The sequence below is a fragment of the Capra hircus genome, chromosome 5, assembly GCF_001704415.2.
Source record: "Capra hircus breed San Clemente chromosome 5, ASM170441v1, whole genome shotgun sequence".
NCBI classification, from domain to species: Eukaryota; Metazoa; Chordata; class Mammalia; order Artiodactyla; family Bovidae; genus Capra; species Capra hircus.
In genome coordinates this window covers 67503767-67575855 of record NC_030812.1, presented here as the reverse complement: position 1 = coordinate 67575855, position 72089 = coordinate 67503767, and the positions used below count along the sequence as shown (strand labels likewise).

The following is a 72089-nucleotide window of genomic DNA, read 5'->3' as shown; positions in this document are numbered from 1 at the left end:
GGAACATCACTGTCCATGGATCAGCCGAGAAGAATCTCCTCTCTACAGCCAAAGCCTCCCCACTACTCCTTCCCCCAATTAGTGAAAATACCTTGATCTCAAAACCAAAAGAAGCTACTTCCATTCACGTGACTTTCACCGGTGACTGACCAGCACCTGAGTCCCCTCCCAAGGGAGGTCTCCTGGGAGGCAAAGTAATAAGAATATGGAGTCCGATACCAGCTGCACTACTTCTTAGCTATGCAGTCTTGAGCAAGACACTCAGCCTCTTTGAGCTTTCATGTCTCCAATTAAATGAGAATTTATTTATTCAACAAGTAGGAGAGTCCAGTCCTGTATTAGCTTCAGCATCTAATTTTTTTTTTATTGCTGTTGCACATTCCCAAGAAGAGCTTGATTTTCACAGGTAGACAATTTGCCAGTCATTATAATTACAATTCACCAGTTATCTTTACATTCTGTATGAGAGAAATTCAACTCAGGTTATTGAAAACAAAATAGAGGGATAATTTATCAGCTCCCATAAGGAAGAGCCAAGGACTTAAACAGCTTCAGCCATGGCAACCTCTCCATCTCCCCCTCCTCCATCTCTCAGCCCTGCTCTCCCTCAAAGTGGCTTTATTCCTAGGGAGCCTCCCTGTATTGGAAGGAAAGATGACCTCAGTAGCTGTAGGCTTATATCATAGTTAAAGCTATGATCATACAGATGGAGATAGTAGTAAAGAATTTGGCAGCCAATGCAGGAAACATAAGAGATGTGGGTTTGATCCCTGGGTTGGGAAGATCCCCTGGAGAAAGGTATGGCAACCCACTCCAGCATTCTTGCCTGGAGAACCCCATGGACAAAGGAGCCTAGTGGGTTACAATCTACAGGGTTGCAAAGAGTCAGACATGACTAAGTTGAATTTAGCACACATGCATAATTCTAGAGGGAAAATTTTCTCCCTGAAGTTCTAGAGAAAAATTCAGGCCAGATGCTGATCAGACATCTTAGGTCACATGCTCTTCTCAGAGAGATGACTATAGCTAATGAAAATAGGAAACTTTTTGACCAGGTTAGAGTCACGTTGCCATCTTGGTGGTGAGAGAAGTTGAGAGGTCAGCCCCTCCCACCCATGAGGAATGGGTTTCCCACAAGGAGGAGGGCTTCTCTTAGCAGAACAAGGGGAAAAGGAGAGTGTGCTAGGCAGATTAAACCCATAGCTACCACAGTTCTCTTAATTTACATAAATAAGTAGCTACACAGGTAAAAGCTTTCATGGCTCACCTTCCAATCTCAGTTTAGGAACAGACCCAGAGTTTCACAGATAGTTGGGATTGTTGGTGTAACAATGAATCACTAACACCAACAATTGGTCACATTCCTTAATTACTAAATGTCTTAGGAGGGATTTGATGAACAAATCTTCAGCAAATTTAGATTTTCCTTATTTTGAAATACCAGAACAGTTTTCAAATATATCTTGAAATAGTTGATGACAACATTTTTAATTTCTAGAAATCTCATTTCCTGTTCAGTAAGATAATTACATAATAATTCAGAACTAGTTTATTTTATTTTGAATGTTCAGTTCACAATTTAATCTTTCAGTGACTTTAAAGATGATGTAGCTGTTCCAGTTGTTGTTCAGTCACTAGGTCATGTCCAACTCTTTGCAACCCTATGGACTGCAGCACACCAGGCTTCCCTGTCCTTCACCATCTCATAGAGTGTGCTCAAACTCTCCATTGATTCAGTGATGCCATCCAATCATCTCATCCTCTGCTATCCTCTTCTCCTGTTGCCTTCAATCTTTCCCAACATCAGGGTCTTTTCCAATGAGTCAGCTCTTCACAAGGTGGCCAAAGTATTGGAGCTTCAGCTTCAGCATCAGTCTTTCCAACGAATATTCAGGGTTGATTTCCTTTAGGATTAACTGGTTTGATCTCTTGCAGTCCAAGGGACTCTCAAGAGTCTTCTCCAGAACCACAGTTTGAAAGCATCCATTCTTCAGTGTTCAGTCTTCTTTATGCTCCAACTCTCACATGTGTACATGACTACTGGAAAGAGCTAGCTTTGACTATACAAACCTTTGTTAGCAAAGTGATGTCTTTGCTTTTTAATATGCTGTCTAGGTTTGTCATAGCTTTCCTTTCAAGGAGAAAGTGTCTTTCAATTTCATAGCTGCAGTCACTGTCTGCAGTGATTTTGGAGCTGTTCCAGTAGGCAAGGCAATTTTGTGAATTCCACACTGCTCTGTTAAAACCATTCTGCCTGCTAAAGTCAGAACTATAGCAAAGACTAAAATACTGAAGTGATCTCTGACATTGGATGGTCATAACTCAGCATATTTTAAGTTCTGTTATTACTACTCAGCTGGTATAAAGTTATAACAGAACCTCACCCAGTCTGCACTTGAGAATGACCTGCACATGTGTTATAAGAATATATCCACTAGCACCATTTCAGGCAAGTAGATGATTGTTGGCCTAAATTGTTTCTAAATATCAGTGTAACACTCCAGTCCCATCAGTCAGTGAGACTTTCACCAGAATTTTATATATATGCAGAGCTTTTGTCCAGAGTTTGCATAAACCATGTAACATACATTAAAAAGCAAAATGGTGGATTTCCCTGGTGGTCCAGTGGTTAAGAATCCACCTGCTGGTGCAGCGGACATGAGTTCAATCCCTGGTCTGGGAAGATTCCACATACCAAAGGACAACTAGGCTGTGGCCCACAATTACTGGGCCAGTACCCTAGAGGCTATGCTCTGCAACATGAAAAGCTACTGCAATGAGAAGCTATTCACCACAACTAGAGAACAGGTCCCACTCATTGCAATAAGAGAGGAAGACCACATGCAGCAAAGAAGACCCAGTGCAGCCAAAAATAAATAAATAAAAACTTTAAGCAAGTAAAATGGTGGTGATCCCCCCTCCCTTTGCTACATAGTAGAATATGATATATTTGAGTCTTACTCTTCCTTTTAATCAGTTTTATAGGGGGGATAGCTAACATGCCATAAAATGTGCCCATTTCAAGAGTATATTTCAATGAGTTTTCTAGATAGTAGTTAACTTTTAAATGGTGTTTTAGATTATAATCTTTAGCATTTACATTAGACCTAACCTTCCGCATCTTAAACATAAGATCCCTGGGATTAACATGACCAGGTATTTTTAAATATTATAAAGCTATAATAATTAAAACAGCTTGGTACATTGGGGCATTGTATTAGCTTACTAGGGTTGCTATAACAAAGTACCACAAACTGGAGAAATGTATTGTCTCACCGTCCTGGCGGCTAGAAGTCCAAATTCAAGGAGCAGGGCCACACTCCCTCTGAAACCTTTTGGGGAAGGATCTCACCTCTTACTGGTTCACAGATACTCTTTGGCATTCCTTGGCTTACAGGTACACCACCCTGGTGGTTCCTCTTTTTCATATGACTGTTTTCCCTCTGTATGCATCTCTGTGTCCAAATGTGTGCTTTGTATAAGGAAAGAAATTCTACTGGATTAGTTCAGTTCAGTACATTTCAGCCACTCAGTCATGTCCGACTCTTTGTAACCCCATGGACTGCAGTATGCCAGGCCTCCCTGTCCATCACCAACTCCCAGAGCCTACTCAAACTCATGTCCATTGAATTGGTAATGCCATCCGGCCATCTCATCCTCCGTGGTCCCCTTCTCCTCCTGCCTTCAATCATTCCCATCATCAGGGTCTTTTCAGATGAGTCAGTTCTTCCCATCAGGTGGCCAAGGTATTGGAGTTTCAGTTTTAGCAACAGTCCTTCCAGTGAATATTCAGGACTGATTTCCTTTAGGATGGACTGGATTAAGGCCCACCCAAATGACCTCATGTTAACTTGATTACTCTCTGTAAAGAACCAGTTTCCAAATAAAGCCACATTCTGAGGTCCTGGGGGTTAGGATTTCCACATATCTTTTCTATAAGATACAATTCAACCCATAACAACCAGAAGAGCAGATGAAGTAGAATTTTACCAGAAATGATCCGAACACTAAAGAATTAGAATGTGATAAAGTGCTGCTTCAAACCAGTTGAGAAAAGATGGATTACTCAATACATGGTGTTTGAACAACCATGTTCTATCTAGTTGTATCAACAACTAAGTTTTATTAATACTTTGCACCTTGTACCTGATCACTTCCCAGCTCATGCTTCTAATCCCTGGAGAGATCTCCCTGTCCTTGGATTCTACAAAATTCTCCATTATCCCTCCAAATAAATTCATTTTTACGACTGGCTTGAGTTGGTTTCTGTAGCTTGTAACCATTTCAGAGGCTGACGGCCTCCTAACTGAGCCTTCCTTCTCACAATGAGAAATTTATATGTCCTTCAGTTAAAATAGTAAAAATTAAAAAAAAAAAAAAAAAAGCCTTCCTCTCTGTCACCCTGCCTCCTTCCCAATTCCATCTGGTTTCTCACCTCCATCTGGAAGTAGGCTATTTGAAGTCAACTGGTTCCTTCTGCAGTCTTCCATCATTCTGGGCCTCCCAGGAGAAGTCATCAGTGTGAGTAGAAGCTGTCCTCTGAGGGTCACTAGGCAGTCTGCAAAGCCAGCTAAGAATGCAAGTATTTTAAAACCAGACATCAAAGTATTTGGATGGGGTCCAGCGTTTCCTGCCTCTCCACGATCTCTTCCCAAAGAGAATCAAACTGTTAAGGAGGAGGGGGAAATCACCTTACTTAGACCTCTAATTCCCCAAACTGCTATTGGACTCCTTACTACAGAAGGGGACCCCTGGCACCCAAAGCCAGGGCTCTGGAACAACCTAGAGGGATTGGGTGGGGAGGGGGGGTGGGATAGGGGTTCAGGATGGGGGGGGATACATGTACACCTATGGCCAATTCATGTTGATGTATGGCAAAAACCATCACAATATTGTAATTATCCTCCAATTAAAAAAATAAATTATTTTTTAAAAAAAAGAAAGGGGGTCCTGAGACGCTGACTTAGTAAAATATTTTTCTGAAAATTGGTGAGATGGAGGGCAGCCCTAAAGCTAGACAAAGCGTACTAATGACTGAGGTTTTCTCTCTTTGAGGTTTCCTCTTTCATTGTTTGGTTTTGCTTTTCAAATAGAAGCAATAGCTCCCATCTGTTGGGCACTTGCATGTGTAAGACCCACATGATTATATTCTTGAATTCTCTCCACGGCCCCATAACGTAAGTTCTCTCTTCTCCCCCCCCCCCTTGGAAGGGGTTGCAATAGTCATAGATTCTTTTTTTTAATTAATTAATTTATTTTTAATTGGAGGATGATTGCTTTGAAATACTATTTCAACTTTTGCCATATATCAACATAGGTTCTCTTATTATCCCCATTTTACATATGAGAAAACTGAGGCTCAAGGAGATAAAATCAATTGCCCAAGTCCACACATTTAGGAAGTAGCACAGATTTGACCCCAGGATTTGTCTGACTCAACCCTGTGCTCTCAACCACTACTCCAAGAATCCTAAGCCAAAATGTCTGAAAGTGCCAAGTGGGAGCAGAGAGGATGGTGTGGACCCGGGATAAGACATAGAGAGTGGAAGGCAGAATGCAGGGCCAGCGGGCCCCCATCAGAAAAAGATACCACTTGGCAGTAACAGCCAGTCCTAGCCCTGTGGGAAAGTGGCCAATGTGACCAGATTTTCCATTTTCTGAAAGAAGCTTGAGATCTAGATTTTATATGCAATCTCCCAACTTTTATGGGAACTGATTCAAATATTTTTAGAAAAACATGGTGCAGTCTGAAAATTGGCATCTACACTGTCAGGCAGGAACTCTTATCCCCTACTCTTCATGTTTCCTGTTGGAGGAAGTTCAGCAGGACTACCCCCAACACCCCCCTCATCCTTCCCCTTTGATTGGTGAGTTTCCAGGAAGGAACTGGGTTGCTCACCTAATCTCCATCCTCCAAGGAGCCAGCCTGATCTGTGGGAAATCTTCAAAGCAAGGCTGGGGGGAAAGTCCATCTACTCAAGGATTTGTTGTTGTTGTTTAGTCACTAAGTCATGTCTGACTTCTTTGTGACCCCGTGGGGCACTCAAAGAGTGAGCAGAAAGTCGTGTTCTCCAAACTGCTTTTGTGGTGTTTTCCTTTCCTGTGTCTGCCATAGTGAAGTACCACAGACTGGTACCTACAACAGAAATGTACTCTCTCAGAGTTCTGGAGGCCAGAAGTCCAAAATCAAGGTGTCAGCAGGGCCATGCTCCCTCTGAAGTTTTCAGGGAAGGATCTTTTCTTGCCCCTTCCAGCTCCTGGTGTCTCCTGGCAATCCTTGGGCTTCCATGACTATCAACTGCATCACTCCCATCTCTGCCTCTGTCTTCACATGGCATGCTCCCTCTTCGTCTCTGTGCATCTGTTTTACCTTCTTATAAGGCATCAGACATACTGGATTTAGGGTTCATTTAATCTGGCATGGCCTCATCTTGACTAATTACCTCTGCAAAAACCCTATTTCCAAATCAGGTCGCATTCTGAGGTGGAGTGAGCATGAATTTTGGAACAGGATGTTACTCAACAGAATTTTTTATTATTACTTATTTATTTGGCTACACCAGGTCTTAGTTGCAGCATGTGGGATCATTGATCTTTGTTGCAGCATGCAGGATCTTTAGTTGAGGCCAGCAAATTCAGTTGCAGCACGTGGGATCTAGTTCCCTTACCAGGGATCAAACCCAGGGCCCCTACATTGACAGCACAGAGTCTTAGCCACTGGACCATCAGGGAAATCCCCAGAATTTTTTTAAGAGTGATATTTTAATCTCCATCTCTCTGCTTCCTGTGTTTATCTCTACACTGGTTCCTGCTGGGAGAGTTTATCTCCAAGAAGTTCAGCAGTTAATGCTGCCTGTTCGCATCCTCTAAATCACACTGGAATGAGATCGTTTCTCTCCTGCACACTTCTTTCTCTTCTTCCCTGTCATTTCCTCTTCTGTCTCCTTTTGCTTTTTAACTACTCTTTGGTAAGTTAGGCCTCTGACAAATGTTGCCATGCTATAGTGAAAAGGCTTTGAGGGTCTACAAACCTGGACTCAAGTCCCACCTTGGCATCTACCAGCCTTTAGGGCCTGACTCCTCACAGATGTGCAGTTAATGTGTGAACGGAATGTGCCATTAGAGAGGCTCAGACTGAGGCAGGCATACGGTTCTGCTGGATCTCAGCTTCCTCATCAGAAACATGGAAGGGATCATAAATATAACAGAGAAACCCTGTGTTCCATGAAACAGACATTTCACCATGAAATAAATGGTTCTGCAAGAGAAGAATCAAGGAGACAGCAATGTCATTTGGTGAAGTTTTCTGAGAGTAAAGAGAATTCATAGTACTCACCATAATAAGCCAAGCAGCCCTAGAGACCTTCCAGGCTGCGTTTAACACCAGGAGCCCTCCTGGAGCCCACAGCATAGTCTCTCTCTCTCCTTTTCCATTGCACAATTGGCAGGACAGGAGTATGTCAAAACTTTCCCGATGTGATGAGGAAGAGGGAATCCAAAGGTTTGAGAAGACAGGAATGCTGGTGTGGATTTTTCAAGTGTGAGCTGCTCCCCACCACAGAGGAGAGCCCCTTCCCCAGGCACTGAGCAAATTGAGAAACACATAGTGAAGGGGGTATCCAGGGAGGTCACTCTCCGTAACGTGGCTGTGACAGTGGGAGATGCTGCCCTTGAGATGGGTTCTTTGTTTCCTTGAGGGAGGCAAGACCCCAGAGAAGCAGAGGTCAGGAACTTAACCACCCAATCAAGAAGGAGGGAATATGTGAGAGCCTTTTTGTTGGCGGGGAGGGCTCCAAAATCACTGCAGATGGTGACTGCAGCCATGAAATTAAAAGATGCTTGCTCCTTAGAAGAAAAGTTATGACCAACCTAGACAGCATATTAAAAAGCAGAGACATTATTCTGCTAACAAAGGTCTGTCTAGTCAAAGCTATGGTTTTTCCAGTAGTCATGTATGGATGTGAGAGTTTGACTATAAAGAAAACTGAGCGCCGAAGAATTGATGCTTTTGAACTGTGATGTTGGAGAAGACTCTTGAGAGCCCTTTGGACAGTGAGGAGATACAACCAGTCCATCCTAAAGAAAATCAGTCCTGACTATTCATTGGAAGGACTGATGCTGAAGCTGAAGCTCCAAAACTTTGGCCACCTGTTGCGAAGAACTGACCCATTGGAAAAGACCCTGATGCTAGGAAAGACTAAAGACAGGAGGAGAAGGGGACGACAGAGGATGAGATGGTTGGATAGCATCACCTACTCGATGGACATGAGTTTGAGCAAGCTCTGAGAGTTGGTGAAGGACAGGGAAGCATGGCATGCTGCAGTTCTCGGGGTCACAAAGAGTTGGACACGACTGAGCAACTGAAGTGACTGATAGCTGATTCATGTTGATATATAGCAGAAACTAACACAATATTGTAAAGCAACTATGTGTGCATGCATGCTCAGTTGCTCAGTCGTGTCTGACTCTTTGCAACCCCATGGACTGTAGCCGGCCAGACTCCTCTGGAAAAAATTTTTAAAAATCAAGTTGCTATTAGAAGTTAATTCCACAAGAGGGCAGTAAATGCATGCATTACATAGGCATGCCCCTAGCCAATGGAGTTTTTTTTTTTTCCCCCAAGATGTTAAACACTCAAAGTTATTACAGATGTTATGCCGATTGTTAAGAAGTCAACTCAAACTAGTTTCCTATTATCTTAAAGTACAGCAGATTTCTGTGAGAGTTAAATCTAATACAGTCAAGTGTCTGTTAAAACTCAAGATCTGGTAAACTGATGAAAGGACTTCCTCCATCAATATTCAATAAACCATTTGTACTCAGTCCTGTGAGCCTAACACTGCACTAATGCTCAGGGTCAGGGTGTATCAGGCTTGAAGGTCCCTGAACAATGAGAGACAAGGACCCACTCCACCACTGCACCACACCCCACTCACCCTTATTCTGTGCGTATACAAATACATCCCTACACACATATACAAAAATATCTGGGATAATTCTGTATATAAATTTATGTTTGCTTTCTGAAGCATACTGTGCACATTTTCCCATTAAATTACATACTCATCAAAAGCATAATTTTTCTGATTATATAATATTCCCGTATAGCTGCCTCATAAAACATTCCTTTATTGTCAAATGCAGCTAAGGAAACAATCGAGTGAAGAGAAACACAAAAAGTGTTCAGCATGACTAATCATCAGGAAAATGCAAATCAAAAAACCACAGTGAATTATCACCTCACACCTGTTAGAATGGCCATCATCAAAAAGACAAGCAGTAAGTGCTGGAGAGGATGAGGGAAAAGGAGACGCTTGTACTCTGTTGAGGAGAATGTAAATTGGTGCAGCTACTATGGAAAACAGCATGGAGGGTCCTCAAAAAATTAGGAACAGAACTGCCGTGTGCTTAGTTGCTCAGCTGTGTCTGACTCTCTATGATCCTATGGACTGCAACCCATCAGGCTCCTCTGTTCATGGGGACTCTCCAGGCAAGAATACTGGAGTGGGTAGCCATGCCCTCCTCCATGGGATCTTCCCGACCCAGGAATCGAACCCAGGTCTCCCGCATAGTGAGCAGATACTTTACTGTCTGAGCCCACCAGAACTGCCATAGCCTCCAGCATTCCTCCTTCTCAGTATGTAGCTGAAGGAAATGAAATCACTGTCTCAAGAAAGATGTGGGGAAAAGGAAACCCTTTTACTCTGTTGGTGGGAATTTAAATTGGTGCAGCTACTGTGGAAAACAGCATGGAAGTTCTGCAAAGAAAAATAGAACTACCATGGGATTCAGCAATCATCCTTCTGGGTATATTGCTGAAGGAAGCGAAATCACTATCTCAAAAAATATCTGCCGCACACACCCCGCCATGTTCCCTGCAGTATTATTGACACTGGTCAAGACAGGCAAGGAGTCTTGGTTTCTGTTGATGTCTGTACAAATAGATAAAGAAAATGTGGTATGGAAGATTACAGTGGAAGATTAATCAACCATAAAAGAAGAAGGAAATCCTGCCATCTGCAAAATCATGGATGAACCTGGAAGACATTATTCCAAGTAAAATAAGACAGACAAAGAGAAATATTATCTGATCACACTTGTGAGTAAAAATTTTTATAAAGAAACGAATTTATAGAAACAGTAGAATAGTGGCTACCAGGGCTTGGGAGAGTGAGAGAAATGGGGAGATGATAGACAGAGGGTAAAAAGTTGCAGTCATGTGGGATGAACAAGTTTAAAGAGCCAAGGCTCAGCATGATGGCTATAGTTAATAATACTGTGTTGAATAACTGAAATATGCTAAGAAAGTAGATCTCACGTGAACTCATCACAGACACATATGGGAAATAATGTGTTGGTTTGACTGTAGTAATCATTTCACTATGTATATCAAGTCATGTTGAACACAATAAATATATACAATTTTTATTTTAAAGTACATTTTAAAAAGAATTAAAAGTCTATAATAGTCCTGGTCTTTCTCCAAAATACCCATCCCCAGCGACCTTCTAACCTCTCCAACAATTCTCCCATTTGCCATATCCTTTTCCAACCACACTGAATTCTTCACTCTTCTTTAAATATTCTAGACATACTTTTGCATGAGGTATTTTAGCTTGCCACTTCATAAAATGTTCTGCTGGAACCCACATGGGTAGCTACTTCTCCTTCAGTTCTTTGCCTTCAAATGTCTTTTTAGTGAGTAATTCCCTGATCTTCCTATTCAAGATTAAAATTGCAAACCCACCTGCCCAACTAGCTCTCTATTTCCTTTTCTGGTTTAGTTTTCCCCCATAGAACTTACTACTATAACTACATATATAATATTTATTCACTTAGTGCATCTCCTCATGTAAAACATAAACCTGATATCAAGGACTTTTGTCTGATTGGCTCACTGTTGCATCCCCAATGCCTAAAACAATGCCAGGCCTCCAGCTAGCGATTGTTCCTATCAAAAGGGCAGTGGGACTTCCCTGGTGGTACAGCGGTTAAGAATCTGCCTTCCAGTGCAGAGGTTTGATCCCTGGTCTGGAAACTAAGATCCCACATGCTGTGGGGCAATTAAGCCCAAGCTCCACAACTAGAGAAAGCCCACACACTACAACAAAGTCCCAGCATGGCCAGAAAAAAATTAATAGAAATTAAAGAAATTTTAAAAAATAAAAACTTCCAATGAATTAGATGAGACAGAGGTATCCTGATAGGAAGCTCAGATGGTAAGGAGTCTGCCTGCAAATGTGGAAGGCCCAAGTTCTATCTCTGGGTAGGGAAGATCCCCTGGAGAAGGAAATGGCAACCCACTCCAGTGTTCTTGCCTGGAAAATCCCATGGGATGGAGAAGCCTGGCAGGCTACAGTCCATAGGGTCACAAAGAGTCAGACACAACTGAATGGCCTACACTTTCACACTTTGAGTAGGGACTTCCCTGGCAGTCCAGTGGTTATGAATACATCTTCCAATTCAGGGGACACAGGTTCAATCCCTGGATGAGGAACTAAGATCCCACATGCCTTGGAGCCACTAAACCTGCTTGCTGCAACTACAAATCCACGCGCTGTAACAAAAGATCCTGCTGGTCGCAGTGAAGATCTCCAGTGCCACAACTAAGACCTGACACAGCCAAACACATTAATTTTAAAAAATACACATCCACAGGATGAATAAAAAGATAAAATTTGTTACATTTTTAAAAAATAAATGCCAGACCTAGACTAGACCCTCAGGAAATAATTGTTCGATGAATGAATCAGTGAATTAATGAATCCTTCTAATAACAATCTTAGAAGAAAACTAGAATAGATTTTGTCCTATTTACTGAAATTTATCAAGGCACAGAAACAGCCAGATGATTTACCAAAGGCCTTAAATCTGTCCCAAAGATACTACTGCTCTAGAGAAAACACACCCTGTCTGAGAGTCACAAATTCTCTTGCTTTCATATCAATACAAAGTCATTTTTTCATAGTAGATCCTTTAGACTCAATTCTAAGAAGAATGGAAAAAAATATACAAGATGCCGGCCTCCTAGGGAGTCTGCAGCACTTTAACATTAAATATTTATGGAATAAACAAAATAGATAAAAGAAGTGCTAAATATTATGTAACATGTAGTTACAGACTCTGTCGTTGTTCAGTTGCTAAGTTGTGTCTGACACTTTGCGACCCCGTAGACTGCAGCATACCAGGTTTCCTTGTCTTTCACTGTCCCAGAGTTTGCTCAAACTCATGTCCATTGAGTCGGTGATGCTATCTAACCATCTCATCCTCTAGTGTTACAGACTCTACTGGTGGCAAAAGAAGTTTGTCTTTGTTTAATGAATCACTTTAGTGGAAAGAGAAGTGGGAGAGGGATGTGAAGTAACAGGATGGCCTCAATATTATAAAAAAACCCAATTACTAAGCAGCTGGTTATACTTGGCGCTGGGGAAGGTGAGGCCCTGCCCCATGAAATGTTTCTGACCTTCCTAGTAGGATGTCTTGGTTGGAACATACACATTTGTTTCTTTATTTTCCTTGACTCTCTGTGTCAGTTTTTGTGCCAAGCACCCCTCCTAGTCTTGAAGGAATGTCTTGTGTAGGAGATGGACGTTATTGTTTGTTGAACAAAGCTTTCCACAAATTGCACTGTGTCGAAGAACTCCAGGTCTTTTGTATTATCCATTAAATGGGAAAGGCCCATCTTCACAAACTGGAACTGCAAGTATTAGTCATGCCTCTACAGAGACTCACAAACCAGGGGTTGGAAGAGAACGAAAGACGAAGCCTTCTGATGGCCCTTAGGGGACAGTGACTGGGGAGACCCAGCAGGCAGACCCCACAATTGCTTCCCCCCACAGTGGCTTCCTGCAGTCTTCAGATGAAGCTCCACCTCACCCCATGAAGCTCCCACAGTCACCCTGCCCCACCTCTCCCCTGCAATTCCCACCACCCCAACCAGCCAGGTGAACGCCCAGCAGTTCCCAGGACACGCTGAGTGTCTTCAGGGCTCCGGGCTTGTGGTTCTCTACCCTTTCTTGTCTTCTTCTGCCCATATTTGGTTACCTGGTGCTCTCCCTTATGGCTCAACAGGGAACTGCACTCTGGGAAGTCTATCCTAAGCCAGAAGTCTGACATGGGTGTCCCCGCACTGTGCTCCCAAAGCCATCAGGCTCCCCTGGGCATTGCTCTCTGCTTATTACAGGTTACCCAGTGCCCTCTCCCCGACTATTCTAAAGAGCCCCGAATGCAGGGGTTGGGTCTTCCAGCAGTGTCCTTGGTGACTAGTGTCCATGTGGGGCACAGCAAGAATTGGTGATGATTGATAAACAACTAAGAATCAGAATGGAGTATCAGAAACCAATCTATGGGAAAGCACATCATTTTGTTCTGCTTGGATTTATCATGTTCATTAAGTAAAAGTTAGCTAAGAAAATGTAAACTATCTTCCTGGGAATGAGTCCCTTACATAACTTTTCACTCCTGAAATTCTCACAACTTTTGGCACAGATATGACAAGACTACATAAAGCTCCCATTTGCAAAACAGAACCTTCTTCTCTTCCTCTTCAAGCTCTCCCCAACTAGAAAGCCCAGTGAGATAACCTCCCAGTTGTACTAACTTGTGCTATGCTAAGTCACTTCAGTCATGTCCAACTATTTGTGACCCTATGGACCGGAGCCTGCCAGGCTCCTCTGTTCATGGGGATTCTCCAGGCAAGTACTAACTTAGACTCTTCTATCATTCTGTTCCTCTCCCTAGAGCCTCCTACAGATCACATCTGAGAATTCAGTTCATCAGGGCAGCCACTCTCCTATACAACCCCAGAAGCTAGTTGTACTTGCCAAAACCAGATATCTACATTCCAGAGATTGAAACAGTTCTTCCAAAACTAAATTCAAGCAGTCTCCTAAAACCAATTCTAGAAATAAATGTCTCCTAGCATAAACAGTTTCTTCAGAAAACTTTCCCAATCAAAATAATTTTATTAGTCAGAAATTCTCTGAAACTCACCTATTATACATTACATTTCAGTAACAGTCTTACAAAGAACCAGAATACATTGTTTGAAAAGTTTTTAACTCTCAAATTTTGGGCACAGTCCTGAATATTCATTGGAAGGACTGATGCTCCAATACTTTGGGCACCTGACATGAAGAACTGACTCATTTGAAAAGACCCTGATGATGGGAATGATTGAAGGCGGGAGGAGAAGGGGATGACAGAGGATGAGATGGTTGGAAGGCATCATCGACTCAATGGATATGAGTTTGAGTAGGTTCCGGGAGTTGGTGATGGACAGGGAAGCCTGGCATACTGCAGTCCATGGGGTTGCAAAGAGTCAGACACAACTGAGCAACTGAACTGAACTGAACTGAAAGGTTTCTCCAATCTCTCGCTTTAGAAAGCTCCTAGAAAGCTCTTAACATTAGTAATTACTCTTCTCTAAGACTTTCACTCAAGATTCTTGCAATACTTAATAAAAATGGTAATCGTTATACTTAAGACATAGGTAAGTGGGTGGTGGTACTAACGTGTAAGAATCACAAGGTTCTAAATTTAAATAATGTCTAGTTGAAGGAAAATGACAAGACTTGTCACAATATGGAAAATACTGTTCATTTACAATAAAATTTGATGGAGTTTTAGGAATATGTTTAAACTAACTTTTGAATTGGATTTTTGTTCTTGCTTGCTAATAAAAGTCAGCCTAAGAAGAACAAAGGATAGGATTTTTCAAGAACTAACATGAAAAAATAACCAATGAGCAAAACTTGAACAATGTAAGCAATAAAATAGGTATCATTATAGTGCTAGACTATAACCTAAAGAAGAAAGTAGTATCCATGAGTCCTATGGATATGAATAAATAATTGAATAAAAAGTAAGTGGGGGTGCTCAGCCGCTCAGCCGTGTCCAACTCTTCTTGACCCCATGGACTGTAGCCTGCCAGGCTCTTCTGTCCGTGGGATTTCCCAGCAAGAATGCTGGAGTGGATTGCCATTTCCTCCTCAGGCGGATCTTCCTGACCCAGGGATCAACCCCAAGTCTCCTGCCTCTCCTGCATTGCAGATGGATTCTTTACCACTGAGTCACCTGGGAAGGCAAATGTGGGAGAAGAGACAAGTATTCTTCAGAGAAGGATTCCAAGCAACACATGTGAAGGAACAAGGGAAGCAGAACATGAGCACTGGAACGCCACAGTACATGCTGCCAGCAAGGTCCAAGGACGAATGCTAAAATCAGTGAGCAAATCTTTAAAAACAGGACATGTTCAGAGTCTCAAAGTGTCCCCCCCAAATAATCATTCCTGTGGGTTTTTCCTTTTCTTTCCCTTTTGCTTTATTTTTTAATTGAAGTATATTTGACCTCTTTTGTAAACTCTGGGGCACAACATAATGACTTGATATGTCTATACATTTCAAAGTGATCACCACGTAAGTCTAGTTACCATCTATCACCATACAAAGCTGCTACGTTATTATGGACTATATTCCCCACACTGTACACTTTATCCCCATGACTCATTTATTTTGTAACTGGAAGTTTATATCTCCTAATCTCCTTCACCTATTCACTCCTTCCCCCATCCTCCCCTCTGGCAAGCAGCTGTTTGCATGACTGTTTCTGTTAGTCACTCATTTTGTTTTTTAAATTCCACGTATAAGTGAAATCATACAGTATTGTCTTTCTCTGACTTATTTCACTTAACATAAATAAGTTCATCCATGTTGTCACAAATGGTAAGATTTCATTTTTTTATGGCAAGTAATACATAATGCTTCTTAAAAATTCCTTGACACTCTTTTCTCCAGGTTGAGTTTAATTCCCCTTCTCCTTTGAGTGTGGTCAAACTTCCCTGTTGGCTCAGACGGTAAAGCGTCTGCCTACGATGTGGGAGACCCATGTTCGATCCCTGGGTCGGGAAGATCCTCTGGAGAAGGTAATGGCAACCCACTCCAGTACTCTTGCTGGAAAATCCCATGGATGGAGGAGCCTGGTAGTCTACAGTCCATGAGGTCACAGAGAATCGGACACGACTGAGCAACTAAACTTTCACTTTCTTTTATTGAGTGTGGTCTAAACATCTGACTCACTTATAAGGAAGAGAGGATGGAGACAGAACACAAGACACCTCACAGTGGAGAAACCTGACAGCTGCTCCTATCCAAGTGATCATAGTTAATATCACCAATAACAGATTATGTTGAAATCGTAAGATATTATGATGTGCTAAAGGGGGCTCTTCATCTCTGTGGTATTCCCCTCAGATTTATAACCCCTATCCATAAGAAAACATCAGGAAATCCACACTGAGAAAGTACTTAAAATATGTAGGCTTCAAAAGACTCAAGTCATGAAAAATAAGGAAATTCTGAGAAAACACCAGGAAGAGGAGACTCGGGATGAGAAATGCAGCAGAATGCAGGGGAACCTGGGGACTTCCTGGTGGTCTGCGGCTATGGCTCCGTGCTTCCAAGGCAGGAGGCCTGGGAATGCAGGGGAACCTGGGGACTTCCTGGTGGTCTGCGGCTATGGCTCCGTGCTTCCAAGGCAGGAGGCCTGGGAATGCAGGGGAATCTGGGGACTTCCTGGTGGTCTGCGGCTATGGCTCCGTGCTTCCAAGGCAGGAGGCCTGGGAATGCAGGGGAATCTGGGGACTTCCTGGTGGTCTGCGGCTATGGCTCCGCGCTTCCAAGGCAGGAGGCCTGGGAATGCAGGGGAATCTGGGGACTTCCTGGTGGTCTGCGGCTGTGGCTCCGTGCTTCCAAGGCTGGAGGCCTGGGTCCCATTCCTGGGCAGGGGACTAGATCCCGCATGCCACAACCTAGATCTGGTGCGACCAAACAAAGAATTTAAAAAAAAAAAAAGAAAGAATGCAGTGGCATTTCAGGCTGGATCCTGAACAGAAAAAGGATGCTAACAGAGCAGCTAATGGAATCCAGTGAGAGCCTATAGTTTAGTTTATAGCATTACACCAATGTTTAATTTCTCAGCTTTGACGAATATACTACGCTTATGTAAGATGTTAACATTAAGAAAGGCTAGAGAATGGCATTTAAGAACTTTCTGTACCACCCTTACACTCCTCTTTAAATCTAAATTTGTTTCAAAATTAAAAGGTTTCTAAAGTTAATCTATCTGTTATCTCTATGGGATAAACATGATATTTCACCTAAATACCATTATGGATGTGTGGATATGGGACAGAAGTACATATACCATAATCATTTCTCAGTGGTTCTAATCTTCAGATTCTTTTTTTCCAAATCCACTTGAAGTCCCTATGATAGTTGTATGGAATACATAAGGTAATGATTTTCTTGTGAAAGATTTTGTTCTTTTCATAGCAATCCATTTATACATTATTATTTTTATACTGATATATTGTATCTACATATCATAACATGTGACTTATTTGAAAGTGTTCTTCCAAAAAATAATGAAGAAACCCAGGTAAAGAGGGATAAAAATGTTTTAATTGTCGAAATACAATTGAGTGATTTACACTGCAGTATTAAGTGGATACACAAGGTCGTTATCAAATTAAGAACTTTCCAAATATCCCACTAACCATCCCGGTGACAAGTCCTTGAAAATAGTACAGGATTAACATGATAAGATGCTTTGATCACACACAGGTAGAATGGGAGACTTGATGGCTATGAAGTACTAAGCCTTTAATTAAAGAAAAGAGGAAGTTAATCGAAATGTACGTACGGCATGCAAACCTCAGCAGCTGAAGTATTGCCATGTAATGCGTTGTTCCCAATAAAGAAACTCCTCTGATATTTAAATAGAGCTGAAAACCAATAGTAAAAAAGGGAAAGAGATAGCAGGAAGTATCAATTTAATCAATTTTACAGCTAAAAATCAACATGAAGTAGAAATAGTGAAAAATAACAGACAAATATATTACTTTGGGTAACTCATTGATAGTGCCTTATTATTTTAAGTTATAAATAGATGAAGGATTTTAATTTATAAAAACTATCAAAAAAGCATCAGTGAAAAGACATGGTCTTTATGAGCTGTGGGAATGTTCAGGTGAGAACCCAGAGGGGACGGGACCAGCTGGGCAAGAACCCTTCATAAGTTTGTCTTCTGCAGGTGGATCACAGAAAGTTCCATACCCAAGCATGTTGTTTAACCAATTCCTTTCTAGTACCACAACATTCAGTATATACCCATGGTTTCAACTATCAACTAAGAATTTGGGGGGAGGGGTGGCGACTGTTTAGAATTTCCTTGGAAATGTCTGTGCGCGTTACAAAATCCCATGAAGGAAAAATTTCATCCAGATCTTGATGAACAGGCTATGAGGGTGATAAACAAAAAAAGGGGAAAGAGTTATTAGGAAGCATGAAAGGCAACACTTAGATAAAAATACATCAGCATTAAGCCTGCAAATTATTTACTGATTTTCTTTTCAGTAATACACACATTCAACATCCATTTAACATCAATATGAGAATGAAAATGTGGCCCGCATAGGCTGAAGCACTCATGACACTTACATAGAGACAAAGGTGGATGGAGAAAGAGACTTCTCAACTTACAATTAAATTGTTGGTTGGTCAAAAAGTTCATTTGAGTTTTTTCACAACATCTTATGAATCGAACTTTTTGGCCAACCCAATACACCAATGAGATGATGCCCAAACCTAGTTACCCACCAACAGCACAAAGATACAGATTGTTCAGCCACAACCCCGTTCCTTTCCTGCTCAGTCAGACCCTCCTGGGAGGGCGCGAGCTGTCTACATTATCTCCCTGGGGATCTGATGTAGCGAGCCCATCCACTGGCATTTGAGAACCATTACTGCACTGGCAGCACTCCATGCATCTACACGGGCAACACTTCCACCCTTGGGTCACCTGTAGAAGAAACTACACATCTGGAGATACAGCAGATTTTAAGAGACTCTGAACGTGAAAGTGTCAGTCACTCAGTCGTGTCCAAACCTCTTTGCGACCCATGGACTGTAGCCCACCAGATTCCTCTGCCCTTGAAATTCTCTAGGCAAGAATACTGGAGGGAGTTGCCAGTTCCTTCTTCAGGGGATCTTCCCAACCAAGGGACTGAACCTGGGTCTCCTGCATTGCAGGCAAATTCTTTACGATTTGAGCCACTAGCTTCACAAAGTAACCAATTCGACTGTGAACTTGGGTCACTAAGATTTTACACATATGTTGTTCAGTCGCTCAGTTGTGTCTGACTTTGGCAATCCCATGGACTGGGGGATGTCAGGCTTCCCTGTCCTTCACCATCTCCCGGAGCTTGCTCAAACTCATGTGCATCGAGTCGGTGATGCCATCCAACCATCTCATCCTCTGTCGTCCCCTTCTCCTCCTGCCTTCAGTCTTTCCCAGCATCAGTCTTTTCCAATGAATCAGCTCTTCACGTCAAGTGGCCATAGTACTGGAGCTTCAATTTCAGCTTAAGTCCTTCTAGTGAATATTCAGGGCTGATTTCATTTAGGATGGATTGGTATCACTTCCTTGCAGTCCAAAAGACTCTCAAGAGTCTTCTCCAAAATGATAGTTCAAAAGCACCAATTATTCGGTGCTCAACCTTTTTATAGTCCAACTCTTACATCCATACATGACTACTGGAAAAACCATAGCTTTGACTAGATGGACCTTTGATGGCAAAGTAATGTCTGCTTTTAATATGCTGTCTAGGTTGTTCATAGCTTTTCTTCCAAGAAGCAAGCACCTTTTAATTTTGTGGCTTCAGTCACCATCTGCAGTGATTTTGGAGCCCAAGAAAATAAAGTCTGTCACTGTTTCCATTGTTTCTCCATCTATTTGCCATGAAGTGATGGGACTGGATGCCATGATCATTGTTTTTTGAACGGTGTTTTAAGCCAGCTTTTTCTCTCTCCTCTTTCACCTTCATCAAGAGGCTCTTTAGTTCCTCTTCGCTTTCTGCCCTAAGGATGGTATCATCTGCATATCTGAGGTTATTGATATTTCTCTCAGCAATCTTGATTCCAGGGTGTGCTTCATCCAGCCTGGCATTTGATATAATGTACTCTGCATAGTAATGCTCAAAATTCTCCAAGCCAGGCTTCAACAGCATGTGAACCGTGAACTTTCAGATCTTCAAGCCGGTTTCAGAAAAGGCAAAGGAACCAGAGATCAAATTGCCACCATCTGCTGGATCATTGAAAAAGCAAAAGAGTTCTAGAAAAACACCTATTTCTGCTTTATTGACTATGCCAAAGCCTTTGTGTGGATTACAACAAACTGTGGAAAATTCTTAAAGAGATGAGAATACCAGACTACCTGACCTGCCTCTTGAGAAATCTGTATGCAGGTCAGGGAGCAACAGTTAGAACTGGACATGGAACAACAGACTGGTTCCAAATAGGAAAAGGAGTACGTTGAGGCTGAATATTGTCACCCTGCTTATTTAACTTATATGCAGAGTACATCATGAGAAACACTGGGCTGGATGAAGCACAGGCTGGAATCAAGATTGCCGGGAGAAATATCAATAACCTCAGATATGCAGATGACACCATCCTTATGGCAGAAAGCAAAGAACTAAAGAGCCTCTTGATGACAGTGAAAGAAGAGAGTGAAAAAGTTGGCTTAAAGCTCAACATTCAGAAAATGAAGATCATGGCATCCAGGCCCATCACTTCATGGCAAATAGATGGGGAAACAGTGGAAACAGCGGCAGACTTTATTTTTTGGGCTCCAAAATCACTGCAGATGCTGACTGCAGCCATGAAATTAAAAGACATTTACTCCTTGGAAGAAAAGTTTTGACCAACCTAGACAGCATATTAAAAAGCAGAGACATTACTTTGCCAACAAAGGTCCATCTAGTCAAGGCTATGGATTTTCCAGTAGTCATGTATGGATGTGAGAGTTAGACTATAAAGAAGGTTGAGCTCCAAAGAATTGATGCTTTTTAAGTGTGGTGTTGGAGAAGACTCTTGAGAGTCCCTTGGACTGCAAGGAGATCCAACCAGTCCATCCTGAAGGAAATCAGTCCTGAATAGTCATTGAAAGGACTGATGCTGAAGCTGAAACTCCAATACTTTGGCCACCTGATGTGAAGAACTGACTCATTTGAAAAGACCCTGATGCTGGGAAAGACTGATGGCAGGAGGAGAAGGGGACGACAGAGGATGAGATGGTTGGATGGCATCACTGATGCAATGGACATGAGTTTGAGTAAACTCCGGGAGTTGGTGATGGACAGGGAGGCCTGGCGTGCTGCAGTCCATAGGGTCACAAAGAGTCAGACATGACTGAGCGACTGAACCAAACTCTGCATAGACGTTAAATAAGCACAGTGATAGGGTACAGCCTGATGTACTCCTTTCCCAATTTGGAACCAGTTCTTTGTTCCATGTCCGGTTCTAACTGTTGCTTCTTGACCTGCATACAGGTTTCTCAGGAGGAAGGTAAGGTGGTCTGTCGACCACCTTTAAGAATTTTCCACAGTTCATTGTGATCCACACAGTCAAACGCTAAAGTATAGTCAAGGAAGCAGAAGTAGATGTTTTTCTGGAAATCTCTTGCTTTTTCTGTGATCCAATGGATGTTGGCAATTTGATCCTCTGGTTTAGGTCAAAAAACAAAAGTATCTCCAATCTCTTCCATAAAACGTCTCTTCTCATCAGCATTTCTGCCCAATAATTTAAGCTCGGACGCCATATATTCTGACGCCTCATGATAAGTACTACTGAGGATGCTGAACTATTGAGTAAACAGACAGCCTTTCAATGTAGAAATTTTCTCAGATAATTGAGAAGAGGCGAATTGATTGTTCGCCAGTAGAGTTAAAGAATGAGGAAAGTTGAAAGGAGAGAGGGATGGCAATAAAATAGTGCCTGTTTTCATACCGATAGCCACGAGCTGGGAAATATTTGAGCTCACCGTCTAACTTTGGCTGATGTTGGCTGATTCATCAGCAGTGTGGCTCCACTGTTATCAGGAAATTTCAGATCCACATACAAAGCTTCCACAATCATCTTGTCTAACTCTCACGTGTGAAAACTGAAATTGGGTGAAGCTGGGAGAAAGCGAGGGATTCATCTAAGATCCTGTGTTAACACAGACCTGCCAAGTCTCCTGATCTCTGTCTACACAGCACTGCTTCCCACTCTATTCAGACACTTTCTGAAATATACCCTGTTTTCAGGAGGGTAAACACTAATGTATGCTTATTTTCAACTAGATTATCTTTTCTATTTGATGCAGATAATACAAAAAAATACAGTCACATCAGAAAAAAGCAGCAGGGAACTTAGAAATCTACATGAGATTTAGAACTCTTAAAAATACTAGTAACAAAATCTCCAGCAAGTTCTTAAAGAGAAACTCAACACCCTAATACGGATATGAGCACTAGGGAATAATGCTCCATAATGTTGTAGCCTTGATGAGAAAGTCTTTGAAGAAGCTGCCTAATATTGTTGTATTTCTTATCCCAAAGAAACCAGTTAAAGCTTCCATGTCCCTTTCCTCCAACAGAAAAGCTTATTTGTCTCCATTTGTGAGCTTATTCTGCATCCCATATCATCCCAGACACCAGTACCCATACTGGCTCTGAGCAAGAAGTTGGTTCAACATCAAATCAGTCTTGCTTCTGGTCTACCAAGGGCTGGATTCTGGTTACAAAAAAGGATGACGGTACAATGACGACGATGATGGTGATGACAGTGACAATTACAGCAGAAGGCACCATTGACTTTATATTTAATCCTAACAAGACCCCTTCAAGATAAATATCAGGGGAAGTAACTTGCCAGGCTAGTAACAGAAAGAGCCTGAATTCAAATCCAAGGCTGTCTGACTCCCAAAAGAGAACGGGCTATCTCAGGAGACAGAGCATTCCCGATCATCGGATGTTCGGCAAGACTGAAGACAGGCAAGATCTAAGCATTGCGTGCATTGTGGGCCAGGTGAACTGAAACCCTTTGGCTCTGTGGTTCCTCAGTATCTTTTAGAGTATCTGGTACCCAGAGGGTAATGAAAGCAATTTTCCCTGTATGCTTGTTCTTATTAATCATATCAATATAATTCTAACTCCACACTCTTCACCAGGTCAACAGTGCTTCACCTTTTAAACTTGGTCTGTAATTTTACTATTCCTTCCTGCAAAACTGCATCTTTGCACACTGATGACTACCTATCTCTATTGGAGTTTTGGTACTGATAAATCTTCTCTCTGTATATCAAGTACCCCTGGCTATTGCCAAACATTTAATATTGATCAGAATCTAATTCCCAGCCTCTCTAGTCTTTCCTTGTCTATCATTTTCAAGGTCATAGCCCCTCAAAGATTTTGGCAATGAAGAGTGAAACCTCAGTAAGTCTAGGCAAACATGTAGCTTGTTCTTATCTGATGAATTAAGTTGTAGTTGAAAAAAATTAAGTGAAAAAAGGTAACTGCAGAGAAAATCAATCTAATCATTAAAGACTTCTTTACAATAAAACATATTTGATACCACAGATTTAACTGAAAGATGAGATCCCTCCTAATCTTATACAGAGCATTATTAATATCTACAGTTCATTCATCAAAGTTAAATATACAGAATTATTTAGAAAAATATACAGTACCTCTTGATTATTGAATCATATTTTTTCTTCTAATCTTAAAAAAGAAAATTAAGAAAAGTTAAATATTCAGCTATAAAGAACATATTCCAGTTACCCATAGAACTACAAATAGCTGGGATATATACATATTTGCTAGTCTAAATCATCAAGTAGAGAAAAAGCAATGAGGAACAAATAACCATGGTGTGTTAAAAATAATATAATATTTTATTACATTTGTGTACAAATTAAATTACATGTTATATCTATATAATTATATGTGTACATATCAATAGTTCTTTAAAAAACCATATATCAGACAACTGTACAGTGATTAGTAAATCAGCATTCTTTACAAGCCACATTAAAACTTCACTTTAGCAAGAAGCTATCTACAAGGTTGCAATCATACCTAGTATCAAAAGGACTTCATTAGCCCCACAATTACTAACTAGTAAAACTCAGAAAAAGGAGCCTCCACTTCATTTTGTTATACAAAAGGCAGTTAATTTTCTTCTAATCACCAGGCTACTTACCAGTTACATTTATAAGGTATTACAAGAATTCACCTTTATGTTCTGCAAAAATTCCATAAATTTACTGAAACATTTGCTTTCACACTGATCATCACTGAAATTAATATGAAATTTAAAATATCCATGTATCAACCACAGACAGAAGCTAACTGTTGCTCTGGAATTATTCTCATAGTGTGGGTGGCAGTTTCAACAAATGATTACAATGAGCACGTATGGGTTTTTGTTGTTACTATTGTTGTTTGATTTTTTTTCAGGCCATGCCTGGTGGCATGTGGGATCTTAGTTCCATAACTAGGGATTGAACCCATGCCCTCTGCAGTGGAAGCTTGAAGTCTCAACCCTGAACTGCCAAGGAAGTCCCAAATATGGTTCTTATACATGGTTCACTGAAACTCAGTAATATTTAGGGTGAGCCAGGCAAGTGGAAATATCAATTTCACTTTTTTTTTTCCACAAAACAAAAAATCAAGCATGTAGAAACAATAAATATCGCAGAGTTTTACTTACTTTTCTGCACAGTCTTTGTCTGATTGGACACCATATTGACAGCTTCAGATGGCAGACCAACATACACTCCTCCATAGTTTCTTGATGAAAAAGAAGCAGAGAGAGAAAAGTCAGACCAAACTACATGATTACGATACATTTGCAGGGAGTGGTAATATCATGGGAACTTTCAAACAATTATAGAATTATTAAACTAATTTATGACTTTTCAAAAGTAGAATTCAGAATACTACCGTCCTTGGAAGATAATTGTTTTTCTTTGTTTAAATAAAAGCTACATATAAAAAAAGAAAGCTATAGTCTTTAGATATTTTACTTGCAATGAGAAAGAAGGAGTTGGGATTTTTTTAGAATTCAGTGGAGTAATAAATATCAGTGGCGTGACATGTTACAGTTAATCAGTCAACATTTATCAAGAATTCACCTAATGTGGTAGTAGGTGCTATGAACACACAAAAACACTTTACGTGTAGGTAGATATAAAGAGAGGAAAAACAGAGAGGTAAGGAGTAATGAGAGTAAAGTGTAGTTAATCAGAGGATGGAAGGGTGGAGAAGGCAGAGGAAATGAAGAGATGTCATGCAATTTGAGAGAACAGCTTATCCAAAGTCCACAAGTAGAAACAAGCACAGGCTGTGTGCACAGGACAAACCACGCTTGTTTGGAAGAAGCAAAGATAATGAAGAACTCTGGGCAAGATCTTTCTCACACTGCATGCTCCCACCTGTATTCTCTGTGCCAAAAGTTTTCCTGGAGGAATCAGTATTATCGGCAATGTGTTACCCAGGCATCAATTAAATTTGTGAGTTAAATTAATTTGTGTTAAACTAAACCCATGAGGTGTGGCCAAAATTATTCAAATTAAAGGCAGCTTCAACACTAAACATACCTCCTCTTGTCATCTTCTGTTATCGATTCTTCTGTTCTAAAAGATCAAAAACATTTGATATGAGCCGTTTGGTTACACAGAGACTTCATTTTTGGTTCTGAGCAAAAGGGGACTGACGAGTTAAAGACAGTTTTGTTTCTTTCAAGTTCTTCCATTAAGTATTTCAGTAACACAGTATGCTGTTTTTACTTCTACAGAGAAAGGAAGTGGAGATTTGGAATTTATCTGCTGAACACTGGACATACACACAGAAAATACACCCATAGAGGGCAAAAACCACCCTGTGATCTAATTTGTCCAAATTGAGCCCATAATCTAAATTCACCAGCTAATGATCAACCTCATTTACCTCTTGATAAAGTTGGATCATTTTTTAATTCAAAGGTGTCAAAGTCATACTGTAGTAGACCCAGTGCTATGCTTACTGAAGTGGCATAACACTTTTAGGTGCTATTTACAACTTTTAATTAAAATGGATTTATAACCCGTCAGTATAGATACTAGGAAAATGATGATGACAAACTTGTTCAAGATTATCAGAACCATTTACTCCAGTTCTGAATGGCCAGCATTATCGTGAAACTGTTTTTGAAGCTGTAACTCGCAGATATGGACATATAGAATGCCTCATTTTTTGCTACAGATATTCTTTTCCTATCCAGTGACGTGTGTATTTTAACTCTTTCCCCTTTTGTGTGATTCAGCTCAAGGGTATACTCAATGTTTTAAAATATATTTAACTTCCCCAAATGTAAGAAAATAGTGAATTATTTTTAATCTATTACCTCATAAATTATTCAATGCCTTAAAGCCCAACTTGCATTCTCTGTATAAAATTAATCAATATCTTATGCATCTAATTTACATGAAATGATAATGTAGCTGCCATATTTATTGGGTAATAAATTAAGCTTCAGATATATTATTAAATCTTTTAAAATACCATTTATAAAGACTTACCAGAGAGCCATTTCTTAAACCTTCAAGTAAGTTATAATTCCTGCCTTTATCTACATGCTCCCTTCATTCCACAAGTGATTATTCTATGATACAAAGACTGGAGACTAAAGACTACATGGGTAAAAACAGCATCATCAACAAGTCCTTCCCGTGTGTCAGATTCCACATTCCAGACATTCCATAAGCACCAGTGTGACTTGTCCCAGCAGTCCTGAGGAAATAGCTTCAGAGAGCCAGGTAATGAGCAAATATGCAAGTTCAACAAGACCGACACTGAAACCCCACCCATCTGACACCAAAGCCACATTCCACATCCAATTCACCGCTCTGCCTCTCAAACAGGAAGATGTTAAAGTGAAAAACACTTCCTGCGACAAACCAACGTGGTGGCTTCCCCTAGAGTGGGCGCTGCCTCCACACCACTCTTTGCAAAAGCTTTGAGCCTCATCCCTGTCTGTGTAACTGCACCAGGCACTTTGGTCCTGACTCTATTATTTCCTTTAATTCTCATCACAATCCTGAAAAATGGGGATTTGTTGTTGTTGCTGTTGTTCAGTCGATCAGTCGTTTTCAACTCTTTGCGACACCATGGACAGTAACCCACCAGGCTCCTCTGTCCATAGGATCTCCCAGACAAGGATCCTGGAGTGGATTGCCATTTCCTTCTCCAGGGAATCTTCCTGACCCTGGGATTGAACCCGCCTCTCCTGCATTAGCAGGCAGATTCTTTACTACTGAGCCACCCAGGAAGCCCAAAATGAGGATTAGTCACATTTAAAAATGAAAAACTGAGACTCTGAAAGGTGGAGTACTATACCCAAGGTTACCTGGCCAAGTAATAGAGCCAGAATTCAAAACAAAGGTTGCTGTACAATAGAAACTAATACAACATGGTAAAGCAACTATGTTGTTTTGTTGTTATTGTTCAGTCACCCAGGCATGTCTGACTCTTTGCAACCCCATGGACTGCAGCACTCCAGGCCTCCGTCCCTCACCATCTCCCAAAGTTTGCCCAAGTTCATGTCCATTGCTTCAGTGATGCCATCTAGTCACCTCATCCTCTGACACCCTCTTCTCCTTCTGTCCTCAATTTTTCTCAGCATCAGAGACTTTTCCAAAGAGTCAGCTGTTTGCATCAGATGACCAAAATACTGGAATTTCAGCTTCAGCATCAATCCTTCCAACAAGTATTCAGGGTTGATTTCCCTTAAGATTCACTAGGTATTGATACTCCAATAAAAATCTGTGTATGTGTGTGTGATTTTTGTGTGTGTGATTCCAGCTCCTGCTTCATAAACTGTGAGCCCATGATAATTTGTATCAGAGAAACACCTCTATCTCCCAAGCTGGATCTCTCTGATTTTATCATCCCATTTATAAGAGGGAACCAAGGTGGCAGAGGGGTCTTAGTCAATGTTTCATTAGCATTAGACCTAAGCCTCTATGCTGTCAGGGGCAAGCAATCTTTTACAACTTGTTAAGTGGCTACATACTCATTTTATGAGTCATGTATTGAAGTTTTCTCGGTAGAAAACCTCTCCAGATCAGCAGTTACATTAGACTGCATTCATCTGAACAACCAGGTCCAAATCAAAGTTAAATCAAAAAATAGTGGCTGGTCTAAACCAAATTTCCTGTGGACAGAGAGGGCCAAGCCACTTCTGGATGCCTGAGAGCCAAGTGCTGCCCTGTCCTGTTAAAGAGGACAGCAGCCTCTTAGCTATGGTGACGTGGTTCTGCCCCGCCTGCACTGGCTGTAGCCTTCAGAAAAAAGAAATGGTTCATCAAGCAGCAATAAACATTCCTGGTAAGAGGAAGATCTAGAGACGTTAAGCATCTAAAAAAAGTACACCTTTGTTGTGAAGACCAGCTTCTTTTGAAAGGGCCTTTCTTGTTGATGAAAAGTGGACATTATCTCAGGGAAGTTCAAAACAACTGGGGCGATAAATTTATCTGACTGCTAAACAACTTAGCAAGAAACTTTAGTCTTCAGAATTCTAACACCTGGGAAGATTGACAAGTTTGGGATAGTGCCTTGGCTGTCCAAATACCTGGGTTGCCCAACCCGTGCACCATCTTAAAGAATCACTGTACTTATCTCCCCTCACTGAGTGTATTTTGAAAGATCCTGTTATCAACTGACCTTAGTAACTCACTTACTGACAATTTTCCTAGACATACAAGTGCCAAAGACATACAAAGCCTCTGAAGCATGGGATGATTCCCACAGGGAATGTGTAGAATGTGAATCAAAGCCAAATAAACTTTATGTTTTGCTAACCTACCGCCTGTCCAGCCTCGTTGTAGGCACATGCAATGCAGATTTCTTTTCAGTTTCTAAAGTGATGAGAATAGCCTGTGGTTGGGCCAGGGCACCCCCCTACCACGGAGCCCTTGGAGGAGCCACTGATCTTCATGGAGGCCTTGACCATTTTTCTTTCCTGGTCACTACAGCTTTAGTGCAAGGGCAGTGACTATTGTGCAGCTGTGATTGCTGATGCATCACAAGATCTGTTCCCAAGAGCCGGGAAGGAAGTGGGGAGGAAGACCAGGACAGAAAGCCATGTAAACCCTGGCTTGGAGAGAAAGCAGCCACTGACAGAGGCTAGAAAGCCCTTGGTCGTGGCCATCCTAGCTCTATTTTCTGCCAGCACTAAATACAAAGAATGAGATGACTTCACCCTGGAGTCTTTGTTTAGAAAAGAGAAACTGAAGCTTGAATTAGTCCATGCTGGGAACGACAAAGTAAAAAGGAAGCCGATTCACAGTAGATGAGCTGGAAGAGGCCAAACCACTCTGCCTGTCCTGACAACACTGCTCAGGAGTTCACTGGTCCAAATATCTCCACACATTCGGCCCATAATCCTGCTCCCTTAGACAAGGAGCAAGTGAACATATATCAGCTGGCAGAAATCTCCTAGGGAGTAATGGAAATGAAAACAAAAATAAACAAGTGGGACCTAATTAAACTTAAAAGCTTTTGCACAGCAAAGGAAACTACAAACAAGGTGAAAAGACAGCCCTCAGAATGGGAGAAAATAATAGCAAAGGAAACAACTGACAATTAATTTGCAAAATATACAAGGCAGCTCATACAACTCAATACCACAGAAATAAACAACCCAATCAAAAATTGGGGAAAAGACCTAAACAGACATTTCTCCAAAGAAGATATACAGATGGCTAACAAACACATGAAAAGATGCTCAACATTGCTCATTATTAGAGAAATGCAAATCAAAACCACAATGAGATACCACCTCACACCAGTCAGAATGGCCATCATCAAAAAGTCTACACACAATAAGTGCTGGAGAGGGTGTGGAGAAAAGGGAACCCTCTTGCATTGCTGGTGGGAATGTAAATCGATACAGCCACTACGGAAGACTGGAGATTCCTTAAAAAACTAGGAATTAATCCACCATATGACCCAGCAATCCCACTACTAGGCATATACCCTGAAGAAACCAAAACTGAAAAAGACACATGTACCCCAGTGTCCATTGCGGCACTATTTACAATAGCTAGAACATGGAAGCAACCTAGGTGTCCAGTAAGATGAATGGATGAAGAAGCTGTGGTACATATATTCAATGGAATATTACTCAGTCATAAAAAGGAACACATTTGAGTCAGTTCTAATGAGGTGGACAAACCTAGAGCCTATTATACAGAGTGAAATAAGTCAGAAAGAAATATAAATATCGTATACTAATGCATATATACAGAATCTAGAAAGATGGCACTGATGAATTTATCTGGAGGGCAGCAGTGGAGAAACAGACACTGAGAACAGACCTATGGACATGGGGGGAGGGAAGTAGGGGGACGGTGAGATGTACAGAGGGAGTAACATGAAAATTTACAATACCATATGCAAAATAGATAGCCAATGGGAATTTGCTATATACGACTCAGGGAACTCAAACAGGAGCTCTGTAACAATCTAGAAGGGTGGGATGGGGAGGGAGATGGGAGGGAGCTTCGGGAGGGAGGGGACATGGGTGTACTGTGAACCAGCTGATTCTTGTTGATGTCTGACAGAAAACAACAAAATTCTATAAAGCAAAATTATCCTTCAATTAAAAAATAAATTAATTAAAAAAAGAAAAAGAAACCTCCTAGGGCAGTAATCCACTTCTAAATAACAGTTCTGAAACATAGTTCAGGAGTCAACGCTCAGGTACCTACAAGCAGAGACACTGAAGATGGGAGATGTGGATGAAGGCATTCAGGGATAAGAATTCCCCTGAATTTACCACAAATGGGGAAGAAACCTTGAGAACAAAGCTTCTACCAAGAAAACCAAAACACAGGGGTATAGGAGGTAAGGGACCACGTACCATAAATCGAACTGCCTAGAAACAAAAACGGAAAGGTAACTTTCACCAATTTCCCTCCCTTTTTCTCCTGCCCCAGCCCCAATTTCACCACGACGGAGGCTGACGTCAATAAGGGGGAAGGAAAATCTGCACAAACTATTAATACCAAGGGGTCGACAGCTGGAAACAACTACGTGGCCTATCCAGACACAATCTGCTCTTGCAGGGAAGCTGTGTTGGACCCTTCCTTCCCACACACTGCAGTGCAGGGGCAAGGACTCGAGCAGCATTCTCCTTTGCCACCTGGGTCCCCGTCAAGTTCCACCAAAGGGGACGCTCAAGAGACATAAAGTGCAGGAAGAGGCGGAAGGACTGCCCTTGCCAGCTCTGCGTGCTACTCCTGCCTGCAGTAGCCCATGAGCTGGTTAGTGGGACCAGCCTTGTTAACACTCTTTTTCCGGTCATCACAGCTCCAGTGGGCAGGCCATGGATACTATGCGGCCTCCAGCTGTGGTTCCTGCTGGATTACAAAATTCAGATGTGACACCAGCCTGGCAGTGCCCTGTCCCCAGAAGTTAGCATCCCAGCCCCAGAGAAGCCCCTCCTCTCCCAGCTCGTAGATTCTGGCAACCCCAACCTATTTCCTTTGTCACTCCTTCCCCAGGAGTGGTGGCCACTTCCTGATGTAATGCTCCCTGTTATCTTAGTCTTCCTTTCTCACATCCTCAATCCTCCACGACCTGCTTAACCAATTCCTAGCGGTAAATTCTCTTTCTAACATAGCTCATGCGGTTTCCTTTATCCTAAGTGGACACTAACTGATACATTACCAGGTAGCAAGAGTGAGGTTAATCTTGCACCCCCTGGACTGAAGGTGTGTGTCTCACTAAAGTATTTAAAGGATGTGTTATTTCCTGTTTATCAGGTCTAATCTCTATAACATCATCAATGTACTAGACCAGTATGATGTGCTATAAGGTGTCAATAACATCAAGATATTGCAGAATACAGAATGAGCTGCAAGATTACAATGGTATACTGTTGACCCTACCAGGTAAAAGCAAACTGCTTCTGTAATCCTTGCAAACTGGTTCAGAGATAAAGCATTCGACAAACATTGCCTAACAGAAGCTAGGAGCTATTGTTTTCAGTAAAGATACCGTATGTTGAACAGCAGCTGAAGTTGGAATTATCATTTCATTAAATTTAACAAGAATCCAGTCTCTAAAATAAATCTGCCTTCTGCACAGGCCAAACAGACAAGTTAAAAGGAGATATGAGAAGCGTCTCCATGTTTTCATTTTTCCACATCTTTGGTGGGGGCACTAATTCCTGCAACTCCAGGAATTCAGTGTTCCTGTTTGGTACAGAAGGGAAATTCGATGGGCTTCTACTTGACCTTTCCTACCGTGACAGCCAATGTGGGAATTCTTTCAGTTTCCAAATACATCTACTCTGATTATGAACTCACAAACAAAGGAAATGAACAGAGCCTGGGATCTGCAGACTGTTAGACTCACCACAATTTTCAGGTTAGCCAAAATTCCATTGTTTCCCTGACCACTATAAGCCCACACATGGGCTGATGGCCCAGAGTGGCATATTGCATCCGCAGGCATTAATATCAACCAGAGCCAGTGCCTAGAAATCTCTAGAAGGTCCAGGTACTTCCTTCTGTTCTGGGCACAGGTGCTCTAATGAATGGACACAACTCTGAGAAGACATGAAAGAATCTCTACCATGAATGTATGCAGCCATGTTTAAAATTCCCTCAAGAGAATGTGGCCTTAATCACTCTGAATCTGACTTGAGTCTGGAAACTGGGTTAAGAAGCCATGCCTTTCCATTGTGATGATCTCAGTTCAAGTTTCTGGCTCACACACCAGAAGTCTCCCTCTTGCAAAATACATAAAGGGAGAAAAGGAACCTTAAGGCCATGTTTCTCATTTATCCCTAGGGAGAGTGTAATCAACTATTCTCAAAATTCCTTCCAAGATGAAACAATGTGCCTCTTCATCCTGCTGCCCATGACGGTGAGTATGCCTATCTTGTCTTGGGTGACTGAGCTCTTGATTTTTTTTTCACTGGAGTATAGTTGCTTTGGGGCTTCCCAGGTGGCTCATGGGTAAAGAATCTGCCTGCCAATGCAGGAGTCACAAGAGACGAGACGTGGGTTCGATCCCTGGGTTGGAAAGATCCCCTGGAAGAGGAAATGGCAACCCAATCCAGTATTCTTGCCTGGGAAATCCCACGGACAGAGAAGCCTGGTGGGCTACAAAGAGTCGGACATGACTGAGCAACTGAGCATGCATGCACGCATAGCTGCTTTACATTGTTGTGCTAGTTTCTGCTGTATACCAACGTGAATCAGCTATAAGCATACATATATCCCCTCCCTCTTGATTGGGTGGTTGAGTTCCTGACCTCTGCTCCTCTGGGATTCTGTCCCCTCAAGGAAACAAAGAACCCATCTCAAGGGCAGCATCTCCCACTGTCACAGCCACGTTACAGAGAATGATCCCCCTGGATACTCCCTTCACTATGTGTTTCTCAATTTGCTCAGTGCCTGGGCAAGGGGCTCTCCTCTGTGGTAGGGAGAAGCTCACACTTGAAAAATCCACACCAGCATTCCTATCTCCTCAAACCTTTGGATTCCCTCCTCCCCATCACACCAGGAAAGTTCTCCCCTGGTGAGAGTGTAAACTCCTTCAGTTAAAGTTCATCAACCAAGTTGACTAAACTGTTGAGAGTCTCAGCCATGCAAATGAATTATTAAGTCTAGAATCTGTTAAATAATAAATTCAGTCTCCTTATACACTCCTTCCTCCTTGGTCTCACATCCTGAGAAGCCATTTCTACACATGTTCCCAAGGATTGTGGTAAAAGAAACTTACAAAATCCTGCAATTATTTAGCAGTATAAGCTCTTTCCTCCCAGGCCAGACTTTGTGCTTGTCCATGGGAGCACCCTGAGATCTGATCTGATCTACTTTTGGGTCCAATAACAGTAAGGGTTGGTTGCAGCAGGTCCTGAGGAAGACAACCACCCCCTAACAAGGCAACCACCCAGGCAAGGGGACCCAACTCCATGCCTCCTACCCAGCTGGTCTACCCCATTCCAAAGGCCCTGCTAGGAAAACAGAAAGTTTCTGGCTGGCAAAGATTGGGAGAGCAAGTCAGTTCTTTGCTAGCTCCACCTCAATTCTAATGTAGGCCAGTCTACTGCTTGAGAGAGAGGAAATGGGAAATAGAAGAGGCTAAAATAGCTGTCTCTAATCTAACCAGGGACTAACTGCCCACAGACTTCTCCTGCAAATGTGGAACTGAATCTAAAACAGCTAACAGAAAGCCCTGCCAACTAACACAGTTCTAATGCCCTAATATGACAAATGCAGCAAGTTGAGAAACCACCCCACCTCCCCCTCAGATTTCTGACCTCTACAACTAAGTGAAGAAGAAGAGGGGGAAATATGGAGAAGCAGGTAGGCTGGCATTTTTATTCAGTGGTGTAGACAACCACATATTTGAATAATTTTAAGGGTCTGGAAAGGCCATGATTTAAATATAGTTTGATTTTACCTGGTGGCAAAAATTACAAATTCAAATTCTCTATTATTGGTCAGGTGTGCCTCAGTGTCAATGACGGGAAAGACGTGTGAGAAAGGGGCTGGAACTAAGAGCTGGGGTTGCACTGTCCATTTTACAGTTGTGCCCAGGATGCATATTAGAAGAAGACATACTTCCTGGGTCCAAAGAGTAAAAGAACAAAATAGTACTAAAGGACTTAGATTAATTGTAGCAAGTAGTTTCCTCCATTTTCAAATCCCCAAGAGCTAATACTCTACGGAGTAAACTTATGTGATAAACTTGCTTTTTCCAGAAGCATGACTAAAAGCCTATTGGTACATTGCTTTCTCTAGTTGCAAGACAGTGTCTTATTTCTGAGCATATACAGTATTTGAAGTGGACTGCCCTAATAGCTCAGATGGTAAAGAATCTGCCAGTAATGCAGGATACCTGGGTTCGATCCCTGGGTTGGGAAGATCCCCTGGAGAAGGGAATGGCTACTCACTCCAGTAATCTTGCCTGGAGAATCCCATGGACAGAGCCTTGACGGACTACAGTCCATGGAGTGGTAAAGAGTTGGACATGACTGAGCGACTAACACACACACCCAGCATTTGAAAATTTGTGGAAAGTGACATCATATTTGAGAAAAGAATGTAACAGCATAATATTACTTAAACAAAAGGTCGCATCCCATCTTAAGGGGAAAAAACCTTTTAAACCACAGGAAAAAGAAAAACACTTCCTAAGAGAACCATGGAACACATATTAATAATTTTGGACTAGGTTCATAAAAATACACTGGATATTTAATTACCATTGGGTCTCTTTTTGTTAGCAAAGACTTAGTTTCTTTTATCAAAGCACAGGTGTTCCAGGAGAAAGAAAAGGTTAAAACCACCCACTGAGTTTTACCATAAGCTCCTGCAGTAAGGTCACCCGCTTCCAAGCTCTGACTCAGATTCTCAGTCACTGCATCAATAAAAATGTTTGGAGAGTCAAGCATGATTGAAGGTAGACCACTAGTCTATCATCTCCCCCACTTTGGGGACTGCTGAAAAGCTAAATTCGCAGTTGATAGTTTAAAAATGACACATCCTTGCAGAGTGGTATAGTGTTTAGTGATTTCTGTCTCACCAAAGTTGCCCCGATTTGAGGCCATGTGAGAAAAAGAAAAAAAAAAAGCAACCGTTAGTTTCAAAACTACTTTCTTATATCTAAGTTTCCACCAAATACTTCTAGCCCACTTCCGGTGAAACCAGCATGGTTCTTTTCTAACCCTTCTCAGATTGACTGTCTATACTGACCAGATTTGCTAATCACTACACACCTGTCTGCTTCCTACTAGCTTTGCACACCTTCTCGAAATGAACCAGAGACACTGACTTTCTCTCTGATTATAAATAAGCTCAGACTGCTTTTAAGTCAGGGTTCCAGAAGGTGAGCTGCCTTCCAACCAGCTCCGTGTCTGTGGTTGCTCTTTGGGGCTGGCTGGTTTTCCTCTGCCTGTTCTTTCTTCACTAATGTATTTTGTGCATTGTTTAGTCACCAAGTCATGTCTGACTATTTGCAACCCCAGAGACTGTAGCCCACCAGGCTCCTCTGTCCATGGGATTTCTCAGGCAAGAATCCTGGAGTGGGTTGCCATTCCCTCCTTCAGGGGAATCTTCCCCACATCCCCACCCAGGGACGTTAGAACCTGCATCTTTTGCACTGACAAGCAGATTCTTTACCACTGAGCCACCAGGGAAGCCCATTTTGTGCATGTACCTGTATAAAACTAAATAGCCACACCAAATACCTAAACGCTTTCATCAGTTTATACCACTATGTGAAGTCGCTCAGTCGTGTATAACTCTTTTCGACCCCATGAGTTGTCACCTGCCAGGCTCCTCCATCCATGGGATTTTCCAGGCAGGAATACTGGAGTGGGTTGCCATTTCCTTCTCCAGGGGACTGAACCCAAGTCATCCACATTGCAGGCAGACTCTTTACTGTCTGAGCCACCAGAGAAGCCCCTTCTTATTCCACTATGATGTCCATTTATCAACAATCAGGTAGAGACCTTATTCTGAATTACTACGGCAAATACAAACCACTACTTTTTTTCTTTCTCAGTCAGTCAGTCGGTCAGTTCAGTCGCTCAGTCGTGTCCAACTCCTTGCGACCCCATGAACTGCAGCACGCCAGGCCTCCCTGTCCATCACCAACTCCCAGAGTTCACTCAAACTCACGTCCATCGAGTCGGCGATGCCATCCAGCCATCTCATCCTCTGTCGTCCCCTTCTCCTCCTGCCTCCAATCCCTCCCAGCATCAGAGTCTTTTCCGATGAGTCAACTCTTCACATGAGGTAGCACTTGGTAATAAAAATATTTTCATCACTATATTTGCTTAGTTTCTGGGTTGCATAAAATAGCTGTCCTCAGGGACCATCAGAAGGGTTTCAGAGGTAAAATAATGAACCCACAGCATGGATACATTAGGTACATTCGCCAGAACAAACACAGATGATAAATATCAGGCAGCCACCAGCCACTCCAATTAATATCTCCTCAAGCATGGTGGCTACAGTTGCCTTAAAATTCATAAAGTTCTTATTTCCCGAGCCTTCCAGAACAAGATAGTTCCGTGGCAAAGAAATTATTTATTTTTCATTTATTCATCAAGAAAAGTGTTCTAAATATAGCGTTATTCTTATTAACGATGATCTAAGAAGTAGAAAACAGTCTGTAGTCTTTTTTTTTTCACTATTTGCAGTGTAACAAAAGAGGCCAAGCTTGCTGTGATTTGTAAACAGTACAATTTCAATAGGAGAACCTCCGGGGATCATTTGTGTAGCTCCAATGATCTAGTTTTAGTTACCATTCATGATCGACTTTGGAATAAGCTTATTAATTGACAGTGTTTCCTTCTACCCACTCTACAGTCCTCCAAATAAAGTGCAATCATCTAATTTTCTCTACAAGAGGTTTTTTCGATGACTCCTGCTTTTCAGAGAAATTCAAATCAATTCCACCAAGCATTCAATTACAAATGATTTTGGACAGAATTAATGTTTTATCACTGACTGTTTGGGCCTATGTGTAATATCATTCATGTCTTCACAATCTCGAAACGCCTTAGGATAGTAGTTAGCTTTCAGTCTCTTTCTTCGGTCGGACCCCTTAGCCAATGTTGGTCCCTTTCTTTCTTCCAGAATGTATAATATTACCGGAGAACTTGAGTAACATTTGCTCTTTGTATGGGGTTTAATGGGTCAAGAATTAAATTGCAATTTCCCTACCCCTCTCCTGCTCTCCTTCTAAGAAGCACACAGTGTTGGATTATTTGAATACTGGCTGTAGAAGTATCCTTTGCTACAAGGCAGGCAGGAATGTTCTTTCCTCCTTAAGGAAACTTGCTTTCCCCTGATGTATCACTTTTCTCAAAACCTAGGGAATAAGCAGCTAGTTGTCCCTTGTCCCAGTGTCTCCAAACAGGAGATGGAGCCAGAATACTTCCAATTTCCCCAAAGCACTCTTTCAGCTGAGGTCAATTTTATTTTCACTCCAAAATTCTCCTTTTTGGTATCAGAACCTTGCCATAACACACCCCGGATGCACTGAAGGTTTTGGCCCTGATTCAAAGGTTTTCTTTCTCACCATCATTATCTTGGGCAATTTTAAATCCCATGAAGACCATTCAGTCGACCTCTTGCTTCACATTTTGCTAACTTCCTCTATCCCAGCAATTTTTACTGCTCTACTAATAACTTACTCCCATGGGTGCTCCATGGAGCTTAGTTCCGGCAACTATTTCACCTCTCATATTTTAGAGTAGACAATTCCACTCCCTGGGGGGAAAACAATCTTCCTTTGATCTCCCATCCCCGCCGCCCAACCCCAAAGAAGCCTCCAGTCCACCCACACTCTCAGCTCTACCCTTTTATCAGCCCCTTAGTGCTTCCCCTCCCCCTCTCTCCAGCAAGTGCCTTGTAGTCAAACATTTCAGCAATACTTGCTGGTCACCAATCCCTCTCTATCCCTGAATGAACAAGCCCAGTTGCTTCTCTGCCTGTTCCTATTCCAGAGTCCCACCGAGGAAAATCTAGTCATGCGTTGATGGACAACCAATGGGAATGTGAGATTTCTGACCACAGCGAGGGCTTTGATGCACTGGGTCTTCTCCCATCAGTGATTCATGACAGAGGCACTGCCAAACCTTTTCGACAACCCTTAAACCACCTAGTAATTCTAGCTACAATTTATGAGGGAGGGGACAACACATAATACCAAGTATTATGCTAGGATATTAAATATACTGTATCAATAACCATCCTAACCCTTAAGAGGTTACTTAACTTCTCTGTGTCCCATCTCCCCATTTGTAAAATAAAAAAGCACTACTGTCTTCATCACACTATCAGGGGTAGCGAGTTAGATGATGTACTTCAAGTACTGGAATTCACTCTATGGCATGCTATTAAAATTGAGAATGATGATGATAATGACGAAGATGGCTACCCTGAACAGTTAATATCATCCCAGTGTTACGATGGCACTAGTGGTAATGAACCCACCTGCCAGTGCAGGATTCACAGTCTCGATCCCTGGGTCGGGAAGATCCCCTGGAGAAGGAAATGACAACCCGCTCCAGTATTCTTGCCTGGAAAACTCCATGGACAGAGGAGCCAGTCGATGGGGTCTCCAAGAGTCACACACACCTGAGCACGCATGCACAGTAGAGGGCAGAGAGAAGTTTAAACTCGGGCCTCTCTGCTTCCAAAATGCAGGTTTTTCCAATGCTAGATAATCTCTTAACCCCAGAAAATGGGTAAAATGTTTGAGTAGTAAGCTACCTTTCCGGAGAAGGCAATGGCAACCCACTCTAGTACTCTGGAGAACCCCATGAACGGAGGAGGCTGGTAGGCTGTAGTCCATTGGGTCGCAAGGAGTCGGACTCGACTGAAGCGACTTGGCAGCAGCAACAGCAAGCTACCTCACCCTCAGAAAACAGCCTTGCATGCCACTTCACAGAGGAGAAACAAAGTTATCAGATACACTCAGATCTCTAATTAGGAGAGGGCTCAGCTGACACAGATGTATTAGACATGGGAAATTTAAAAAGGATTCCAAGGAAACTCAAGACCAGAGATATGTAATTTCAGCTTTTTAAAAAGACTGAGGTTTGATGCATTTTATGGTAACTCATTCCAAAATATTTTTCTCTATAACTGTTACCTTCCATAACAATAAAACTGCTTTGTCAAGAAAAATCTTAATGAAATATCACTTTAAAAGTTTTAAGTGAAAGAAGTATTTGAATAACCTTGTTTAAATTGAGTGGCTATGATCTTTTGTTTTCAACAGCAAACATTAAATTTGATTCAACTTGTTTAATACTGTTTTTACTCAAAATATATTTGTAAAACACACACACACACACACACACACACTGAAAAGTAAATCAAGGGGTGGGATGAATTGAGAGACTGGGATCGACATATATACACTACCATGTATATAATAGGTAACTACCAAGAACCTATTATATAGCACAGAGAACTCAACTTGGTGTGCTGTGGTGACTTAAATGGGAAGGAAATCCTAAAAAGAGGGGATATATGAATGCAAATGGCTGATTCACCTTGATATACGGCAGAAATTGACAGAGCAGTATAAAGGAACTATACTCCAATAAAAATTAAATCAAAAGATTATTTTGAAATAATATGAAAGTTGACCTACATGGAAAACCTGCTTTTTTTCTGCCTGCCCTGTTATAATTCTCTCCCATTTTGGTAACAGCGTCCCAATTTTTCTTCGGTGTGGGAACCACTGCTCTCCCACTATTTAAAGTTAGGTGAGGCTAAGGACACTGATTGGCTCCAGCAGTTGGCACGTGACCAAGGCCTGGCCAATGAGAAACCCATGTTCCCCCGGCCCACTGACTGGTTCAGAGAGGGGCACCTGATCCCATGTCCTGGCCAGGGAGAGCCTAGCGCTATGACTTGATCAATCTTCAGGGAAAGAGAAGCTCTTTTTTCAAGGGAATTAAGCCAATGAGATAAAAACTGGCCATCTTCATCACCACTGAGAGAAAGCTGCCTCAGAATGGAGCCAAACACAGGAAAGCAAAGATGAAAGAGTTTCTTCCTGTCATTCGATCACCTGGATCCAGCTGTGACTAAGGGAGAACCCCTGGAGCTTTTCCGTTACACGTGCCAATAAATTCCTTTATGTTTGTTTAGGCCAGTTTAAGCTGGGCTTCTGCCATTTCCAACCAAAAATATCCCGACACAACCTATCTGTGCCAAATAGCTAAGATAATTCACTGAAATAAAATAAAAGCATGGTTGACTTTCAGGTTTGCGAAAACTGTCGAATGTCATCAAGTTGAATTCACTTCTATTTTGTTCTGCATGTGAGTGCTCTGTAGTTTAATTTTGATGAGAGGGAGTGAGAAAAACAAAGTCTCACTCCCTGATATACATGTAGGTCTGTCTTATGAGGATTAAATTTCCATATATCTTTACTCATGCTTTCTTCCTACCTCAAGTTGGTAAGGTGAACCTTCTATGTTTTTGATCCTTCTTGCGTGTTTTAGAATCTACATCCACCAATTATTCCCTCCCTCACACAGATAACCCCTCCCCAAACCACCCTCAGCTTTTCTTACTCTACTGGTTCCTATACTTTCACCTATCGGTGCACCCGCTGTCTCCTCTGTAAAAATAAATAGAGAAAGAAAATCAAACTTCAATATATAAAATCGCCCATATACATAATCAGGCAGAAAGAATCACAAAGAAATGGAAGAAAATTATGTAAAATATTAATGCTGATTGTCTCTTGTCTCTCATGGTAGAATAATAGCTGAGTTTTTTCTTTTTTAAAATGCTTTTCTGTGGTTTACAAATTTCCTTAGTATTTATTTTATAACAGAAATATATTTCTTAAAATACGTTTCCCCTTTAAGCTACCACATTTTTCCATCCCTTACTACCTAATATTGTAAAACAAAAGACCAGGCATCACTTCCTCACTCCTAGTTCACTGCCACGCTGACTCCACTGGTACTCACTCCACTCAACTGAAACCACATCCCCCAGTGACCAGTGTGGCCATCACGTCGCATCCAATGGCTTCTCTTCTCCCTTTAGCTCATGTGACCTCTTTGAGTCATCAGCCATCCCTTCGCCTGGCTCGAGTTTGAAACCATAGAGCTATCGTTTCACCTCAGGTTTTCCTTTCCTTTCCTTCCCTATTCAGTAGTTCAGCAGGTCTTATCAATGACATTTCCAGGTGTGCCCTGAATGCATCATCGCCTTTGCTCCTTTCCCGTGTCCTGCCTGCTGTCTGACACTCTCGTGGCCTCAGCCCCACTACTGCTCTGTGCCTCCAGCCCTCCCCCATCTCACACAGCCCACTGCCCTGGGAATCATCGCCCTAAAGCCCAAACACAGTCATGGAAGTCCCCACCTTAAAATTCTGAATGGCTCTTGAATGCATATAAAAATCAAGTACCGTGACCAGCCTGCCACCAAAGGCCCTTCACAGCTGGTTCCGGCCCACCAGCCTCATCTTCCGCTTGTCTGAGCCTGTGCCACAGGCTCTGGGAACACTGGCTGACTTTCCAGAAGAGCATGAGGCTCTCTGGTACCCATGGGCCTCTTTTCCTGTTCTCTCCCCTGCCCTGCCACTCTTCCCCTCCCCACACAAACTCCTGTCCACCCTTCGAGACCCAGACTAGCATTATATTTTGACTATTTTAATAATTAGCACTTATTACACTGTAGTTTGGTCCCCAGTAGATACTGACCTGCTCTAGGGCAAAAATATCATTTTATTTATTATATCCTGGTTTCTTGCCTATACAAAGCAGGCAAATAATAGTAAAAGGGAGATACTGTAAAAATCCCAAACCGTCCCTAGAGCACGGATTTTTATTATATATTAAAGGAGCAATTATAATGATTCTGACTTATAAAAACAATCACAACCCCCCCCAAAAGATTTTTATGTGGTCTATATAATATGCTGTGTGTCCTATTTGAAGTTCTGTACTCTCAGCATCCATGATGTGAGTCTGGCCACTTCTTTTAATTTGGGATCAGTCTCTTTAGATGACAAACAAAAACAAAAAATTTAAATCTTCACAATAAAAGTTTAAATTGTCTTAATTTCTTGGTTTCCTCCTTCATTCATGACACCTTCTAATATGACAGTCAAGATTTATATATCTACAGCTTCTGCTTTTTAAAAAAAAATAGTTTGAGTATACCTTTTGTGCAAGGAAAAAACACTATACTTCTCTTTAACTTTTTCCAATTAAATCTACCAATTTATTTTTAAAGGGCTCTGGTAGCTCAGAGGTTAAAGCGTCTGCCTGCAATGCAGGAGAGCTGGGTTCGATCCCTGGGTCAGGAAGATCCCCTGGAAAAGGAAATGGTGACCCACTGCAGTATTCTTGCCTGGAGAATCCCATGGACAGAGGAGCCTGGCAGGCTACAGTCCATGGGGTCACAAAGAGTCGGACACAACTGAGCGACTTCACTTTCACTTTCTTTATTGAATAAAATTATATCTTTTTAGTTACAGAACTTATAAGGTACACAAAGTCACAGGACATTTAAATCTAATGAATTCAAGATTTTTAAAAGTAGTCAAGGGACTTTCCTAGTGGCTCAGTGGTAAAGAATTTGTCTGCCAAGGCAGGAGACATGGGTTTGATCCCTGATTTGGGAAGATCCCACATGCCACAGGACAACTAAGCCCATGGACCACAACTATTCAGCCTGTGCTCTAGAGCCTGGGAGCTGCAACTACCAAGTTGCAACTACTAAAGCCCACATGCCCTAGAGCCTGTACTCTGCAACGAGAGAAGCCACCTCAACGAGAAGCCCATGCACCTCAACTAGAGAGTAGGCCCCGCTTGCCACATCTAAAGAAAAGCTGGAGCATCAACAAAGACCTGGCGCAGTCAAAAATAAAAAATAAATAAACAATTTAAAAGTAGTTATAGTTAATGGCATCTCATGTCCTGGAGAAGTTAATATTGACAAAAACATCCAAAAAGCCATCACTAAATCTTCTTAAAAACTTCCATACCTTTAAAAGAAGTCATGCAATCAATCTCTCCTTAAAGAAAAATTATGAGGTTCATTTGTTACACACTAGCTATGTCCCCAACATGATACTATGAACTAGAAGGGACTTCTCTCAATTCCCAATGGAAAAAAGTCCAAATTGCTGTAAGAGTTCAGAAGAGGGAGATACCACAACTAACAGAGAGGTCAGGGATGTTCTTCTCATAAAGGATAAGATAAAAGCCAAGAAGAATAGACAGAATTTTTAGACAGAATTCGCCATTCCAGGCAGAGGGAACAGCAAAAACAAATGAAGGAGGCAAGACAGAAATCAGGAAGTCAGTGTGAGACCCTGAGAGTGGTCTCAGAGCACCCAGCTCCCCGCTGGGTCCTTGACCTTGTCACTCCCTGACTGCAGGGCTTCCTTCTCCTAAAGGCTGAAACCTAAAGGGCCTTTTCCTTTTTGCAAAGGATTCTGGACTCAATCCCATGGGCAATGGAGACTAATCTAAAATTGGGAGCAAAGATCCTGAAAGGGCAGGGGATTAACCTGGCAACAACGTACAGAAAAGGAAGGGAGAGACTGAAGGAGAGATGGAGACACTGCCATACCAGGAACACATAAGGATGCTGAACGCGCTCTTGCTAGATGCTCTGGTAATAAACTCAACCACTGCAACCACGAGACTGAAGTATTCTATACTGCTTCCTTTGTACCTCAAGTTCCATATGAAAAGCTTATTTAATCCCCCCCAAACTTTATAGCCCTAATCTAATCTTGTCTGGATTCCTTTTTTGTAATATATATATAATATAAATGCCTGACTCTTCTTGTGACAAAAGCTTTCAAGTCCCACTGATCCTTTTGCCCTACAACTGCTCAAGCCTAAAAAATCACCTGTGAACTCCTCCATGTATGCCAACAGGGAGGAGACAGCCAGGCACTCCTCTGCCCACCACCCACACCCACCCTCAGCACCACTCATAATAAGAAACAAAGCCACTTACCCCCTCCTTCATGCAAACCGAATGATCAGTTTAGGAGACCACCTTGCACTCTCTAGAAAGCCTCATTATATGAGTAACACATCTTCTCCTGCCCTCTTGGTCCGTGTGTGTGGCACCATCAGTCTTGACCTCCAAACCGATTGCAGCGGCTTGAACAGAGGCTGGTCCCACAATCCATGGAGTGACCACAAACACTCTTTTTTCTATTTTTCTCCTTGGGGGCTCTTCATGCCTACCTTCTCCCTTCCCTACTCCACCCTCACTACCCAGCTCCCTAAATGACACTTTTTTTTCCAGAATATTTGCATTTTATTTATCTCTTTTTAAATTGAAGTATAGTTGATTTACAATGTTGTGTTAGTTTCTGATATATAATACAGCAAAGTGATTCAGTTATATGTATATATTCAGTCATATATATATATTCTTTTTCATATTCTTTTCTATTATGGTTTATTACAGAATATTGAATATAGTTCCCAGTGCCACAAACACTCTTAAATAGTGAACTACTGCAATGTCCTATCTATACCTAGATTCAAGGTAGGAAGATGCAAAGAAGATGCATGATGGAAACCCTCAAATGGTCCTGTGGTCTAAAATTCAACTCAGTGCTGATTACTTTGAATGGACATATACATTCACTCAAATGTCTATTTATCAACTTCAAAGCAATTCAGTGTGTCTTTAGTAAATGGTTGGCTCCCACCCCTCCCAACGGGCTAAACTCTAAGATGTTGCATAGTCATAGAAGCTAGATGCTTAATTCTGCCATAATCACAGGCTTGCAATTAGAAGAAATCTCTACACAAGCTAGGATGGAAACACAATTAAACATTTCCCTTTCATAAAGTTCTGGGTTAAAGTGCTAGGGCAACTGAAAGGCTAAAATAAAAAGTCACAAATAATCCGTTCATTTAAATAGCACTTTAGTTACAAATCAAATGAGAGCTTTGATTTGTGTTCAGTACAGAAAGTACTTCCATGTCTTTTCAGCCAAACCTGCATATCTAAAGGTCATAATCATGAAAACAGTGTCTTCCTCAGAAACAGTTAAGAAAATCACAATGTTAAGTACTTACACGTCTTTAGCTGCTCCTGCAGGGCCTGGAAGGAAAAAAAGATATTTTCTTGTTATCTTGATAACACTGGTACAAAAATCTTAAGCCAAATATCCAACTAAAATAACTTTTTCAAGAGATGAGTTGAGAATATGATTTTTTGAAAGATCATCTCACAAAAGAAGAAAAAGGAGAACAGAAAAAATCATAAAAAGCCAAATCTTAGGTTTAGAATTTAGTCTGTCCATTTTTAACAATTCCTATAAATTATAAAGTCCTGATTCTGAAAGGAATTTTATAAGACAGCCCAATCTAATCTGCTAATTTTACAGATACAGTAACAAATTTGAAAAATATTTTCTGTTCTAAGCCACAAGACTTCTAAGCTGGTACCTACATGGAACTGTTATGTTACACGACGCACTAATTAAAAAGTAAAGCAAAGTCACACGACAAAATGGAGATGACAGCCTAAATGAACTGGGAAGTCTCAAAGATGCGAGCCCAGATCCAAAAGGAGCAACATTCGTTTCCAGCTCTTATTCTATTTGCTACTGAACCCTCTAATTTCTGCTTCCCACCCACATGTCAAAAACAACCCATCTCTTTTGGACCCCAGCCCTCTCACTTATCACAGATTCTCTGCCCACAACACAGTTCCATCTGCACTTCTGCCCCCTAATATCCTTACTTAAACAAACAGAACTTAGTTCCAACTTTAAAAGCTACATGGAATTAAGTATCATTTAACCTCTTATAACTTCACTTCCCTCATGTCAAATGAGGAAAATAAAAATATCTTTTTCAAAAGTTACCATGAAGTTCTTTAAAATCTATATATCTCTATCAAAATACCAATGACATTTTTCAAGAAAATAAAACAAATAATACTAAAATGTCTACAGAACCACAGCAGACCCTGAATTGCCAAAGCATCTTGAGAAAGAACAAATCTGGAGGCATCATGCTCTTGATTTCAAACTACATGACAAAGCTATAGTAATCAAAACAGTATGTTATTGGCAAAAACACAGACACACAGATCAATGGAGCAGAATAGAGAACCCAGAAATAAACCCATGTATACATGCTCAATTAATTTACAACAAATGGGGCAAGAATATGCAATGTGGAAAGCATAGTCTTTTCAATAAACTGTCTTGGGAAAACTGGACAGTCGTATGCAAAAAAATGAAACTTAACACCTATCTTACATCATACACAAAAATTAACTCAAAATGAATTAAAGTCTTAAATGTAAGACCTGATACCATAAAACTCCTAGAGGAAAACATAGGCAGTAAGTTACTTGACACTCATCTTAGAAATTAATGTTTGGATCTGATTCCAAAAGCAAAGGCAACAAAAGCAAAAATAAACAAGTGGGACTGCATCAAATTTTTAAAATTCCTGCACAGCAAAGGAAACTATCAACAAAACGAAAAAACAACCTACTGAATGGAAGAAAATACTTCTAAATTACATATCTGATAAAAGAGGTTAATAATATAAATATATAAAGAACTCATAAAACTCAATAGCAAGAGAGAAAGAGAGGTTGAGAGAAAGAGAGAAACCAGCTTGATTTTTAAATGGGCAAATAATCTGAATAGACATTTTTCCAAAGATGACATACAGATAGCCAATCGGTACATGAAAACATGCTCAACATTACTAATCGTCAGAGAAATGCAAATCAGAACCACAAGATATCACCTCATACCTGTGTGAATGCTTACTTTCAAAAAGACAACAAATAACAAGTGTTGGCAAGTGATGCGGAAAAAGGAGGATGCCAGTGCACGCTCTTGGTGGGAATGTAAATCGGTGCAGCCACTACAGAACACAGTATAGAAGTTCCTCAGAAAAATTAAAAACAGAACTACCATATGATCCAGCAATCCCACTTCCGGGCATTTATCCAAAGAAAACAAAAACACTGATTCGAAAAGATATATACACCCCTATGTTCATCACAGCTTTTCTCACAATAGCCAAGATTGGAAACAACCTAACTCCAGCGATGGATGAATGGATAAAGAAGATGTGAGATACAGATACAGGAGGATAGACTAATAGAATAGAATTCTACTCAGCAGGCTTCCCAGGTGGCATTAGTGGTAAAGAACCCACCGTTCAATGCAGGAGATGTTAAGAGACCCAGGTTCAATCCCTGGATCGGGAAGATCCCCTGGAGGAGGGCACAGCAACCCACTCAAATATTCTTACCTGGAAAATCCCATGGATGGGTTATAGTCTATGGGGTCACAAAGAGCTGGACATGACTAAAGTGACTAAGCATGCACTCACGCACATGAAGAAAAAAGAAGGAAATCTTGCCATTTGCAACAACATGGATGCACCTTGAGAGAATTACGCTAAGCAAGATAAATCAGAGAAAGACAAATACCATGTGATTTCTCTTATATGTGCAATCTCAAAAACAAAACAAATGAAAAAAAAAAATCATAGATACAGAGAAAGGAATGGTGGTTGCCAGAAGGTGGGCAAGTTGGGGAATGGGCAAAACAAGTGAAACAAGTCAAGATATACGAACTTCCAGTTCTAAAATAAATAAGCCATGGGGATGTCATGTACAGCACAGCTACTACAGTCAATAATACTATACAGCATACTTGGAAGTTGTAAGACAGTAAATCCTAAAAGTTAACTATGTATGGTGACAGACGGTAACTAGACTTACTGTGTGATTTCACTACATATATAAATATGGAATCATCTTATTGTATACCTGAGACCAATATAATGGTACACGTCAATTGTACCTCAGCAAAAAAAAAAAAAAAAAAAGTAATACATTTTTAAAGTTGAGACTTCCTTGGTGATCCAGTGGTTAAGACTCCACTCTCCCACTACAGAGGACGCAGGTTGATCCCTGGCTGGCGAAGTAAGATCCCACGTGCCATAGGGCATAGCCAAAAAAAAAAATTTTTTTATTATAAAAAGATGTGAACAGAACCCAGTCTGGCACCTAAAAATAGCTCACTGTTATTGGTAGTGGTGGTTTAGTCACTAAGTTGTGTCCGACTCTTGTGACCCAATAGACTGTAGCCTGCCACACTCTTCTGTCCATGGGATTTTCCAGGCAAGAATACTGGAGTGGGTTGTCATTGCCTTCTCCAGAGGATCTTCCCAAACCAGGGATAGAACCTGGATCTCCTGCACTGCATCACGGTTATTAGCAGTCACATTTTCCTTAGTTTCTCAGTTTTCCTATCTATGAAGTGGGAGTTAACTCCTGTACAAGTCACATAGGTATGAAGATAAAGGAAAACGTGCTACAAAATAAAAACAAGTCTGCAGGAAGAGTTATTGCCAAAATTGTAAGAACTTTATCCAAGAGATATTAATCTAGGACCTATAATACTGCAAATTCAAAGAAAAGAATAAAGATAATCAAGACTATGTGTCAGGCTTCCCTGATGGCTCAGTAAAGAATCTGCTTGCCAGCACAGCAGACATGAGTTCAATCCCTGACTTGGGAAGATCCCACATGCCGCGGAACAACTGAGCCTGCGCACCACAACTACTGAGCCTGTGCTCCAGAGCCCAGGAGCCACAGCTACTGAAAACTGGGTGCCCTAGAGCCCTTGCTCCCCAAGAAGAGGAGCCACTGGAATGAGAAGCCTGTGCACCACAGCTATAGAGAAGCCCCTGCTCGCCACAACTAGAGAAAAAGCCCAAGCAGCAATGAAGACCCAGCACTGCCAAAAAATAAATAAACAAAATTATTTAAAAATGAATTTTAAAAAAAGACTATGTCTCAAATAAATTCTTTAAAGGTTTTGACCAAACCTGAACTTTGTAACAAACTTGAGAGTCTTTACTCAGGGGAGAGTAATATTTCTGTTTCACAACTCTCACTAAGATTATATAAATAAAAATGGCTTTGGAATCTGAGATCATAAAACCAAAAAAAAAAAAATCCTAAAATTTAAAAAAATCTTAAACATAATAGTGGAGAGTTCAACAGGAAAAAATAAACAAAAGATTAGTGCCACCAAAAAACTCATAAAAATGGACATTTTATTTCAGAATCAAAACAAGCATGAGAATCTGGGAGAAAGTCTAAAAAGAAAATAAACATCCTCGTTTTCTTAGTTTCATTTTCATGGAAAAAGATGGGGAATGATTGGGGGTTGCTCAGGGGAGGAGAGAGCAGAAGGCATCAGAACGGATTCTGGGACGTCAAACAGAAAGAAGACGGCGGTCATGATGTGAGGGCCACGCGCGCTGGGCTGGTAGAGATGGAGCGGAGGGCAGAGTGGACAGAAGCCACCTCACTGCCTCTGAGGGACGGCAGCAGGGTGGTAGGGAAACAACAGCATGGAACTGGAAGGAAGAAGACCCAGGTAAAATTCCTGCTCCAGGATTTTATTTGACAGTCCCTAGATCCTTCTGCTTCAGCTTCTAATCCTGGGCCGACAAAGGCACCGGAAAAGACAAACCACAGTAAGCGTGTGTGTGAAATTCATTTCAAAACAGTCACATGTTGTCTCCTCAGCATCTGTTTCCATCAGTCACCAGAAACCCTGCATCCACTTCACCTTGACTCCGGGCACCCCCACGGCCTCTTTCCTGTTGGGTTCACCATCTAACTTCCCAGCAGGCCCAAGGCAGATGCCAGGTGTTACCTTCCAGAAGGAAATCAGCAGGCCATTTCTTATGTTCACAAATGCACCTCTCTTAAAGGGCACCATCTATTTAACAACTGCAGTGGTGACGGAGGCCAAGAAGTTAGAAACACTGACTTGATGTATATACATCAAGCCTATAGATATGAAGATATGATTATAATGTACATTCATCTTTCTAAAAGGGAAGAAAGCATACACCTTCACAGGAGCAAGGGATTAATGATAAGCTTATAACCAGGGCAGGTAGAACATGACTCCCTGACATACAACTTCTCAGAGAAAAAGAAAAACAAAATATGTAATTGTTGAAACTCTCAGCAAAAATATCTGAATTTCTAGGTATATAAAATATGAAATATCTTTTTGCAAAGTATCTTTTGTTTTGCAAAAGTATAAAATCATAAAATTACTAGAAAGAGAAGGAAAATTCTGATTACCCTCAGTGCAACATTTTAATCATATTTCATCTAGACATTGATTACAGTTAACCAGATGGAGAGTTCTTCTCTAGATAATTTATGCAAAAGATACTTTGACTAGAACAATTCAAATAGCAGCAAAATCCTATTTGCTCTAAGTTGTGTTTATGATTCATGAGATTCATCATTTATTAAACAAATATTTATAGTGGTGTAGCTACTTCTTTCAAGGCCCCTGGGGTAGAACATTTTTCCCTGTTAGTACTACTTCATTTCCTGCCAAAATGCCTCTCCACTGTTTAAACATAGCTATGGTATATTAACACAAGGGAAAGCAGGTAACCATGTTTCTTGTGGGAAAGAAGCACCACAAAATATATAGGCCTAAATTAGAATTTTTGTGAGTCGAAAGATTTAACGACTATTTTCCAAAATTGTATTATTGATCATTATAATTTTAAATATCTTCCTAAAAAATGGAAGCGGGAGGTAAAGGTCTACTCTCAGAAAAGTATCATATTCAGTTCCAGTGACCAAAAAATGTAAGTGGTTATGGTACGTAAACAACACTTCCTTCTGAATACAACTGTTTCTTTAACACTTAGAAGATTGTTGTTTACAATATTGCCTCATTTCACCGTGATTGTGTATACATATATATTTTTTTGATGGAAGTGCCTGCACTGTGGGGCATGCAGGATTCCTCAGCCAAGGATCAACCCCATGCCCCCTGCAGTGCAAGCGTGGACTCAACCACTGGACTGCCACTGAAGTCTATACCTTTTACTTTCATCAAAAGATTTTAAAATTGTATTCATGAGTCCCAAAGTCAAGAGTCTCAGTCACTTAAAAATGTACAGGAAATGCAATTTATTCAAACATTTTAAAAAATTAATCTGATGTTGAGGAATCATAGAAATATATTTGGTCTTCATTCCCTCTTCCTGGCACAGAGATTCTAAAACCCTTGGAACTTCCTGAGAGAAGGGTGCTAGGTAGGAGCCTGTTTCTTCCAATGGGGTGACTCTTGGCAGGACCCCAGGTAGCTTCAGGATGGGGGCTGGTCACCAGAAAAGCCAAGGCTAGATTAGAAGCTTGGAACTTTCAACACCACTCCCTGTCCTCTTGGAGAAAGAGAGGGGCTGGAGACCAAGTTAATCGCCAATGGCCAATGATTTGATCAATCAGGCCTATGTAATGAAACCTCCATAAAAACCACTAAAAGGACAGGGTTCAGAAAGTTTCTGAGCTGAACATCCATGTGCCAGGAGGGAGCACACCCCAATTCTATGGGGACAGAGACCCCTATGCCTGAGACTCTTAACATGACCTCTGTACCTCTCCATCTGGCTGTTCATTTGTGTCCTTTATATAAACTAGTACGTTTAATCCAATAAGGAAAGTACCTTCCTGAGTCATACTAACAAACTGTCAGATCTGAGGAGGGGAATGTGAGAACCCCCAAATTTGCTGTCAAGTCAGACAGCAGTGCCAGTAAGCTGGGGACCCAATACTTGCTACTGGTGTATGAAATGAGACCATCTCAGGCGACTCAGCACTCAAACCTACGGTGATAGACAGTAACTCCACATATGAGCATCAGAATTGAACTGGATGCTGTCAGAGAACTGGAGAGGCAGATGGCATCCAGGAAGGAAAAACCTCTCAGATAACCTTCACATTTTATAGAATTTGGGCACCCCCATAAATAACTGAGGCTCTGAACAGCCTTGAAATGCTGTATGAATCACAGTAAGATTGAACGGTGCTGTATCTGCTTCAGTAAATGATTATTCACACTGCAGGTATTGTTTGTAAACTCTTCATTTTCTGATTTTCTGATTTTATCTCATTCCAGGAACAATTAGAAAAATGTCTTCTGTGTTAGTTCCACAGGAATGCTGTAACAAATCACCACAAGCTAAATGCCTTAAGACAACAGAGATACGAGCTCTCGGAGTTCTGGAGGACAGAAGTACAACATCAAGGTGTCAGGAGGTCCTGACACCCTGCAGAGGTTGTGGAAAGAACACGGTCCAGGCCTCTTAGCATCACGGGACAGTAGGTCCTCCTTGGCACTCTGTGGCTGGTGGCCACACAGTGCCTTCTCTGTTCTACCCCTGTCCTCACATCACCTCCTCTCCATGTCTGTCTTCTCCTTGTCTGCCTCTTCCAAAGACGTTTCATCACCTAGGATTTAGAGACTATCCAGATAATCTAAGACGGTGTCCTCATCTCAAAATCCTTAATTATACCAGCAAAGACTCTTTTTCTGAACAAGACAATATTCACACATTCCAAATTATGATGAGAACACATCTTTTTTAGAGGTGACCATTCAACCCAATACACTTCTCATCCCTGTGCTCCTCTACCTCTCCAAAAGCAGAAATTCCCTTTAGAAAAAAAAATACATAGGAAAATTAATACTGAGGAAAAATTAAATTTAACATGACATATCACATATTCTGCAAACACAGACAAAATTTTACTTCTAGTGCATGATAAAGCCAGCTGCAATATACATCAGTTCAGTGATATTAAGCAGATATTTGTAACATCTTGGTTCCTATAGACAGATGTTTATTGGCAATCTAGATTGCCCTGTACTGCCCAGTACATTTTCAATATGGTTCAGAGTCATATATTTATTTTTATGCATTTCCTTACACATGCCAAATTTTAACAAAAAGAAAATATTTATCTCTTTTAAAAGAAAGGTCACATACATATGTACATTTGAAAAAACACTCTAGTAATGCCTTTTTCATCGCTGTTCTCTATGCGCTTCATAGCGCTGATATAATATACTGGAACTGCTCACAAACAAAGGAATAGCTAAATTACATAGTAAATCGTATCTCTTTGTTCAGACTGAGTAGTGATAACTTAAACACATACACCAGAAAATAAAATTATGCACATGAAGAATTTCTAAAAGGCACTGAAGACGCACAAATCACTCTTCTTTTAATCCGACATATAAATCATTATGGCTCTTATGGGAAATAATAAAAATATGCAGGAACGTTTTACTCTTTATTTGTTTTATGAAAGAAAAACGTCTCTCTGAGAATTGTGTAAACATAATTGTAGAAAGAAAAACAAAGCTCCCTTTAATTTTGACAGCTTGTTATGTCTCCTCTGACCCATAATAGTTCTAAAACTATGTCATCAGCTCAATTTGGCCAAAAGAAATAGAACAACAGCTCTTTAGTTCATCTACAGCAATGTCTATTTTTCAATAAGCCAATAAGAGACACAGAATCGTAAGTCATTCCTTCAACAGTGGAGAAAAAATTTCAGATCAGTGTATCCTAAAAAGGTAAATTTTTTAAAGCATAGTTGACTTACGATATTATGTTAATTTCAGGTATAACATAAGATTCAACGTTTTTATAGATTATGCACCAAAGTTATTAAAACATTATTGACTATTTTCCCTGTGCTGACTTACATCCATAAGACTTACTTATTGTATAACTGGTAGTGAGTCTGAGTGAACTCCGGGAGTTGGTGATGGACAGGGAGGCCTGGCATGCTGCGATTCATGGGGTCGCAAAGAGTCGGACACGACTGAGCGACTGAACTGAACTCAACCTCTTAACAATGGAGCTTTCCCTGTGGCTCAGAGATAAAGAATTCGCCTGCAATGCAAAAGCCGTAGGAGACACTGGTTCGATCCCTGGGTCAGGAAGATCCCCTGGAGGAGAACATGGCAACCCATTCCAGTATTCTTGCCTGGAGAATTCCATGGACAGAGGACCCTGGCAGGCTATAGTCTATAGGGTCGCAAATAGCTGGACATGACTGAAGCGACTTGGCACATACACACCTCTCTTAATACCTTCACCTATTTCACTCATAAGCCCCCCTCACTACCTGGCAACCACTAGTTTGTTCTCTGTACCTATGAGTCTGTTTTTGTTTCATTATAGTGATTTGTTTGTGTCACTTTTTAGATTCCACATATAAGTGAAAACACATAGTATTTGTCTTTTTCTGACTGACTTATTTAACTTAGCTTAATATCCTCTACGTCCAACCCATGTTGTCACAAATAAAATTATGTCAATGAACGTGAATGTTCTTAAGAGAAAATCTCTTTGTTTACAGGTTGCCCTTGCTGAATACTATGCCTTCAGTAGATAAAAATTAATAAACACAGCTATATAAGTACAGACATAAGGCAACACATTGACATTTAGCTGCTATAATTCAAGCTATGTCTCTATTGAGCTGTAAGTGGCTCATGGCAGAGTTGAATAACTCTCTTGGGTCACCTTCATGAAGCAGTCACGTGGTTGCAACATCGATCCTGGGGGGCTGGAACAAGTGAACCTCCTAATCCTTTCGTGCCAGAGATAACTGTCTGCACAGAGGTGTTTCCACACATCTTGTCATTCACATCACGTCAAATGCGGTCCATCCACGAGGATAATGGGTCACCTGCATCCTCCCACCTTCCCTTCAGAGGGAGTAGCAGCTCCTTCCAGTCTCCTCCTGCTGTGCTAAGTCGTGTCCAACTCTGCAACCCCATGGACTGGAGCCTACTAGGCTCCTATGTCCATGGGATTCTCCAGGCAAGAATAGAGGAGTGGGTTGCCGTGCCCTCTTACAGAGGATCTTCTCAACCCAGGAATCAAACCCAGGTCTCCCGCATTGTGGGCAGATTCTTTCCCACTAGCGCCACCTTTCTCCTAGGCTCTAACAGTTTGTGTTCATTTTCATTTCTCCCTCCCGCTACCTCCCCCAGGCTTCCCTGGTGGCTCAGATGGTAAAGAATCTGCCCGCAATGCGGGAGACCCAGGTTTGATCCCTGAGTTGGGAAGATTCCCTGGGGAAGGCAATGGCACCCCACTCCAGTATTCTTGCCTGGAAAATCCCATGGATGGAGGAGCCTGATAGGCTTCAGTCCATGGGTTCACAGAGTCGGACACAACTGAGCAGCTTCACTTCCACTTCCTACCTCCCTCACATGTAGCGGGTCCTCAGCCTAACTGGCTTGCAGGGGTCCTTGATGTCAATGCCTCCACCATTCACCAACAACCTTCTCACTTCACAGACTCCTGACGACAGCCTTAAATGACATCACTCTACTGCTGGCTCCTTCCTTCTATGCGAGTCTATGGCAGTCTTTCCCTGAATTAATAATAACACATTGAGTACTTAGACAATAAGGCACTGCTCTAAGCCCTTTATATATATTAACTCATGTAATCTTGAGTAGGTTCTATAACTACTCTTCCATTCTACAGCTGAGGAAACTAAGATACAGACAGTTTCAGGAAGTTGTCCAGGTTATGCAGCTGATAAATGATGAAAGCAGGATTTGACCTGGGGTCTTTGGGCTCCAGAGCCTCCTCTCAGTTCTGAGGCCTTCTTGCCTCTCTGTCCTCCCCAACACCCATCCTGACAGTTCTTACTTCCAACACTCTGCAACCAATGTGAACTACTGACCCAGTCAGGACAGACTTCTCACTGCCCCGAAATGCACCGAGCCCATTTCTGTCCCCCCGTTTTTGTACTGCTCTAAAAGTGCCCTCCCTTCCATTCTCTGCTTATCCAAATCCTGCCTATTCTGCAAAGTCAAATCAAGTCCCACCTCTTCCAAGCAGGCTTCCCTGGTTGCTTAAGGTTTTATTTCATTCTCTAGTGCTATATCAGTCACAGAGTGCCTACACAAGTTGGGACTTAATTTTGTATCTTTTTTGTTTCCCCAATATATTTATCCACTCAACAACAAAAAAATTTAAGACCCAAAAAATTCCACTGAAAGACTGAATATTGGTCTCAAGGCTGAGCGTCCAGCTGTGACAAGACTCTCATGAAGCTTACCTTTGGGGAAGGGGAACAAAAATGACAATAAATAAAATATCAGCTCTCCACGAAAGAGTATTTCAAATAGACAGATAACAAGAATGAGTGGAGCATGTTTAAAGAACAGAAAGATAGATTGGTTGGGGCGGGGGGGTGGGGGGAGGGGGGGACTAAGTGAGTTGGGGAGAAGAAGCACATAAGATATTAATGACTTCTTTGATGATATCAGCAAAATTTTATATTATTATCACTACACAGCCTGGACTAATGCTGAGCACAGTGGCTGAATTTCAGAACTACCAAACCATTCCAGTAGTCATGTGTGGATGTGAGAGTTGGACTATAAAGAAAGCTGAGCACTGAAGAATTGATGCTTTTGAACTGTGGTGCTGGAGAAGACTCTTGAGAGTCCCTAGGACTACAAGGAGATCAAACCAGTCACTCCTAAAGGAAATCAATCCTGAATATTCATTGGAAGGACTGATGCTGAAGCTGAAGCTACAATACTTTGGCCATCTGATATAAAGAAAAGACCCTGGAAAAGACCCTGATGCTGGGAAAGATTGAAGGCAGGAGGAGAAAAGGACGACAGAGGATTAGATGGTTGGATAGTATCACTGACTCAATGGACATAAGTCTGAAACTCCGGGGGTTGGTGATGGACAGGGAAGCCTGGCGTGCTGCAGTTCATGGGGTCACAAAGAGTCGGACATGACTGAGTGACTGAAGTGAACTGACTGAAACCATCTACAGATGTAGATGAAGGCTGGACTGCATAGCTACAGCAACAGAAGAGAATGTGATTATGTATCTAATAGAGGATAAGGTGATAACTAACCTAAGTAACTGGACCCAAAAGAATTATAGTAACTCCCTGGGTACAATGATAAAATAGAATAAAATTCTTCCCCGCCTCCTTAGACTATTAGTATATAAATAACAGAAGAACCACTATAGAAAGAGTCTAGTAATTAACTAAGTTATGGTCAGATAGCTGCTACTTACACATCTCTGGTAGAAAAAGCAACTCAACAATTCAATAGCAACTCAACAATTCAATCAACTACCAGGAGCAGAACACTTCTGAAATGACTCTGCTGCTGCAAATATTTTTCACAGCCTGCAAAATAGTCTACACTGAACCAGGCTTTTGTACACATTTGGAACCATCCAAACTCTGAAGGGATTTTTCTGGTTCACATAAAATAGGATTTCCTGGTTTACATTACAGACTCAGGCAACAACCTACATGTATAACTACACACAGAAAATGACTGACCTGCTATGGTTCATCAGCTCAAATGCAGGGGTGTGCATGTCTCCACCTAATTAAGGAATATACGCAAGGAAAAACAAGGGAATAGAGAATCTGGTTGCTGAGCGAGAGAGTGGTAGAGACGTAGAGCAAAGACACAGAGAAAGCAACAGCTCCCTGACCTGTAGCAAACGAAACCCTTTCAAAATGGACTCTTTATCTATCAAAGTAAGATAGATATTATATGATATCACTGTGGAATCTAAAATATTACACAAATGAACGTATCTACGAAACAGAAACAGACTCACACAGAGAACAGATTCGTGGTTGCTAAGAGGGAGAGGGGATGAGAGAGAGATGGACTATGAGTCTGGGGTTAGCAGATGCAAACTACTATACGTAGGGTGGAAAAAGAACACTATTTGACTACATAGCACAGGGAACTATATTCAATATCCTAAGATAAACCATAATGGAAGAGAATATTTTAAAAACTATATATAACAATCTCTTTGCTATATAGCAGAAATCAACACCACGTTGTAAATCAACAATACTTCAATCTTTAAAAGATGGTCTCTTAAACCCAGACGTTCCTCTAAAGTTTAGAGTCTAGACTTTACACTATGCAGGGGAAATGTACTGAATTGTCACTGAATGGAAAATACAAGTCCTGTATAGTTCAAGGTTTGAAAAAATCAAATTCCTACATTGAGACAGTGATGGTCCTAAAACATCAGATGGGGACCACGCTGGTATAATCAAAGTGGTTCTCATGTCCCCTTCTACCCTGATAGCATGGATACTTTGACTCCTCCCTGAAGACTTCTCTGAATAAACTATCATTTATTCCACATCTCTTGGGCATTTGGATGTTCAGTGTATATTTGACTACACTTTGCTTTGCAGGTATTCTCAAATGGTGAATCTTCCTACCTCAACAACCAACTCAAGAAGGGGAAAGCTTGATTTCATTCTACAGTCATCCCTTGCTGGCTGCCCCTACTCTTGCCCTAAAATTCCCTAATAGAGTATGAAACTTTGCATACAGAGGTGGACCATGTACTAGCTTACACTTAGAAATCTACTGCAAAGGAAATCTGACCTAATTTATCTAGGGCCTGTATGAGCTGATTCCTTCTGGCTGTTTGTTCACTGTACTGCATTTTAGCTTCTCCATGTATTGGACATACAGAATCAAATTTACTGAAGCACACTACTAAATACCAATTTGTCATATAAACCAATTTCACCAGACAAAAACCACGAAAAGCTGTTGTCCAGATAGCCCAGGGAAAATAAACAATTATCTGGTTTTACCTGAATTACTTAGGGAGTAAGACAGGGCTTACAATGGCAATTTCAGGTTGGGGTTCCTTATTATAAAGTGCTAATGTATCCTCTGAAAGCAGATTTGCTGTGTTCTTACAGAAAAATATTCAGGGAACACCATTTCACCTTCAGTGTGGTATTACTCCACTTCTATATAGTAATTACAGTAGAGCGCTATTCTGTTGCTCAAAAATTAAAGTGAAATGCCCACAGCGGCAGCCAGCACAGTGCCAATGTCAAGCTTGAGCCTCACTCTCCACATTCAAGTTCAGCACCTGCCCACCATCTTTGTCTCTCTCTCTCTCTCTTTTTTTTTTTTTTTGCTGAAAAGCTTAAAAATGACTATTGAAGTGTAAGACTCCTGGGACATCTCAGAAGTTTTGCACTGTAATTACTGGAGGGTGGAGACAACCCCAATTTAATGCATTTCATTTTACTTGGGTTCAGTGACATGCATTTGCAGCTTGGGCAATAGCGTATTTAATGCTGATGCCAAAGTTCACAATTGAAAGAAACCTTTGCACTGTGGTTTAGTTCTCTTACCCTTCCATCTCTCCTCTTGATGCATTTCCTTTCTGAACCTAAGGTGCTACCATCAACTGACAGAAAATTTCGAAGTAACGATGACCAAAGCCCGAGGCTAGGCACCCGGACTCACCAGCAGAAAAATGTTTGAGGGATGACTTCTCAGAGACAAGGGCAGAGTCATCAAAGAGGTGATGCAATAACTCCCAACTCATAATGTTTTCCTCTCCTTCGTGTTTTACAGTCTGCCCTCGCTATTTTCCTCTTCTCTGAACATACAGTAATTTTTAGCAAAGAGCGAGCTTGAGAGAACAGCATGCTCTTACAGGAGCTGTCCTTCGTGAACAAAAGTGAGGCTACTCATCAAGAAGACATGCGCTCAGAGTGGTTTTTTTCAATATAACTGTATCTCCCTTTACATAAAAAGGAATGTGCTCATTGGGGGAATAAAGGTCAACCAAATATTTGTAAAGAGAATCATGTTTTGCCTGTTTCTTACATCACCATTGTAGAGCTCACTTATCATCATCCTGGTTTAGCAATGGAAAACCTCCCTCTGTCTCCAAACCTGACAAGCAGTTCATTAACAAACAAAGATATAAATGAAGTAAGCTGGTGGTGGTGGTTTAGTCACTAAGTCACGTCCAACTCTTGCAACCCCATGGACTGTAGCCTGCCAGGCTCCTCTGTCCATGGGACTTTCCAGGCAAGAATACTGGAGTGGGTTGTCATTTCCTTCTCCAGGGGATCTTCCCCACCCAGGGGTCAAACCTAGATCTCCTGCACTGCAAGCAGAATGAAGAGTTGACTCATTGGAAAAGACTCTGATGCTGGGATGGATTGGGGGCAGGAGGAGAAGGGGACGATAGAGGATGAGATGGCTGGATGGTATCACCGACTCGATGGACATGAGTCTGAGTGAACTCCGGGAGTTGGTGATGGACAGGGAGGCCGGGTGTGCTGCGATTCATGGGGTCGCAGAGAGTTGGACACAACTGAGCGACTGAACTGAACTGAAGTATCCCTGCCTGTCACGCAGGAGACTAGGGCTCAATCCCCTGACAGGGAGGCAACACACCCTGAAGTAAGCTAGCTCTGCTTTAAAGTAAATGGGTTACAAATCCTTCCTATGATTTCTTTTCTTTCTTTTTGTGATAATATGGAAAACGTACCAAACTAAAGGTAATGGTTTTTAACCTTTTTACAAGTAAGGTGCACATGCAGTGGAAGGCATAGGGCCACAGTGCATGTTAGGTTGAGAGATTATATTTGACCCTTGAATAACATGGGGATTAGGGGCACCAACCCTCCACAGAGTGGAAAATCTGAGTATAATTCATGGTCAGCCCTTCATGTCCGCAGTCCCACACCCCTGGATTTAAATGACTGAAGAGCATGTAGTACTACAGCATTTACTATTGAAAAAAAATCCATGTATAAGTGGACCCACGCAGTTCAACCTCAGTTGTTAAAGAGTAAATTTTAATTCCTGGTGCAGGATGTGGTCTTGACATGGTTCCAGGTTTCCACACAGAGCTCTCTGGCCACTCTCAAGTGAGACTCCTGTCCTTATGCTAAGGCACTAATTAAGCTAACTACCTTTGACTCTGTTACAAGAATTGAAAGGGTTTTTCCCCCAGGAGCTCTCTGCCTGTCACAAGATTGGGAATTTAATTTGAGATGGTAAAGATGACCTGTAAGAGATAAACTTTTCAATGAATCATTACCTGGATTCATTCACAGCTTTGGGACTAGAATCCCACATATTTTAGTGCCTTCTCCTAAAATATTCCGTATGTGTGGTCACTGACAGCCAGAGAGGAATAACAAACTTCGCTAATTAAAAGAGCAGATTGCCATATTTGATTCCATAGGTGAACATCAAAATAAACTTTAAAATAAATAAACTGCAAAGGCTTGAATTTTAAACTACATCTTCCAGGAGGTCTGGATCAAGGGAAGTAAGGGCCCAAGGTCACAAAGTCATTGAGCGGGCATTCACTCCGGCCCTAGAAACACTGCAGCATCAGAGCGCTGTTCCCATTTGCTGGTTGGGATGGGATGTGGCGTCTGATTGATCTCAATTGGAGGAGATATGAGTTCTTTATCCAAAAGACACCAAAATAGGTCAGCAGATACTGTATTACTCAAAACAGACCCAGACTCTTAAATCAGTAGACACTAGCTGAGTCAAAAAGAACGGCTGAGTTTTGGAATAAGTCACTTGACACAACGCCTGGTTGACTAGGGGGAATCTAGACGACTTCCCCGGCCAATCAACACAATGAAGAAGTGTATAAAGAAGTTTCAATTTTTTTTTATGAAAAATATATGAACAGATCACTGCTAATATTAAAGCTCTGTCACACATATTCTAAAGCATCCTCGATACTGCAGCTTCTCAGAACAGCCCAGCCGGTCTTAAACATCAAGACAGACTCAGATGAATTTTTTAGTGCCCTGTTTGCAGTTCTCAACCCACTAGCACCTTCCCTCCCCCTAAAGAAAGTCCTGAATCTTTCTGCTGCACTTTTCCAGATGCAGACTCTGGGTTGCGAGGGGCTGGGGCCCGAGGCCTGCGGAAGCGAGTGCGAGAAGGGAGGGAGCAGACGCTGGCCACGACTAGGAAATCTCTCTCCTAGGAGAGTGCCGGGACTACCCGCTGCAGGGGAGCCCCGCCACCAGGGCTCCCCGCGCTCCCTCCGCAGGATCGCCCTGCAGGTTCTCCTCATTCAGGCGTGACCGCCCCCGCACAGGGAGGGGAAATGCCGTTTGCAGTCTGTCCTAAACCGGACGATCGGCTCCTGTCCCGAAATCGGGGACGGGGAGAGGGGGCTGCACGCCCTCCCTGCCCCGGGTCCCCGCGCCCTTCCTTCTCGCCACCTCTCTCCTGGCCTCTCCCGCAGAGGCGATCAGCCCTGCAGAGCTCCCCGCCGCCCCCGAGTCGCGGTCCCCGCACCCCCAGCCGCCCGCCTTGCTCACCTTGGCCCGCGCCCGCGCTGGCGGCGGTGGAGTTCCCGCAGCCCATCGCGCCGCCGGCCGGGGAAGCCCCGCTCGGGAGCTGGCAGCCGCAGATCCTGGGGGCGGAGACGAAGGCGGAGGGCGGCGCGCCCCGAGCCGGAGGCGGGCGGGGGACTTACGGGTCCGAGGGGCTCTCAGGGACCACCTCCTCAAGCTACCCAGGAGCGCAAACCAGGGCGTTGCAGGCCTGGGCCGGCCGGGGCGGAAACTGCAAGGCAATCCTCTCCCCCGCCGCACCCTGCGCTGGGACCCCGCCGGACCCACCCGTCACCTCGGCAACCGCGGCGCCGGCCAATCCTCAGCCTCCTGAGGGTTCCCCGGCCGGACATTGGTCGTCGTTAAGAGGGGGCGGGAGTTTAAAGTGGGTTTGGGGGTGAGGGCGGGGCTGAGGGGTGTGGCCGGCGCGGGCTGGAGGGTGAGGCAGGGCAGTGGAGGATGCCCACCTGGCAGCCCTTCACATCCTCTTTGCCTTTTCTTCTCTTTCCCCACTTCCCCTCCCTACTTCAGGATGTGTGTTTTGGGGGGGTGGGGCGGGAGACTGGAGGAGGTCGGTGGAGGAAGTGGCGGGGAACACCTGTTTTGAGCAAATGGGCGCTCCCCTCCCCCAAATATATTATATTTCTATAAACGGAAATCCATTTCTGCTTTAACAGAAAGCCAATACAACTCTGCTCCCCCATCCACACTGGCCGGTAACAGGAACATAAAGTCTTCCCTATGTTGGTCATATTAACCTACTAGACTTTAAGTATCTGCTGCAATTTTGAAAAACCTGGATCCAGAACCTTGATGCAAAAGATAAACGGGCTTCAGACTGAGCAGCTGACATCTGTCCCCTCTGGGCAGGTGCTCCAAGATGAAGATACTGACAGGAGCCCAGTCCTGCTTGGATAGAAGATAAAGAGACTACATACATGTTTCTCATTCTTAAGATCAAAGAGATCCCCCAAACTGCACGTACACAGAAAGGTTCCTAAGAAGTCAGAGAAGAGAGGAGTTGCTGGACTATAATATACTCCGTCAACTTCCCAGAAACCCTTGCACTGGAATCCATCTTGGCCAAAAGATGCTTGCATACAAGAGGAGCAGGGCCCTAAATTATACCAAATATGCATTCAGAGCCAGGCAAAGCAAGATGGTTGACCAGAGGAAACTCAGAAGAACTGCCTCAGATAAGTGACTGAAGCTACCGGAAAGGCTTCCATGATAGCTCAGACGGTAAAGAATTGGCCTGCAATGCAGGAGACCTGGGTTCAATCCCTGGGTCAGGAAGATCCCCTGGCTACAGTTCATGAGGTCACAAAGGGCTGGACACGATTGAGCAACTAAGTGTGCCCACAAAGGTGCACAGTTCTCTCTGAGCCCACCTGTGTATGTCTATCCACGATATACTTTTTTCCTCCCAAGAAAAACATTTGTTTCACTACTTCCAACTCTGTTGAAATTCATTTCTCCAAAGCAGAAGAACCAGGACCTAGCCACTGGCCCTCTTGGTCCCGTGACTAAGATTCTGCACTCTCACTGCCTGGACCTGGCTTCAATCTCTGGTCAAAGAACTGAGATCCTATTTCAAGCTATTGCAAGCCAAGGCCACTCCAGATCAACTTGAACTCTGATTTAATGACAGAACTGTGAATTTATGTGGCATCTTTCAGCCTAATAGTTGGGAAAGTATTACTGGAGTCAGGCTTTTGTTCACTCACTAAGTCACATTCAACTCTTTGCAGCCCTAGGGACTGCAGCACACCAGGCTCCTCTGTCCTCCACTATCTCCTAGAGATATTCATGTTCTAACCATCTCACCCTCTGTCACCCTCTTCTCCTTTTGCTCCAATACTTTGGCCACCTGATTCAAAGAGCCAACTCATTGGAAAAGACTGATGCTGGCAAGGATTGAAGGCAAAAGAAACCAAACTATCTGAGTTAAAAGCCTTGCTCTGCCACTTAGTAGCTGTGTGACTTCAGCAAAATTACTTAACCCACGACTTATCAGTTGTTTTACCAGTAAAATGGCAATAATTATTCAGACGCATGCAAAGCACCTAACATAGTACCTGACCCTAAATAAATGACAGCTCTTCTTTTTCTTAAATCTATTATAAGTGAGTGCTAATTCCCTGAAAGTAAGGACATCTGATTTATCAAAATGTCTTCCTAGCTCATTGGACAGACTCAATAAGTGTTGTGTGATGTAAATTCAAGCCAGGAATTAAATCTCCATTTTAAATACATTTAATATTTATAGAGAACCTAACCTGTGCCAAGTCCCTTGTTAAAATTAAGGTCCAGGGTTACAAACATATGGGAGAAAGTTTAACCAGGCAGTTAGATTATAAGCAACATAATTGCAAAATAGCAGGGAAGCTAGCAGAGGAATACAGGAAGCCCCGAGGGTGCTGGGGTACTGGTAAAAGACCTTCCTAAAAACCATGCAGTTGTGTTTTGAGGAAACCTTGCACTCGAACCAAGGCCCTAGTGGATGACTGTACATGATCTTTGGAACAATAGTGAAGACTGGGTAGTCCTATTGTTCAGGTTACAAAAGATACACCATGCCCCCTTTAAAAATTAGGTATACCTGGGCTCATGCTGAGATGATAATAAACTCTTGAGCAAATGGTGCATTTTTGAGCTGTTTGGCATTTAGAAGCACAGCTTTTCTACCTTGGCCTCCACCATCTTGATTCAGTGGTTACTTCCATAAAAATACAGAATTATTGAGGGAGAAAGGTGGGGGATTATCAAACAGCCAGAAGAAACACTCTTATTTATTTCTTCACCATATGACACTGGAGCCCTAGAACACTCATCAGAAAGAGGAAAACAGACCCTGGCATCCGGTAAATGATCTGACATTCACAGCTAGGTCTTCACCTTCTCTGATTAAAGACAGTTGCATAGAAACCAATATCAGTGATGGCTGCTTGATAACTATGAGGAAGTAAGACCAAAAAGACCACTCAGTAATCTTGTCTAAATATAACAAAGACAAATTCACTGGCAAACCACAAAGACACCATCCAAACCTGACTAATACGTTTTTGACTGTTACTTTATTATTATTATTATTACCAGTTATAGTTTTAGCACCATTCAAGTCTTCTTGCCTTGTTGGTGACATTCATTAAGAATATCCCATTATAGAATTGCCCATGCTTCCTGACAATATCCAATCCAGGAAAAAAAATCCTTCTTCCTTAAATCCCAACCAAAATCACCTAACTTGAACCCAGATCTTTTAAATCTTTTTCTAACACTCTGTTGCCCATGATGTGCATTCTCTGTCACTGTGATGAATGTGTTGAACTCAGCTTGTTCAACTACCAGGATGTTCCTAGTGGTCTTTAGCTGGAGGACATTGACCCTTGTTAATCATATGTCCTCTGCCTTATAAGGTTATAGAGTATGCTGTCTATTCTTTCAACAAACACTATTGAGTGTCTCATTAGTGCCAGCCACTCTTCTAAATGCTTGAGATACAGCAGTGAACAAGATATAGAGGAAAAATCTAATTAAAGGAGACGGATCAAAATCAAATAAAAAATATTTCAGATATTCTGAGTGCAATGGGAAAAAAATAAAGCAGGAAACTGAAATAGATGCCTGAGGGGGAGGGCTGTGATAGGTTGGATGGTCAAGGAAGGCCCCTCTGTTGCTGTTGTCATTTAGTAGCTCAATCATGTCTGACTCTTTTCCAACCCCATGGACTATAGCCTGCCAGACTCCTCTGTCAATGATTTCCCAGGTAAGAATATTGGAACTGGGTAGTCATTTCCTTCTCTAGGGGATCTTCCCAACCCAGGAATTGAACCCACATCTTCTGCATTGGCAGGTGGATTCTTTGCCACTGAGCTATCGGGGAAGCCTAAAGCCCTCTGAAGAAAGGCTATTTTAGCTGAGGTCTGATTGATGAGAAGAAATCATATGCGTGAAGATAAAGGAAAGAGCATTCCAGCAGAGGGAATGGGATGTGCAAGAGTCCTGAGGCAAGAACAAGCTGGTATGCTACATAAACAACAACCACAAAGGCCAGGCCAGCTAAGCTAGAGCTGAGATGGAGGCAGCTAGCTGAAGAGGTAGGCCACATCGCACTGGGTAGGTGGGCTTGAGAAGAAGTTATGGTTTTATTCAAAGGGCGATGAAAAATCATTTCATGATACAACACATGAAAATTTCCTAATAAAATGTCAGGCATACAGTAAGTGCCCCATAAATGTCAGTCCTCTCCCTAACGTGAAGTGAAAGTAAGTCTAGCATCTCCTTTATCTTTTTTAGGAATTTATTTTATTTCCTGGACAATGGCTAACCACATTTGGATGTTCTCAAAAAGCAATGAGTCAAAAGAAAATCATTAATGCATGCCTCATTTCCTGGCTGGTCAATTTTAGCTTCTTTCTCTGTGCCAGTTTTAAATCACACCAGTTAGCTGTTGTTTTCATTCTTTAAACAAGAACCGATGTGGTGAGAAGAGGAGAGAAAAGGTGTGTGGCTGAAATGGGTCTAACCAGAAAGAGAAAACAAGGAGAACACAGAGCTCAGTCAGTCTGTTTTCATGATTTGTCTTCCATAAAGAGTTGGACGCCTGAGTTTTCTTTATTTTTGTTTTTTTTTTTCTTTTTCCCTATTGACCAATTGCAAGATGGCTACCTCAGCTCTGAGTAGCTCAGCCACACACAGAAATACTCAGCAACAAAGAGGGGACTTTGTCACAACCTGCCTCTGCTCAGCAAAGAGGACTTTCCCCTCTTTGCATTCCTTTTTAAAGCCAGGACGTGCCCAGAGCATTTTCACTCCATTTCACTGGCCAGAATCAGTCACACATCCCTTTCCTGATCCTTAGGAAGATAAATAGGATATTAATCATTGGCTCTGGTAAGCTACAGTTTGCCCCTGAGTTATGACAGAAAGTGCAGGATAGACGCCTGAACAAAACAGGGGCTCTGCTGGCAAAAAAGGGAGGGAAATTAATAGCTGCTTAATCAGTAGTTGTCATAGATGTTACAAATGTGCTACAATATCTAGTTGTCTTCTGGATTAGATGCCATACACCCTTGAAGATGGGATTAGACATGTGATTAGCTTTGGCCAATGAAATGTGAGTATAAGTCATACAAAATATGACTTAGAGACTCTATGAATTCTGGTCTCCTAGGAGTTAGGAGTGCAAGAGATTTATTTCAGGAAACACCTGAAAGATATAGGGAAGAAGGCTCAGAAGCAAGCAGGGAAAGCCTTTCAGGCTGCATTCTCAGGTCTGTCATCCATGCGGAGATTAAGAAGAGAGGTCTCTACGGAGGACTGGGCAGGAAGAAGCTCAAACTGGTGCAGCTCTGAGAAAGTCTTAGCCAAGGCAACAGAACTTCAAGTGTAGATTTGCTGCAAGGATAGGTCCATGCTGGGCAGAGACGGCCAAGTCCTAGGATCCCAGCTGGGCTGGAAGCTGTCCAGAAAGATCTTGACCTCAGCTTGACCACAGCAGCAGGTCTCGAAGATGCCAAGAGCTGGAGACTATCAACCCTCATAGCAAGTTCTCTCTTGAAGGGGTGTCTGAGTAGCACATCTCCAAGCCAGCTGCACATGAAGAAACTCTTGATTGCAAGTGCTAGATTCTCCAGCTGTGAGGACCCTAGAGGTACATGTTAGAGGAGTTTCACCCTCCATCAGCCTAGATCTCTAAATCACTGCATCAGACAGGTCCCGACCCACACGCATATTGGAGCTACAGCATGAGCAAGAAAGAAACTTCTGTTATATTCAAGTCACTGAGATGTTAGGGTTATCATCACAAACCAATAGGTGTATCATACCATACCATATCATATCAAAACAGAGCATAGCATTTTATAACGTATCATAACACAGATATAGCAACCAAATCTGTGTTTGGTACAATATACATTTTCAAATGTATGGGCATAAAATTGACCACAGTATTTTTCTTGTGATGTTGATCTCTTTTATATCTGTGAATGTGCTCCCTTTTGCTGTCTCCCTTTTGCTGTTTATTTGCACTTTTTCTTTCTTTCTTGATTTGTCTTGCTACAGATTTGTCCATTTTATTGCAGTTTTAGAGTCCACTGTTCATTTTCTTACCACCTCTTTTTTTGTTTGGTTTTCAGTTTATATCTAGCCTTTATTATTTTCTTCTTTCTAATCTCTTTTGAGTTTGCTTTGCTATTTTTACAACTTCTTGAGTTAATCATTGTTTCTTCAGCACTTCAATCAGTCTTTGGACCTAAGCAGGGACTTAGGAATATAGGTAAACATTCATCCACGCCACTATGAGATTGACCTAGAGAAGGAGACAGTTTGAAAAACAACAACAACAAAAAAAAAAAACAAGGCAACAACAACAAAAATCCACAAATAGATCCCCTCAAATTACTAGTTGGGGTAAGTGCAAGGAAGAGATTCAGTCACGAAACAGGCTGAGATTAAATATACAAGTGGAGGAACTTCATAGACGCTGATGGCAACATTTAAGGTAATTCCTGAGGATAGGATTGGGCTTCCCTGATAGCTCAGTTGGTAAAGAACCTGCCTGCAATGCAGGAGACCCTGGTTCAATTCCTGGGTTGGGAAGATCCCCTGGAGAATGGATAGGCTACCCACTCCAGTATTCTTGGGCTTCCCTTGTGGCTCAGCTGGTTAAGAATCCATCCACAACCAGGGAAATGTTACCCACTCACTCCAGTATTCTGGTTTAGGAAGGACCTAGGCTTTTAAAGCTTCTTTGCTTTGTGTTTTAATTGGCTATGACCACCTGAGGACTCCAAGACTTAGGACTTAGAATCAAAGAGGAGGTGGGACACCACTAGAAAATATGTGAGAAAAATGTGTTGAGCAAATTTCCTGGCATTTCAGAGTAAGAAAAGATGCCAGGAAATATGGTCCAGTGTTTTGCCATCAAATATCTTGGGGGAGGGTTGTCCCCATTTTATAGCTCACACGATGTGTCTGCTTCCTTTTCTCCAGGTGATGTCTAATTACTTGGCCATTTTTAAAGGAAGAGGCTGAGGCACAGAGCAAAAACAGGCATGTGACTTCAATCTCCTTGTAAAGTATCCCTTTCCCTCACCAAGTATCACTGCCAGTCCTCCCAATTTGATGTTACTACACTTTTTAAATGGACATACAATTCATATAACATAAATAAAGCATTTTAAACTATACAATTTAGTGGTATTTAATCTTCACAGTGCCATCACCACTATCTAGATCCAAACAATTTTCATCATCTCAAAAGGAAACCTTGCACCCATTAAGTGGTTACTCCCCATCCCCCCCCCTTTATTCCCAGCCCCTGGCAACCACTCCTCTACTTTCCATCTCTGTGGATTTGCCTATTCCGAGCACTTCATATAAATGGAGATGTTATTACAGTTTACATTTAGGGTTATTCCATAGTATTTTTACATTATTAAAGCTTGTATATTGTTTGGCGTGCCCATGAATTTACAGACTAAATAGGTCCAAGTGAGATCTAGAGTAAAATGTTCTGTATGGAATCAATAGTTTTTTATAACAATGAGAAGATACTGGGGAAAATTTTGCAGGAGCTAAGTGGCAATCCTGCTTCTTGAGGCTTGGTCGGCAGCATGATGAAAATTTAATGCACATGTAAAATAAAAAATGTCATGTCCTTTTCTCTGAAGCATTTTCTCATTTCCTAAAGGGAACTGTGAGCATTTTCCTTGGGCTGCTAAACATTCAGGATGTAAAAGCAGCTATTAACCTGTAGAGAGTGGATGAGCTTGCCCTGTTGAACTGAAGAGACATCAAGCTAGAATTCAAGGGCAGGAAGTAATTTGCCTGAATTTTTTTTAATGATTTTTTTTACATACTATTTTTGAAGATTTGAAACACGGTTTAATAATCTCTGATGGCTTAAAAATCATGCAGTAAGACTCTTCCAATGTTATATTCATCGACAATGTTAAACTTGTAAATATCCTTTCACTTGAATTACAGTTAAGATCACGTATTTTAAATTATACAACACCATCAAACCTTAGAGAAAACTTAGAGTGACAGTTTAGATGCATTCATATGAAGTTTTCATTACCATGAACTGTCATTTATAAATTTGATATTTGAAAATGGGATTTTAATAGTTACGTACTTGTTTCTCTACACAGGAAAATAAAAGAAAGCTTGATATTGAAATTCTCACATCCACATTTCTCCTGAAAAGTCCTTTTCTTCCAAAGGAATTTCCTCCCTTTTGTATTATTTTTTCAAGGACTACCTTAAATGAAACCAAATGAGCTGCATTTTCACCTCTTATGTTTTCCTTACAAATGCACTTGAAAGACAAAGCAATACCAATCTAGCCTGCCAAAGAAACTTTTCCATTTGGTTTTAGCGTCATCATTTCCAAGGGTATTGGCCATCCATGTAGATCATTCAAACCTTATGTTAGAAATTTTGGCTAATACAGCCAGACTGTCAATATTGTGTCTAAATTTAGTTGCTAACTGGCCTATCAAAGGACCTGGTTGCCATGACTAACTAAACAATATATATGAATGGCTAAGATTAAATTGCTTGGAAAAGGGGGAAGGAACTGAAGGGTGAAGGGGAGATATTTAATCATTAGCTAAAGCACACGAAAATTGAACTGTGTTTGGACACAAAGGGATTTCTAAAGAAAATGATTTCCAGTTTCAGGCTTCTTTGGTAATGAAAATCTTTCAGGATTCAGAGAGATTACGAGTACATCATTTTCTGATTTTAAGTGCTTTAAAAAATGACACCTCTCCCCCCTACACACACACAAGATCTATTAAGTTACTAGATGTTTCCTAGCTTGAAGGTCTTAAAATCTGATTTCAGATATAGTGTCTCAGACTAGAAACTTCCTAGACTGAGGTAATTCTAACTTCCAATTTCTTATAGACACTCAATCCACCCACCCTGAGTTTCTCTAGCCTCCCCTACTTCTAAACCCTCTAGGAATCAGACTTCTCCCGAATGTCCTAGTGATAACCCTGGTGAACACTCATATTATGTTTAATATAAAACAGAGCAGGAATCTAAAATCTTAGGACTTTGGAGCCAGATAGACATGGAGTTAGTTCTTTGTCCTGACATTTATAACTGAATAACCTAAACCCTCCTAACTGCTTTAGACCTATCATATGGACGTGGCACAAGGGATCCTAGCTCCCCAACCAGGGATCGAATCCACGCTCCCTGCAGTGTAAGTGTGGAGTCTTAACTACTGAACTGCCAGGGAAGTCCTGGACATAATCTAAACAACGGAAAGCACACAGATTCTTAGAGCCAGACTGCTTGGGCCCAAATCCTAATTCACCACCGACTAGCAAGTTACCTCATCACACTCTGTCTCAGCTTCCTTATTTGTAAAAAAAATAAAAGGCGGGGGGGAGGGTTATGGGGACTAGCACCTACACCAGCAGGTTGCTATGAGAATTGAGTTAATATATGTCTATCACTTCAGTGTCTGGCACATAGTGAGAGACATGTAAGAAATTTCAGTAGTAATAGTAATAATAGTAGTAGTAGCAATAGAAGAAAAAGAAACATTCTCACTATTGCAAATAGTTTTGTGTGAGAATTAAGTGAG

At 41.7% G+C, this 72089-nt stretch overlaps 1 protein-coding gene across 5 annotated transcripts; it reads right to left on the bottom strand.

Moving 5' to 3' along the window:
- C5H12orf75 (chromosome 5 C12orf75 homolog) lies at nt 17438-62799 on the bottom strand. Of its 5 annotated transcripts, none has more exons than XR_001918081.1 (7): nt 62462-62799; nt 45489-45513; nt 25483-25518; nt 24594-24673; nt 23569-23602; nt 21880-22015; nt 17438-18296 (listed from the first exon to the last, which is right to left on the bottom strand). XR_001918081.1 is itself a non-coding variant. In XM_018048209.1 (6 exons), the coding sequence occupies exons 1-5, from the start codon at nt 62505-62507 to the stop codon at nt 23598-23600; spliced, it is 192 nt and encodes a 63-aa protein (XP_017903698.1). In that variant the 5' UTR covers nt 62508-62799; the 3' UTR covers nt 17438-18296; nt 23569-23597. The 5 variants fall into 5 exon arrangements, 3 of the variants coding, with proteins under 3 accessions (XP_017903698.1, XP_017903697.1, XP_017903696.1); XR_001918080.1 differs by having other exon boundaries at nt 23569-23597; XM_018048209.1 differs by lacking the exon at nt 21880-22015.

Coding starts and splice junctions, on each gene's coding strand:
- C5H12orf75 (XM_018048207.1), bottom strand. CDS start 62,507: ATGGGCTGCGGGAACTCCACCGCCGCCAGCGCGGGCGCGGGCCAAG. Junction 25,519..45,488: donor GCAGGAGCAGCTAAAGACGT/GTAAGTACTTAA, acceptor TTGATCTTTTAG/AACAGAAGAATCGATAACAG. Junction 24,674..25,482: donor ACAGAAGATGACAAGAGGAG/GTATGTTTAGTG, acceptor TTTTTCATCAAG/AAACTATGGAGGAGTGTATG.